A 62,484-nucleotide genomic window follows, 5' to 3' on the forward strand; every position below is an offset into this window, starting at 1 on the left:
TGCCCAGGACAACCCTGACCCCTGGACGCAGACCCTGACCTTGGCGTTCCATTTGGACAGCAGATGTGTCTAGATCTCTGCGGCTGAAGAAGGTCAGAAGAGGTTCCTGGTGTGAGAGTTCTGGTGCTCTGTGGTCCGGGGCTCTTGGAGAGTGGGTCCCACGCGTGGCCCTTTACCAGGCTCCACTTACCTCCCAGCACCGACTTACACCCCAAGAAGCCCAGCTTCCCTTCTCCCTCCTGTACAAATTAAAGACCCTCCAGGCCTTTCGGGGGTGTTGGCAGGGCCACTGGGGTTCACTGTCCAAAGGGGGATCCTGGGAGCCTGGCATTCAGTGCAGCCCGTACACCCCATCCTCACCCTCCAGCCACCCCCAGAAGTCCCAGCTTCGGGCCGCCGTAGAAATGCCACACACTCCATGTCCAACAAGCGTCCTCCCTCATGGTTGGCCAGAGGAATTAGAGCAGTCAGCCCATGGCTGCCAACCTTCCCCCAAAGACACACGGGAAGCTGTGAGGCCGAGCTGGTGCCCTGTCTCTTGAGGGCTCCTGGACACATGGCTTCCCGCCCGGGGTCTGTAATCAGAGCAGATGGTGAGGGGCAGCCATCTCGCTGGCTTCCTCCCGACTCTCCCCACCATAGCAGAGCCCTGGGGATGGGGGCGGGGCACAGCAAGGGGGGGTCTGGGGCTCTCTGGGGCCCTGCCCTCCCTGGGTGGGGAAGACAGCCGGGAGGTGGTAGGTCTGGGGTTGGGGCGGAGGAGACCGTGAGGGAGATGGAGAGGTGAGAAGTGAGCCCAGGGAGGAAGGAGAAATGGAGTCCTTATTTTTCTAGGGCTAGTCCAGCCGCAGACACCTGGCCGACGGGAAGGGAAGAGTGGACCCCCTCCAGGCTCTGTATCTTTGCTCAGCTGGGTGGTTTCCACTCGACTCAGCCGCCTCTCAGTTCCTCCTTGGTTAAAAGGGAACCTGCAAGCCTGCTCCCTGGGCATTGTGAGACAGAAACTGGGCGGGCCCCCAGGGGACCATCCCCTTTAGTTCCAGACCCAGGAAGGCCCATCAAGTATTCATGCCTCTGTTTGCATTTCTAGAGGGAGAAGATTGCTGGGAGGAAGCGATTCCGAACTCGCATCTCCCTAAGCCAGCGATGTCCCTCCGCTCCCCAACATTTCGGGGCTCACCCTTCCCCCCAAACTCTCTGAAATCTACCTTCTCAGCAGAGCTGATCTGAGAGGGCTAACTGCCTTCACAAGACACAGAGGGGGCCCCCTGATCTGCCGGCATCTTCCTTGGCCCTCCCCTTGGCTTCTTTTTGAGAGTGGGAGGGGCACCCTAAAACCCAGTGTGTCCTCTGACCCTCCAGTGATGCCGTGGACTCTGTGGAGAAGACGTTCTTCCATCCACTTCCACCCTCCCGGCCCCATCACACCTGGGATACCAGAAACCCACCTGGACCGGGGTCCCCCCAGCTCTGGCTGGCTGGGGAGGGCGTTTAGGAAGGGGGCTGGGAAATCGCGCTTTTCAGGGTCACACACCACTGCCAGCTTTGTTTTTTGTTTGTGTTGTTTGTTCTTATCTTTTTTTTTAAAATAAGAAACAAGAATTATTCCTGTAATTGTCTTAAAGGTTAAAATATTATGACAGTTCCCTGATTGGGCTGTGGGGAGAATTAAATGAGATGAGGCTCCAGGGAACTTCAGAGCGGCTTTCTGGAGTGTTCTGACTGTGCAGGAAAGAGAACAGCCCTTCTGCCACCAGGATCCTTTGCCTCAGTTGTCTGTGGGGAGCTGTTTGGTACCCTAAGCTTGTCACTCATCAGATCCTGGCTACTGGCATCTTCCACATGACAGATTCTCCTACAGGTTCTCCAGGGAGGCCTCGCATCCTACTGGAGCACTCAAGTCTTTGAGTGGAGTTTTCAGTCATAAAGAACTTTAGGGGTGCGATTCTTATTAGAATATTCAACCTCTCCAGACCTGTCATACTCCCATCCAGGCTTGCTTCTCCAACCAGGGCTCGGATCCCAAAGCCTACCGCCTCGGCATTGCTCCTGGACACTGCCCACCCGTGTCTTTGCTCCAAGGTCCTGTGCTGGGGGTTCTGTGACGCCAACTTCACCTTCCAGGCAGCACACAGGCCTTGAGACAGTCACAAGATCGGAATCTAACCATTTCAGCACAGGCCGTACAAGAAGTCAAGTGCCTTCACTTCTGTGGTTTAGGCATCTGTAATGCAGAAGAACAGAAAACACACCTCCAGGGACAGTCGTGAGGATTCGATAAAATAAATGCCAAGTTAAGACTCCTGCGATCGCAGTAAATTGAAGAGTAGGCAGCAACCAGATGCCTGGGGTCCCAGCAGAGTAGCAGGTTCGGATGGAGTGAGGCCCCTCCCCTGGTCCCAGGAGGCAGCCGGGAACCTGCTCAGCTCTGAGCCTGGAGCCCTGCAGGTACCCTCCCCCAGCCTGGGGCAAGGGGAGAGAATGGGAGCAAACACCCCCGGGTGGGTGGTCTTTAGGGCTGCTCCGGCTGTTCCTTTAAGAAGGGGAAGAACTCCCCCTGGAGCTTCCAACAAGCAAAATCCACATTTTCTGGCCCCCAACCAGGTCTTGCTAGTTTGAAAATGCCAGAGGATGGGCATTGGGAAGGTGGGGCAGAGGGGGCAGGGGAAAGACTGGAGGCCAGTGAAGCCCCAAGGTTGGGGAATTGGGCTTTAGGTACCCGCAGGGGCCACTCCAAGCCCGCCCCAGGCCGCTTGGGTGCCTCTTGCCCATATGCTTACCCTCTGGAGCAAATAGAGGGGGTCCTGATGCCCAAAGGTGTGGTGGGGCTTCCTGCTGGCACCGGGGCTAAGATGCACTGAAGGCACCCGGTGTCTAAGCTGCGACTTCAGTCGTCGCGGAGATTGTGAGAGTTGACACTCCGCAGGGGTGCCGAGGCTTGCTATGGCCTCTGTGCCGTGGCACACCGGCCTCTTGGGCCGTGGTCCCCGGCCACGCTGCCCTGCCATCTTTCGTGGTGCCGTGGTCGCCTGGCTCCCCATCACTGGCTCTTCTTGTACCCACTCATGCTCATGATCTACTGAGAGCCCTGTGATAGTCAACTCCTAGCAGAAACACCCGTGGGACACGAAGTCTGGAGGGGTGGCGGGTCGGGGGGGGGGAAGGCATAGAAATTGCGGCAGCCCTTTGTCCTGAATCCATTCTCAATGGAGAGCCTGGCTGTGACCTCCGGATAGTTTTTCCCCGGGTCTGTATGGCCCAGCCCTCCCCAAGCCTGAGACAGACCAGCCTGGGGTTCTACAAAACTGGAGACTAGAAGACCGATTTCCTAGGTCTGTTGTGTTAAATAAATGCTAAGGTCCAATAGTGCAGTATACCTTGTAAGAGTGTGCAGGAGCCAGACATCCCGTTAGGTCTCCCAAAATCTGATGCAGGGAGTGGGCTGTAGGGAGGAAAACTACACTAGCCTCTCCCCAGATATGAGGAAAGGACGGTTTAGCCAGAATTGTTGTTGAATGCAAGTCTGTGTGCCCAACGCACAGTGAGGCCAAACAAATTGAAACGTTGGAATTTGGAGAGACAGAGGTTTACTGCAGGGCCAAGCCAAGAGAACAGGCAGCTCACGATCAAAAGGCTCGAACTCTTCAATGGTTTTCAGGGGAGTATTTTTTTTTGTTGTTTTTTTAAAACTTTGTTTTTATTATTATTTTTTTAATTTGGGGTGATAGCCGCAGGTTGCATGACCGTCTTCTGATTGGCTGGTGGTGAGGTAGTGTGGTGTTCCAGGAATCTTTATCAACCTTCTGGTTCAGACCAGTCTGGGGTCTCAGCAAATAGTTACCATCCTCCACCTGGGTGGAGGCCTTAGTTCCGGCCGAACAACTCAAAGGTTGTTATGTATATATATCCCTCGAGGAGGAACTAGAACTCTGTTTTATTGCTACACTTGTTTCTTGACTGCTCTCCCTTTGTTCCTGCATTCCCTTACTTCCCTAATTACGAAATACTTGAATCTGTACTTTGAAACTCAGGGAAAGCCTAGGAGACTATAGCCTTTTCCTACAAACAAGAAACAGGGGACATAGAAAGGCTTAGGTACCTGGGAGGGCCCCACGGGGTCCTGCTCAGTTTCAGAATGACTTAACGTCTCTCCGAAAGTCTTTGGATCGAACTCTGTGCGTCCCCATCAGGGAGATAGTAGAACGAATACATGCATACATCACACACCCCACTGCCCTCCACTGCTCCAAGGCTGAACTCGGTACATTTCAAACTTCAACTGCCCCCCTAAGCCTGCCTGGAGATCCTCTGCCCCTTTAAGAGAAGACCCATTGGGTAGGGAAAGACCAAATGGCCAAAAGAATGACCATATTCCCTCTTTCTGTCGTGCCCTCCTGCTACTTCGTAATGGCTCTGTCTACCGGAGGCCTGAGCACCGGGATGCACAAAGCCCCCCAAAGAATGAGAATGGACCCACCCCTTGGTCGAAGAGAGCACCACTTTCCTTTTTCCAGCCCTGGGGCCTACAGAATTGAGCTTTGGGGTTCCCGATGTGGTTTGGCACCTGCTGGGTTCCCCGAAGATCTCCGAGAGCACTGAGCCCAGGTACAGGATTGGGCTGCCAGTGGCTAGGAAGTGAAGAGGATTTTTGTGCTGCAGACCCTAAATATGGATTGCAAAATTTGCCAGACTGTGAGAGGCAACTTGTTTGGGCTGTGGTTCACCAGTGGCCCGTGGTCAGGCGGCACGCAGCACCGTCATCCTGCACAGATGCTGTGAGGTTCACCACGGTCCTCTGGCCGCGCTGCACCGCCCCTGCCAGACCATGATTTGTGCCCATGCTTCATCACGATTTGCCAGGTTTTGTAGCATTTGCTCACATCTCCGATCCTTGAAGTGGCCTGTGACTACTCCCCAGGTCTGGGGGACCAAAGGATCTGGGTACACTCTGCACTTCCCGCCTGGGGAAAAGGGGTCAGACAGTGGTGACTGCAAGGCTCTCTGGGATAACTTGGTAAATTTCATCCCTAGGGCAGTTCCTTAAAGCCTGTTGGGGATGCTCTGTTTCTTTAAGAGGAAACTCAAAAGCCCACAGAATTCCGAAATAGGCTCCCACACCCCTTACTGTTTTGCAAATGGCTCACTTAGCCTGAGGTGGGTCTGCCTGGGAGACTGGCTGCATCCTTCTTCTCTTTGAGTCCTGGGGTCTAAGGAATTGAGTCTGGGGTCTCTGGGGAGGTTTGGCATCTGCAGCGTCACTCTAAAATCATTAGCTACCCCTTTGGGCAAAAAGAGCACAGACTGCTGTCGAATCAGGGTCTGCCAGTCACCCATGGCCCACCAGTTGCCTGCAGTCCATCAGTGGCCCGTGGCCCACCAGTTCCCCAAGGTCCGCCAACGCCCCAAGGATTGCCAGATGCCTGAGGCCCGTCAGATGCCCGTGGCTTGCCAGTTCCCTGAGGCCTGCCAGTTGCCCGCGGTCCGCCAGTTGCCCGCGGTCCGCCAGCCAGTTGCCCGCGGTCCGCCAGTTGCCCGCGGTTCGCCAGTTGCCCACGGTCTGCCAATTCCCCATGGCCCACCAAATGACCACAGATGGTCAATTCCCTGGGACCCGCCAGTTGCCCCTGGTTCGCCTGTTGCCTGCGGTCCACCAGTTGCCCGAGGCTGGCCAGATGCCTGAGACCCGCCAGTTGCCTGAGGCCAGCCAGATGCCCGAGACCTGCCAGGTGCCCACGGTTTGCCAGTTGCTCATGGTCCACCAGAGGCCCACGGTCTGCCAGTTCCCCATGGCCCACCAAATGACCACAGACGGTCAATTCCCTGTGGCCCACCTGTTGCCCCTGGTTCGCCTGTTGCCTGCGGTCTGCCAGTTGCCTGAGGCCGGCCAGATGCCCGCGGTTCGCCAAGTTGCCTGCCGCCCGCCAGATGCCCGAGACCTGCCAGTTGCCCGCGGTTCGCCAGTTGCCCGTGGTCCGCAGCGGTCCGCCAGAGGCCCGTGGTCTGCTGGATGCCCACGGTTCACCAGATGCTCGCGGACTGCCAGTTGCCCAAGGCCCACCAATTCCTGGTGGCCCGTCAGTTGCCTCAGCCCACCAGTTACCTGTGGCCCACCTGCCATCCTGCAGCTTTGTAAGTGCCACACGGGATCTGCCCTGATCCCCTAGGTCCCAGGCTTCTTTGCTTCTCTGTGATTCACCTGTTGCGACTTCTTGGATCCCCGCGATTCTCAGACCCGCAGCTTCTCATTTCAACGTACCTGCGTGTAATCACGCCTACTCCAGTGGTTCTCGGGCAAACCTGTGTACCCTCTTGAGGATCTGCTGAAATTCTGCAGTGGAAACTGCCCCTTCCTCCTACTTAGGGAAACTATTTAGGGGGCTCCAAAGATCCAGTTCTCCTTCTGACAGCCCGTGTGTAACCCTAAATCTTTCCCCTGACGGTTGGTATGGTTCTGGGCCCCCCTGCCCAGTGAGTGAGAGAAGCCAGTTTGGGATTCTCCAAAACTGGAGGACAGACAACCCATTTCCTCGCACAGTTGTGGTAAGCAAGTGAAATAAGTGTTGTAGTGTGGTTCCTGAAAATGTTACGAATTGTGTGAGCGTGCCAGAACCAACGCCCTCAAGAACCACAGCGTGGTTCTCTCCACGTCTGGGGAAAACGGTGTCACCAGAATGGCCTTGCCTGGGCTGTTCAGGCAGCGGACCTCCCGCTGAGATGAGCTTAAATTTCAGCCATAGATGCTGTTCCCTGCAGCCCACCCCGGGACACCTTTCTCCTTTAAGAAGAGAAAGATGGGCTAGAGAGAAAAGACTAACTCACCTCCCGAGCTCCAGAGGTGGGGTGGCCCCCCACCTGGCCTGCTGTTTTGCAAATGGCTCTCCCCTGCGGAGGCTGAGCTACGAGGTGGGGGGCAGGGGGACGGCCCGGTCTGCTCCAAGAACGAGGTCGGCGGCATCTTCCTCTTTCAGGCCCGGGATCTAAGCTATCGAGTTTTGGAGGAGGTTTGACTCCTGCAAACCTCCACTCTTCGAGAAAAGAGAGGACAGCTCTGCCGTGCCGAGGGTAGGCTGCTGGGTGGCTTGGGGGCCAGGGCAATATTCAAGCCCCAGACTCAAATTGGGGATTGCTAAGGGTTCGTGGGTCGGAGAGGAGGCGGCACTTGCTGGGCTGAAGTCCGCCAGCTGCCAGCGGTCTGCACCGTAATCCTGCAGCGCTGTAACTGGCACACAGGTCTGCCCTGACCCCCTGGCTTCCTGGCTCTTCTTCGCCCAGATGCATTTCTCTGCAGCATAGCTCCCTGTGATTTACCACAATTCGCCACGGTTGGTGATGTCATGGGTCTCCGCCGTTCTCGGTGCTGCGGGTTATCTACGGTCTTCGGGCAACTTTGTGCGCAGGCTCAAGTCTTCGCGGGTAAGGCTGCGGCCAAATTGCTCCAGGCCCTGGTCCTGCACCTCCCCCACCTGAAACTCCGCTTTTCCAGACGAATTGATACTTGACTCTTAGTCGACCCTCCCACCCGCCCCAAGGCTCTTGGTTCCCGGGGAATCACGCGCCTGTGGTGGGGGGGATGGTGGAGTCAGATGGAGGTGCAGCCTTGTCTCCGGCTCCCGGGCAGACTTCAGCCCTCTAGGCGGTTTGAGCAGAGGTGATCGGGTCCTGGGGGCCCCCGTCAGCACTGGGCTATGGGTATCATACTCCTGCAGGCGTAAGTCTGAGCAGTGTCCGGCACTGCAGCCCGACTCACTATCACTGCCTTCACACGCACGTCTGGGCCAGCTCCATCCCCGGGGGTGGACCTAGGCCGCTTCCTAGCGCCGAAGGTGCAGGGACTCAAGCCCCATTACTCTGAGGAGGATCAGTTCTTGTTCCCCAACACCGAGCGGAGTGCTGGGTCCTGCTCTTCCAGAAGACTCTCCTGCAGCAGTGAGGAGAAAGCCCTGGCTATCTGCAGACTGGTCCTCGTCTTAGCCCTGCCAAATCATAGCTGGGGAACTTGGGTGAACCTCAGCCGAGGTTCACCCAAGTTCTGGGAACCTCAGCCGAGGTTTTCATAAAAGTGAAGAGTGGGCAGGATTTGGAGGTAAATACAAGAACACAGCACCATAGCACGATCCCTTAGATCTCGATAAATTGTAAGGAGAGGCCTGAACTGGTTCCCTGGGGACCCAGAAACAGCCCTTCTACAGTGGTGTTGGATGGGGTGCCAGCCCCTCCCCAGGCTGTAACATGAAAACTGCACAGCCTGCGGGATCTGTGGGTTCCCTCCCCGAGCCTGGAGTGAGGGTAGTGCTGCTTTTAGCCCAGGAAGTGATTGAAAACGAATTCCCCCAGGGGAGGGGGTCTTTGACCCAGGGGCTGCTCCCAGCTGGGGTTGCTCTGTTCCTTTACGAAGGGGAAGAACTCTCCAGCGTGGGAGGTTTCAGGCCCCCAGCCCGGTCAGGCTAGTTTGCAGAAGACTGTGTCCTCCGTGGGGGAGGAGTGAGGCTGAAGGCTGCCCATTCCCCACCTCCTGCTCAGCCCCAAGGACTGAGGAAAGGGCTTTAGGGTCGGGGAGTCTCAGAGGAGGCATGGCACCTGCAGGGTTCACCCCAGACCTCCGAAGCCCCTTGGACACTTGCTAGCAACATTTGCCCATTTTGCTAACGCAAAGGGGGCTTTGGGAAGCACCGGTGTGTGCCTGGGCTGCTTGATGGCCTTGAAAATACGGTAGTTTGAATGCTGTAGCCTCCAAGGCAGTGATTTTGAACCAGTTAAGGTCCTGTAAGAGGCCAGGATCCCGGTGCGTGCGCCTTGCTAGTTACCCCTGTGCTGCTGCGCTTCAGCTCACCAAGCTTCCCCAGCACTCTGTGGCCTCCGGGGCCCTTGGCGGTGGGTGATGCGTGGGCACCTGCTGCCCTTGCCAGGGGGCCTCTGGGTACAACACCACGGCTCACTCGGACGGCAGCATTGGGAGCCCCAGGATTGTGGAGCTGGGGCCCTCCTTCACCGCACTCCCTGTGGCGCAGTTCACGGCAGCTCGGTCAGTGACCCCTGGGGCCATGTCTTGCCCCTTGTGGTATTTGCTGAAGAGTCGGGGTGGGAGCCGCTACAGGCCTTTCTCCCAAGTTAGGGAAACTGAGAGGCCCAAAGACCCAGTTCCTCTGCGGAGGGTCAACTCAAACTGATTTCTGCGTGGAGCTCCGTCGTACACCAGAGTGCCCTCCAGGCGCAGCGATGCCACCTCCCCTGGCCAAATATGGGGGTGCACGTGGCCCTTATCACGGCTGGAGGAGAGAGGGATAACTCCCAGCCTGCAAAGTCCTGAGCCCCTGGGGGTTCCCTGTCAAGACCTGAGTTCAGTGCCCTCCCCGTGGGCAAGGGGTGGGGGGTTGTGGAGAAAATGTGACTACAGTGTGACAGGGAGGAGTGCCTTGTGGCCCGAATCCCAGTTCGGCTCTTCACTAGCCGTTTCTCGGTGCCTCAGTTTCCTTATCCACAAACGGGCTTGATCAAGTACATGGGTGAAGGTTAAACAAGCTATTAAATAGGTACTAAAAGCCTTGAGAACCCACCGCGCACAGTTTTTGGTTTGCCGACTGACAGCCCCAGGCCAGATACCCCCGTGGCTCTGCATATCCGCCTTGCGCAATCCTTTCGGTGGGAATCGTTTCTAGAGGAAATGGCTGGGCTCAGAATCCTGTGCATTTAAATGTTTGGTCTCTTCTGCCAGAAGGCTTTTCAGAGAAGTCGTGCCTGTTTAGATGGCAGACGCGGTATCGAGTTGATGAGGGAACCTGCGTGTGTTTGTGTGTAGGGGGTGGGCGGAATTTTATGGTGAATCTTCTAACAGTTTAGTCAAAGAATGTACATCTCAAACAAACAAAGTCCTGCAGAGACATCTCGACGTGGTCCAAATCAAGCGTTTCCCTTTTCGCTTTGTAGCCCCTCTGCGGGATGATGCTGGCCCGGGACCCAGAATCCCACAGGCCATCACTCCTGGCTGCCCTCTGGGGTGAGGGGTGTTAGAGAGTCAAAAAGCTGCATGTGGCCTCAGCACACGGTTTTGCCGGGAGCAAGTCAATCTTGGCACGGAGTGGAAGGACGATACGGGGTTTTTCACTTTATTTAGGAGGAACGTGGGCTCAAGTGTGAATCCTGACCTCGGGGAACGCAGCTCTGCGTCTGTGCTCTGCTCAGCATGAACGGACACCCGGGCGGCCGCCTGTTGGCCTGAGCCCACGTCCACGGTTCAGAGAGCCCCGCTCCACCCTTCGGGGTGAGGCCACCCTGAGCCCCGGAGCCAATGTTAAAGTCCCTCACATCTTCCTTCTGCCTCCCTCTGCCTTTCTTCCGTTGGGTTTGAAATGTAGGCACGGTGCTGCCTTTAACATATGGGAAATGGCACCAACTTCCCAGCCCCCATCCCGAGACCTGCCTCGAGGTTGGGCCCCCCCCCCCCGACCCCGGGAGCGCCTCCGAAAGGCTGCAGTGTGAGTTGCTTCCTGTCTTCTGCTCCAAAGCATTTTTGAGCGGGAGGGGCACAACAGGCCCCGCCTTTTGGGCTGCCCTCCTGGACCCCCAATCCTCCTCTTAATTCACAGAACGTGCAAGGACCCTGGGGAGGCCCAGAGTGAACAGCGGCTGCCTCTGGTCTCCAAGGTCCCCCCAGCTGTGGGTTGGGGTCTCCCTTCCCCCGTGCCGGGACAGCCTCTGATGGGGTATACGACCCCAGACCTGGGACCCCCTTTCTCCCGTCCCACATTGCTCACCGGGTGGGACATGCAACGCACATGGCGGCAGCATCTCCGCCAGGCTCCCAGGCACCTGTTCCATCTTCTGCCTCATTCACTGGGGATGTTCGTTTTGAGCCTCTGCTCTCTCCGGCGAGCTGGACTACGGGAACTCAGCCAGGATGTTTTAATATGAGACTGCAGTGACTAGGACGCTGGGAACAGAGGGGCTTCTCTTAGGACTTAGAGCCTTCCTCCTGGCCCCCTCGTTGGTCCGCATTTCTTCTGCCATGGTCGCTCCTGGGTGGGATTGGCCAGCACATCCTTTAGACAAGGTCCTGGGATGGGGCAGGGTGGAGCCTTCCGGTTCCAAGTGGAAATGCTCTTCCCCTGCGGAAACCTCGCCCAGGGAGGGGACTTTGAGGGGGCTTGCCGGTGAGCACCCAGTCACCTGGACCACCTGCCCACCCTCCCCATCTTCCTATCCCCACCTTCGGGCCCCCATCTCATCCCAGCTTCCTCTCCAGCCTGGTGGGAGATGGCAGCTTACACACGCCCGCAGCCGCTCCCTGCTCCCCGCCCTCTGCCCCAAGTCGAGATGCACTCAGGCTTCTCCAAATTAGGGCCTTGATTTGGTCTGTGGAAATCAGTCCTAAATCCGGGCCTGGGTCTGCACTGGCTGTTCAGGGAGTGTGTGAGGGTCCCGTGCGAACCCCCAAAGCAGGGGGCCGGGGGTATACACTGAAACCTTTCAGGGACAGTTCAGGCCGGGCAGCCAGACAGTTTTGCTTGGATCTCTGGGGTGGCCACGTGGCCATACGTTCAACGTTCTGAGATGTCTGTGCCCCGAGCCAGCCAGAAAGTGACTTACGGCCGAAAGCAGAATTTGAACGACTTCTGCTGTGTGGGGAGGCCCCTCAGAGTAAACAGTGAGAATTTCTGGGAAATGTACATAAGGCCAGGCTGTCGGGAAAGGACATGGGCCCAGGATTCCTGATACTCAGAGCTGGGAGAGAGGTGCCAGCTTTTCAGGGGCAGCCCAGCCCCAGTGGCTCTCTCTTTTAGGTAAATGACAGTCTGCCACTAGTTGGCTCTTCCTTCTAGGGAGGGTGGGGCTCACTCACTTGCTCTCAGGGCCTGGGCTGAGCACGCTGTCCACCTGAGATGGGAGCAGAGACAGCCAGAGCTGAGCCCGGCGCACAGTAGGGGTGCAGCCCAGCTCCCGGAACTCCCAGAGGCAGGGAGCTTGCCCATCACTTGCCGTTTTATCCCCGGCACTTGAAACAGTGCTGGTCCTAGGCACCCAGTAGGTGTTTCTTGAACTGAATGAATGAACGCATTAACAAAGTTATCTGGAATTCATCTTTCAAAGTTGACAAAGCTCAGGCTAAAGACGCAGACCCTCAACGGTGTATTTGGGGGGCAGCCAGTTCTGAGTGTGCCCGGCCTGGCTCCCCTGCACGTGTGCCCCTACCCGGTGACTGGTTCAGAGAGAGACGCCACCACCCCAGCCCTGGACGTTGACCCTCAGGGTCCCTCCGAATAAAGCAGGAGGCTTTTTATTTTTAATAGTCTGTCAGTCTGTCTCAATCTGTGTTCAGGGCAGACCCGTGGTGTGAGTCCTGATTTCCGTATTTTTGCAGTGGAAACCGGAGCTCCATGGGGTGAGTGGGCAGGACCCTCCTCAAAGGGCCTGGGCCTCCCAGAGTCTTCCTGAAGCCCTCCACCCCCACCAGTTCACAAAGGCAACGCTGTCTTTAGGTTGGAGCAGGCTTTGAAAGGTGGCCGTTGTTTGCTTTTCTTTATCATCAAATGTGCAAGGGCAGCTCTGTTTACCTAAAGGCAGGCGCCTTTAAGCTCATCCTTTCCGCAAACACCTAAAGGGTATGTTGAACATTTGAGCCCCTGTCTCGGAGGGCGAAGCGTTTGCAGAGCGTAAGCCCAAGCAAGTGGGTAGATGGGGGCGAAGTGCGGAGACCTGCGGTGACCTGCGGTGTTCAGAGATGACCCTCGGTGACCCGCAGTCACCCCCAGCAACACTGGTGGTGAAGTTGCCCTTCAAGGAGTGGTGGGGGGAGCTTTTCAGGGGCTGAGGCTGCAAGATGCGCCTGCATTCTGGCTCTAGGAAGGGCACGCAGCAGGGGCTGGCATGCAGGGCACCTGGCCACCCTCGGGATCTTTGCCACTGTCCCTATCCCGGGAGTCCCAGAATGGAGAGACTCACAGCTCTCATCTGCCAGGCCCAGGGCTGCTCCCCCTGAACCAGGAGACTGTGGCAAGGGTTTCATGCCCTGTGTCCCTGCGGAAAAGGTGACCTTGTTAAATCAGCTCTCTCTGTGGGCAGCAGGGCTGTCTGGGTGGGCAGGGGGAGGATGCCACCTTGCTTGGTTTACTGAGCCTCTACTGGGTACTTGGGCACGGTTCTGAGGGCTTCACATGTATGGCCTCATTTCGACTTCTCAAGAACCCTCGGGGGGCAGGTACGGTTATTATCCCCATTTTATAGATGCAAAACCCGAGACACACAGAGGCATAAGAGACTCGCTCAAAGTCAAGCTGCTAGTAAGTTGGTGGTATCGGAATTTGAACGAGCCTGTCTGATGTCAGAGTCTGTGTTTTCACCCACCTCTCCTCGCCGCCTCCTCGCAAAATGCTTGGTGCTGGCCGCAGAGGGCTTGTGTCCTACCACGGACAGGAGAACAGCAGGGAAGTGGGGGTAGGCAGACCAAGTGTTCTGGGAATATTTTTATCTGGAAGATCTATTTCCCTACTGAGCTTGCAGGCTGCATCTCACATCCCGGTCTTTGGGACGGGGGTCCTGCTGAGGAAGAGAGCTGGCTCTTGTTGGTGGTGGGGGTGGAGGGTACTGGTCCAGGTGGCTGCACTAGGGTGGCCAGCCTGGTCCGCAGAGAACCCATGGGGCTCAGCAAAGAGGCTGAGAGCGGGGACGCGTGTTTTCTTTACTCCCTGGCTGACTGTGCGGAGCCCATCCCCCAAACTTCAGCTTACAGCAGCCAAGCTCTCAGGACTCATGGAGACAACAGCACTCAGGGGTGTCCCACCCACATAGGAAGGGCATCTCCATGTCCGTGTCAGGGCAACAGGGCACACGTGGCACAGACCTTGGCTCACTTCTAGCACGTATGTTGGATTTAACTTTGTAAATTACAAAATAAATGTATGCTTCACAGAAAGCAGCATAGAAAACAAGAAGGTCTCTCCCCATCCCCAGCCCTGGTGTCAAACAGACTGGGGACACGTGGTGACTACAGCACACATTTTTTTCTGCCCACTTAATCTTCCCTCCCGAAGGAGGCATTTACCCTCATTCTACAGATTGTGCACTGAGGTTCAGGGAGGGTAAACAACTAACTCAATGCACGTGGGTAGCGAGTGGACTTGCACCTGAGGTCTGAGCTCAGGGCCCCAAACCCTCACCCACCGGCGAGACTGCTGGTCTACCCGAGAGCTGGGAAACAACGCTAGCAATCGGCATCGTGATTATGGGGTCTTAGCCCCTCACTTCGGGTGGCACTGCATAAAGTGGCCCCTACCTGCATGCCACACTCTGCCCTCGGTTTGTTTCTTGTCTCCCTTCAACCCTAGGAGAGCCCCAGGTTGCAGGATATTATCGCCCCCTTTCATGGTGAAGAACCTCGCCTGTCCCTCCCCGCTCCTGCCCCACGTTCCTCCCAAGCCTCTCATTGGCAGATGAGCTTCGGAGCTGTGCTCTCAGGCAGGAGTCTTGTGAGTGTGGTTACTTCTGGCTTTTTGGTGAAGGGGCGGGGGGGGTTCCTCTGTTTCTCGGTGACCTCTCTTGGGCACCGACTGTGACATGGACATCGGCAAACCTAGGGTCAGCCAAGGAGGACGGTGTGCGCCCTGGAAGTCAACCTCTGAGGGCACACGGGCTCCAACTGCAGAGTCCCCCAGGCACCCTTGATTTCTCCAGTGGGCTAGTGGCTTCTGGGTGAGTGCCGAGACTCAGGTACCACCAGGCTTGGCCCAGGGAAGCCAACCGTGGGCTTTGGAAGGATCCAGACCTTGAGTGTTTAAACTGAAAGCGAGCCTGCAAATGGTCCCCTTGCCCTGGCCATTAAGGAGACAGGTCTCTGTGACCGTCTTTGCTGAAATCCAGCAGATGTCTTCTCTTGGAGCCTCTTGGGTGGGGTGGCAGTTTTTCAACTGTTAGCAATCTTTTAGTTAAAAAAAAAAAAAAGCAAACTTTCCAGTCCTGTTCTACCTGGAATACATTTTCTCCTGGGGGGGGGGCCTCCCCCGGCCTCTGCAGTTCTGTCAACACAGTGAAGCCAGCCCCCTCCCTAGCCTCAGGCAGTTGAATGAAGCAGTTCTTTGCTCCACCAAAGGAAATATTTCCATGGAGTTGGGCCAGGAAAACCCCTTGCTTGAATCCGGGCTGGCCCACGCCCAAAGCCACGGGGGCTGCATGTGGGCGGGGTGGGGCAAGGTGGCCACCTTCTCCTGGGGTCAGGGTGTGACTCCTAAAATCCACCTCACGGTGGTGGGCTGCTTCGCCAAGACCCTGCTCTCGGCCTGCCTCGTTCCCCCAGTAAGTGGGTTTCCTGAGGCCCCTCCTGTATGAAGGCAACCATTGAAGTTCATTTTCTTTTGCTGCTAACAGCTTGGAATTTCTTCACCTCTGCGGCAGGTTCAAGGGAGCCCTTCCAGAAGCCGGGTGTGGCTGTAGGGCTGCCCCTGGACACCCCCATGCCCACCCCATGCTCCAATGCCTCCATCTGAGGACGGTGCCTCCAACTACTCAGGACGGGGGGGGGGTCCCGAGTCTCTTGATTTTTATTTACTTATTAGAAAAATACTTCCTATTTGCAGTCCATCAGAAAGAGGCTGAAATGGTCAGTCTTCTTGGGTTGTTGCATAAAAAAAAATACACATAATAAAAACAATACATGTCAGTAGAGAAATCCACAAAAGTAGAAACAAGAGCAGATCATTCAGAATTTATTCACCCAGAACAACTAATGGTTTGGGGTGGTTGGTATTTGGGGGTGTTACCTTTCAGCTCCTTTTCATTGGCTCTAGTCATGAAAAAGATCCCTAAAGAGCAATGCCCACCCTCCCTCCCACATACCACACACCCCAGAGTCCAACACGTAATGCTCTGCCTAGAAGGCCAGCAGTCTACTGGGAAGTCAGCTTTATCCGTGGCCTTTTATGAAAGGCGCTGAATTTTATTTGTCTTTTAGTATCTACAGTTTGGCAAACTCTTCTATGCAAAGGTTGGGACTGAACCCGGAACTTAGTTTTCCTGGGTAGAAAATCCACAAGTGCCCAGGCGGCCGTGGTGCTCCCACTTACCAACCCCAGGATCACGACGCACGGCAGGGACCACCAAGCATCCAACCGGCAGGAAATGTGGGTAGGAACTGTGTTTGGATAAGTGACCAGAAAGAAAAAAGGGAGCCCCTCCTACAAGTCCTTAAATGCCAAACTCGAAAGTTTAGACTTGGTTTTGAAGGCAAAATCAAGTTCCTGAAAATTGGCTAGCATGGGAGCCACAGACTAGCGTGCATTCTAGAAGAGGTATTGTCAATTCCAGGATCCCAGAAGACAGGACTGTATTTGATCATTTCCTCCAAATCCTTGGGGGCTTGATGCCCTATAGAAGGCACAGAGGTGGTGCCCGACAACTCCAGGCTCCCTCACTCCAAAGCAGCTTCATAGGAAGACCCTCTGTGTGCCCTTCTGCTTCTCTGACTTGGGATGAGGTCTAAGGGTGCTGGGGGTGGTTCAGGGACGTGTGATCTTGGGTGGTTTGAATTGACAGAGGCTGGTACTGGAACTAGGGATCAGAAAGGCAGGAGCGTTAGCCATCACTGTAGCCACCCTCGGGATGTGTGGAAGAGGGCCTGGAGGAGAGACCTCTGGGCTACACGAGCATTTTACCTGGAAGGCTGGGAAGGCCTGCTTAGAGGGGCAGGCACTCAGGGGTCGCTGTTCAGTAAGAGCCTGACTATTGTTTTTGAGAAGAGACTACATTTACCCACGCCTGGAAGATGGCTATAGGAGGAGCTTGTCTTCATTTCCTGGCTGAAGCTTAGGACGTTTGTATACTTGCCCACAAGTATGTACATGTGGATAGGAGACTGCTCACACGGCTTTTGAGGGTTCCCAAGTATGAATTAAAAAAAAGAAGAAAAATGTATGCTTTGAATTAGATCTACGTGAAAAAAAAAAAAAAAAAAAAAAAAGAGGCAGCAGGCTAAGCCCTGCGCCTGGGACACTGGCTCTCCTCCAGGGTTCTTCAGGAGAGTTGGGTTTCAGCATGTACAGAAAGAAAGTGAGCCGTTTCTCAAACCTGGATTTCCTTGTCTGTTTTGCCCTATAGATATGAATCTGAGCCCCTCAAATGTCCTTTTCGAGCAAGTAAAGCATGCACGACGTTGTTCACATTGAGAAACAGTTCGGGTTCAAATATTACCATAGATTTAGCTCTTTCAAGTTATTTCTTTTTTTGCTTTGGACCAACAAATATTTAAAAAGTTAGGTTCTGAGCTCCAGAAAAGCCAACGAAAACATTTAAACATATGGATTTTGTGTGTGTGTTTGTGTGTGGTTGAACCATGCTCAGTAGAGATCAGTTTACAGCAGTCTGTCTTTCTCTCTTTGCCTTTTTTCCCCCCCTATCTTTTTCTTTCTTTCTTTCTTTTAGGAAGCCAGAAGGATAAACATGTTGCCATGGAGTTCTGTTTAAAATAAAATACAATGGAAAGAAAAGCAGCATGATGAAGTAACCACATGGACGGCAGGATACACCTGATACTAATTACTGTCATGCAGAATGTTCTGGAAGACATTTGACTCGCCTGATGTATACATTCAACTCAAGCAAAGCAGGACTGGAGGGCTCCTTGGGGACCATCTTGTCCAACTCTTTCCTTTTTCCAGATGAGGAAATAGGGGCCCGTAGTGAAGGGCCTGGACAGCAGCCTCCCAGTTAGGAGGGAGGAGAGCTGGGAATAAAACCCGCGGTGCTTTTGTCAGAAATATAGAATTTCCAGGGTCTTTTACCTTGGCCTGTCAGTGAGACCTTGAAAAAGAGGAGTGGGATTTACTGTTAAATTCTGAGCAGCAGCCTGAGGAGTCAGGGAGTCCGGAAAAAAAAAAGCAGAGAGGCGGCCTTTGCGCTGGGAGGCCCACCTCTCCTCCCGGGGGCCAGGCCTTGAGGGCAGAGATGCGCATTGGCCATCTGGAGTTTCTCCTTCCAGGGCCTCTCAGAGGCACCCCAAACAGCCGGGGGCTCCTCCCAGAGCATCACTCATGTCCTTTTGGGGCGGCAGAGATGACGCCAGGAGGCCCTGTCGCTAGGACAGCCTCCAGGGACCCCAAGTGCGTGACTACTGAGCCTCTCCGGTGGCCGCCTTGGCTCTCACGCAGGCCTCCCACGCGCGGAGGGTGAGCTGGCGCCCCCATGACAATGCGCACCCCTCGCCTCTGCCCCCGAGAGGCTAGCAACCGGGCCTGCGGGTGTCTGATTGGCCGCGCCGGCTTGACGACAGGGGCTCCTGGCCGCTGATTGGTCCCCGCTGGCTCCGGCTGTTTCCTAGCTATTAATACCGTGGCTAATAAACGCTCTCCTGTTGACTAGGATGCTCGGAGCCATGATTTTTTGAAGCTTTCTTGACGTCCGCGGTTGGTGCGGGCCTTTCTGTTTCGCAAGTCCCGCTGCTGCGGCTCTCGTCTTTGGGGCGCCGTGCGTGCTCCGCAGGCTGTAAATGGGGTTCTCTCCCCCCTTTACGTTATCTGACACTTTAAGGTAGCTCCCCGCCATGGCCTCCAAAGGCCACTTTATCTTCATCTCCCCAATAGCCCGCCTGCGCATCTATAAATGAGCCCTCCCACCAAGGCTCGGTGTCTCGTGCAACCTGGTGGCCCATTTTCACCTCCCTGTCGCTAGCCGTGGGCTTACAAATAGACCTGTCCCTTCTTTTTCAGCCCTGGAATCTCCCGACTGGGCTATAGTTACCTACAGGATCGCCGGGCATGGGGGGCTCGCTCTGAAGCCGCTGCTTTGAAGCCCCTCAGAAGTGCGGGGGAGCTGTTCTAACTTGATACCCCCGCGGGGCCCCTCCGCCTTTCCCCTTTGGGACTCATCACTCATCCTCACCCCTCTTCTGTCACCAGGCGCTTCATCCTTGCCCTCCCGGCTGCCACCCACCTGTCGCCCTAAGATAGATCCTTAGTCCCTTTCAACAGCATTTTGACCTTTGCGAGAGGACATTTGATTGACGGTTCTGCCCGCTTTGCCACTCAGTGCCCGGCAGAGCTGCCGAAGGCGCCACCTGTTAAGGATTAAATCTCATGTGCCAAGTCCCGGAGCACGAGGCCGTGCAGCTATGTTCTGTCGCAACATGTGTCGCTGCCTGTTTCCCCCGGGGGTGTGTGTGGGGGGCTTTTCAAAGTGTATGTGTGCGGACGTCATCTCACATTTGGGGGGTACTCTGTGCATCTCCTTGTGGGACACAGTCCTCCTCCAAAAGTACTCTCCCTATAGGGACACGGCTCGTGTCTAGATTATTACAACCCTGGTTAGGGGGTACCCCCTTGTTAACGTGGAGGAAGCGGACCCCCTGGCAGAGGAGGGGGCATTGCAAGGTTCAGGGCACGCAGGTTGTAAGCGGCAGAGCTGGGGACTCAAAAGCCAGTTTTTCTGACTCGGAGATGCAATATCGACTCTCCCAGTCGGAAATGGACGAGTGGGCTAAGAGGGGGGTGACAGACGCTGACTTACATTTGGGTACCGCTCATCTTGCCCGGGGCATTTTATTTCCCAGGACAAGAAGCAGAAAGCATCGTTTTCTTTTCCTAAGCCGCATCCTCTGATGGAGGTTCCGAAATAGCCAGGTGTGTGATCTGCTGCCTGCGGTGCCCCAGCTTTACCCTCGGCCCGCCTGAGGATAACCACCCCTTGTCCAGTTCTCCCAGCAAATTGTGCACAGAAATCTGCCCGCCTGGCGCGCGGGGCTCATGTAGGAAAAAGCACCAGCGAGCTCAGGGTGTTGGTCATGGCGGCGAGGGGCACTGCGGCAGAATTTTTTCCTCCCTTCTTTGCTGCAATCTGGGTGCGGCTAGAGCAATTTGTCATAGAATCTGGGGGGCTCATTTTTCCGGCCAATCGCTTTTGGAGAAATGAGCGCATTGCAGCAGAATGCGCTGACGTCAGAGACCACCCCTTCTGCGCCTCGATATAAACCCCACCCAGCCAGCCCCTAGCGCAGACGGCGGAGAGCTGGGATGGAGCGCGCCGTGGCCCGCTGGCCTTGGCCGCAGCTCCTCGGGAGAGCCGGGGCGCCCGCGCGAGAACATCCCTACTTGGTGAGTGGTTGGCCATCCTTTGCCCGAAAGGATGTGCAAAAGGAAGACGACACCCCCTTCTGGGCTGGGCTCCGTCCTCCTGGACATGCCGCAAGATAGATGCCGGGACCTTCTCCTGAAGGCGGCCACTTCGCCTTGTCCCCGAGCATCGGCAATGAAATTCTGTCAGGAAGGAAAATCTCGAGGCACATTTTCCTGGGGGGGAAAATCACAGGGCCACTTTCCAGTGCAGCCCTTGAGGGAAGGCCGGGTGGTAGGAGCTTCAATGAGGACGCGTGGGAGGAATCTAATCAAAGCCCTGTCAGAGGCCAGTGTGCCTCAGTCCCTGGGGTCCAAAACCCAGATTTTCTGTGTTTGAAGCCACCTTTAGAATCACGAGTGGTGGGAGATATGGCGGCGGATGTATTCTGCATGCCGTAGATTTAGGGGGGAGAGCACCCGAAAACAAGAGTCTCCTGGGCAATATTTTCCCGCTAGTTTTTGGCCCGGTTCTTGGTGGCCGTAGGCGTGAGGAGTAGAGGTACTTACCCGCTAGGGATTCTGAATCCAAGTGCACAGGTTAGTGCAAAGCCTACTCCAGTCAAAATTTAGACAGTAAAATTGCTACCTGGTATCATCTGTTTATTTAAATAGTGGAGATGTGGCGCTCAAGTGCAAACCTACCAGAAACCCCCCTAGGATGAGTTCGGTAGAGAAGGGCGGCTGGGGGGAGGGTCAAGTAATAGGGGGCGAAGGCAGAATAGAAGCAGGGGGGGGGCTGGGGTGGAGATAAGGCTGTGTCCTTGGGTCTGGGACAGGCTAATTAAGAGGGAAGAGAGAAATACAGAAAAGGGGGCGTGTTGGGGGGGTCTGGGTACTGGGAGCTGAGAACTGGGGGTCGGGGGTCTTTTCAGTGTTGCGTGGTGGTCGCTGGAAGATTCTGACATGTTGTGGGCTTTTGACTTTTGATAAAGTCGCCTTTTGCCATTTCCTTTGTCCCTGTCAAGCTCCCCCCCCCACGTCGCCCCCTCCCCACTGTGGGCCGGCGGGCTTGGGGAGGGGAGCGTGAGAGGGTTGCTACGTGGCAGGTTTCTGGAAGGTTTTCTTGCTGGCCGCCAGAGGGCGCTGGTGGCACTGCGGAATTTTGGGGGGCGGGGTGGGGAGGGGAGGTGGCCTTTGTTCTCCTGCTGGAGGGGGTCGGGCGCGGGATTTACTGGAGAATTCTGAATTCATTTACCTAAGGGGGAAATGTTTTAAGACCCCCGGGTTCACTGGGGAGCAGTTGCAGGTTTCGCGCTGGGCAGAGATGCCGGGATCGGCACTGGTTGCATGACCTAGGGTGTCGTGGAAGAGCGTGGACGCAGATTAGTTTGTTTTCGGTCGGTTTTGGTTTTGAGGGTCTTAGGAAGATGTGGCTCATTTGAGTAGGATGTAGAGGCTCTAAGATGGTTCATTAGGCGCCATCGTGCGGGGGTCTTGAAATTCTTACTGTGACGTGAAAGGGAGGTGAGATTTGGGGTGGGGGGCTCGATGGTGGTCTGGATAATTTTAGGCGGTTTTGGTCGCCTTTATATTATTTTCTAGTGGTACCATGTTTTGTAGCATGCGTCCAGAGACCATAAGTGAGTGAAAATAGTGTATTGAGAACTGGGGCTTTATAATTTTAATTAATTTATGTTTAATTGCATTTTCTGGAGGTTGGAGCCAAGATTTCTGTGTTTTTACCTATTAAAAGTGGAATCTTGTCCTGGAAAGACCCTTATGGCGACTGTCTCCTTGAAATCCTCATATCTCTCTGGTGCAAGATGACAGTTGGGGGGCGCAGAAGGACCCCAGGACGTGTATGGGGGCGTGCTGCCTGATGTCCACAGGTGGATTCTGGCTGGTGATGGCAGGCGTGGCGTTTAGGGGACACAGCGGCCCTGCGCGATGAGCTGGGGTGGCCCCTGTCCCCCCTTCCTAGCCTGAGACCTGTTGGGCCCCCCATCTTATGCCATATATGCCCCTGGCAGCTGCGGGCCAGGCGCGGGTGGCGGCGCAGAAGTTGTCTCCCGCGCGCACGCCGCAGGTGTCTGTGCTCTTGGGCTCTGGGTGCTGGCCGCGCGCCCCCTAGCGGTCTGTGTCTGAAAATGGTTCTCGGCCCGCTAAACCGGGCTTCAGGTTGCGCATGCGCACACAGCGAACACTTGTGCCCTGTCAATCAAATTTTCCTTACCCCCTCCCATTTCTCTCCCTCCTCCCCTTTGCTCTTCTCTTCCTCCTCCCCCTCCCTTTTCTCCTCTTCCCCCACCTCCCCTCCCATTTTCGTCCTCCCTCCTTTCCCGTCCCCTCCCTCTCTCCCATTCCCTCCTCCCTCCTCACCCCTTCCACCTCTCCCTCTTCCCCCCCTCCTTCCTCCTCTTTCTCACTACCCCCTGCCTCTCCCTCTGACTGCCCCCTCCTTCCCTCTGCTGTTCCTGTGCTGGCCATTAGAGGTCATCAAGATGGTTTCTAATCCCACCCCCTCCCTGCCATAGGGTCTCTGTTCAAGGATGACATCACCCGCTTGCCTCCCTGTCTTCAAGGACCACCTCTGGATGCCAAGCTGATGCCAAGGTGCTTGCTGCTCACCTCCACCTCATGGTACTTCAACCCCTCCTTGTGGCAATTTACACACAACATGGTGGGCAGAATCCCTCACCCCTGCCACCCTCCTTGCACCACCCCCAGACCCATTAGCAGTTAAAAGGCAATCTAAAATTTTAACGAATTAGTTTTAGTTGTAATTAATTCATTTAAAGTTTAATTAATACTGAGACTTGGGCTTGTAAGTGGGTCCTCTAACCTTTGATCTATTGCAGAGGATGCTGGGAGCATGGACTCCTGGATGCCACCAGCATACAAAGCAGTCACTGGCAGTGACCCCCAGGACCAGGACGACGAAGGATGAAGAGGACCAGAACTGACCAGCTGTCCCTCTTGGCTAACGGCTTAAACCAATGCCCTAGTGAGGGGGCATTGGTCATTAACGCCGGACCTTTGCTATGCTTCTGCCTTGATGCTATGACTGCTTTTCTATGTGTCTCTGCTTGTGTTAACATGTCAGCGACCTGGAGGGTTTCCAACCCCAGGGAGGTGTCAGTCTTTCTCAGTCCACCCCGTTGTTACCCCCGTGATATTCGAATGGAAGAGTCCCTGCGGGAACTTCTCAGGAGGGGGACCTGGGCCAAGGGCTTGACCAGCATCTCACTGGCAATTCCAAGGCCCAGGGTGGGCTTCTGGAATGAGCATGTGTCCCAACGCCATGCTACTGAACTGCTAAGGGCATCCCCACCACCTTTGAGATCACCCTGTCCTTTCTGGGGAACGGGGTTGAGAAGAGCAACCTCCCAGGGTGTTGTGAGTATTGAATGAGTCCAAGCAGCCTCGCGTAGGGCCAGGCATAGAGGAGGCAGTCAACAAATGTTTGTTGAAACAGTTTGGTTGGCCAGTCCATCCCTACCCCTCTCACCTGTCTTACACCTCTTATTTATTCTCCCACAGCGCTCCGGACAGCCCTAGTCCACGGGGCTCTCCCTGCACCAGGTAGGGGCTGCACCCAGATGGGTGCTGGGCTGACTTGAGTAAGGACATGCATGGTGCACGTGGTCATTTCCAGAGCACTTTCGATGTTCTGTGCCTATGTTATTTCTATGTCCGATGTCCATGTGAGTGAGGTCGCCTCATTTACAGGTGAGGATGAATTTGGCATCGATTTGAGTAATTCTAAAAGATGGAGAGCGAGAAGACATATTTGAACAGAGTGCCCCTCCCTAGGGGACGGGACTGATTCACATTTACAGTGAGGTCGCTGAGTCTGGAGGAGCGTCGTTGCTGGCAAGAGAAGGGGTCAGAGCTGGACCCTGGGTGCCATTTGTGGCTGCCCCTTACCCCCTGCCCCAGAGTTACACTAAGAGCCCTTTGATTTCCAATCAAATGTTTGACAATGGGGCAGCCTGTTTGAAATCCCAGCTGCCCAGGGTGGTCTCGGGGGTCTTGGGTGGCCCCAATGCTGGTACCATGTGCTGGCCTCACCTCTCAATAATGGTGTGACCTTAAATACGTTGCTTAACTTCTCCAAGTCTCAGTTCTTTTCATGGCCTAAATGGGGATTAGGGAAAAAAAAAAAAAAAAAAAAAAAGCAACACAAAAAAACACCCGCGTTTATCTACCCCACAGGGTGCTTTTGAAGGCCAAATGATGTAACCACTATGAAAGTGCTTTGTAAATTGCTGTGGAAATTGCGAGATACCTAACACCAGGAAGCTGTCCCTGATTATCGCATGCCCAGCCCTGTCCCCCCTCAGTTAATAACAGCTAGCACCCACTAGGTGCTGTGCTTGCGCTCAATAAATAAATTCCAGAAGAAATAAAAACAGAATTAATTCAACAAACATTTTCTGGACCGCCTACAGTATGCCCCGCACACCAGGCCTGGTATGTGATACAAAGATGATGAAAACAGTCTCTTGGAAGCTAATTGGGGTCCTCGTTTGACCGGCACTTTCTTTCGTCCCCTTTTAAGCCAACCAGTTTTGTCCGGACGAGACAAAAACAACTTGGGCTGCTTTAGAGAAACCCGGCTTGGTGTAGACAATAGCTCCCGGGCTTCTGAAAGGGGCTGATTGGATTATGTGGCAAATGAAGGTGGAAGGATGACTTGGAAGGTGACAAATGAAGTGGGCGGAGATCTCCTGTGAGTTAATCCAGGCTATTAGGAGGGACCTTTTGTCTTCCAGAGGCTGGCAGGAGCTTTTACCACTGGGTTTTACATCCTTAATGTAAAGGACGCATAATTTATGGTCAGTGAAAACCCAGGCCCCAGTGAGATTTGAGTGGGCTGTAAAATTGAGCCTAGTGAGTAATTACAGGGAGCATTTATGTCTCCCTTTGCAGTTGGCAAAGACCGTTTTGCAACCATCAATTCATTTGAACCTCACAACTCCCTGTCCGGACCCGGGGCTGGCCTGAGCCTCCTAGGGGAAGAGGCCGTCAAGTGGCCTTCAGATTGGGGCGTCTGAGGCATCTGACACAGTCAAGGGAGAGGCGTCCCCTGCCCTGGCCTCTCCTGTCTCAGACCTGGCCTTCCGGCCAGCAGCGATTCCCTCCGAATTCCTAACTTTGCTCGGTCGGCAGCTCTGAGCCTCCGGGCCCCTCCTGCCCTGCTTTCTAGCCACTCTCTCTTTCCTTTCACAGCCAAGCTTCTCGAAAGGCCTGTCTACACTTGCTGTCTTCCTTCCTCACCTCCAGTTTCCTCTCCAACCCACTGCTTCCTGACCTCTTCTACTCCGCTGATCGGCTGTCACTAAGGTAATGACTTTTCTGGAGGTTAACCCTGGACACGCTCATGGGCACATGACACGCAGACACGTATCCAGTGTTTCACATTTTCCAGCTCCAGTCACTTCTATGGACAGACACGCCCCTGTAGACCTCACAGAGTCACCTGCTCCTGGCTTTCCTCCTCCTTAGTTTCTGCTAGGAACTGGAGTATCCAGACCTCTCACCTTCCGGAATCTGCCTCTTAGCATCTCACCCTGGGTTGGAGTCTAAACCACCTAGAGCTGAGGCCTTGGGGTAGGTCAGTTTTTCCAAGCCACCTTTTTCTCAGTTGCAGTATAGGGTGTCTTTACCTGGCAGGTCAGGTGGGCAGTCTTGCAGGTAAGATTTTAAGTCCCACTCTTTGAGGGACTTGAAATAAATTCAATAAAGTGTTCATGAGAAAATACAGTTGGGGTCATCACCAGATTTTCTTGGAGGTTAAGTTCCCACAGGGAGGACCAAAGGGAGAAGAAAGAAGCGGGGGGAGGGGGCAGTGGGAGAGAAAGAAGCAAAGGATAGGAAAGGGCACCAAAGACAAAAAGAGTAGGAAAGGGAGACTTAGAAAATATGAAAACCCACCAAAACAAACAAACAAACAAAAAACCACATCCAGAGGAAGGAGTCTCTTCTTGGGTTAGGCAAAAAGAAAGTAAACAGGAAAAAGGTTTAAAATTCATTATCCCAGTGACAAATCCCAGGAAGCTTTCAAATCAAATTGCCCCATTTCGGGTTTTTAACTCCTTCTATCAGGTTTAACCTCTTTACCTCCTCCATCCTGGTTAAACGCCCCCTCGGCTGGTGATTAAATCCCGAAGCTACACGGAGTCTTTCAATGAATGAATGGCCAACAGAAAGAGCCCCCCCCCCTCCCCCCAGCTGTGTTTTTCAGTTTTATTCCACTTTCCGCCCTTTTCCGTTAATGAACACAGGGCTAATCTTGGGCCTTGTCAAGGAAGAGGCTGCAGACGTTAATGAGGTAGCTGCTGGACTCCAGTATTCGCCTCATAAGGAGGCTTCTTTGTCTGGGAAGGAAAAACACACTGATTATCATAATAAGTGCCGCAGGGCCGCGGCCGCAGGGCACGGGCTACGTGGGTCTGAAGCCACACTTCTAATTTTGGTGCTGGAGCCCAGGATTCATTTTGCTTCCCATTTAAGTCTCTGCCTCTGTCCCAGCTCGCGATCCATTGAGCGGGGTGGAAAGTTGTAGGCAGCTCTGGGCCACAGATAGGGCTGCTTTGCAGAAAGTTCCTTTGTTCGACCCTACATGCAGACCAGCAATGGGCCAGGGCGTTTCAGGCCTCTGGGATCCGTTTTTCCAAAAGCAGAGAGATGGGGGTGCACGTTTCCAACTCTGCCTCACACCAGACTTGTTTTTAGGACTCACTGGTGTTGAGCCTTTAAGGTCCTCAAATGCTAGAAAAGCCAAGGCTTAGGCATAGTCCCCGTAGAATGATCGCAGGGTCAGTGCCCGTGGAACGCTCCTTCCAGGTCAGGAAATGGATGGGTATTGGTACCCCAGTCCCCCCACCAAGGGAAGGGCATGGTTGGGGCTCACATTTGGCCCCCACATAGGATGAGAGGGATGAGAGGACCAGCGATTTGTCAGGACCACTCAGATCCAGCACCAGAACCTGTAGTCACTCCTTTTACCCCCTAAATGTGCCCCTCCCATATGTCCTGCACGCCCCCCCGCCCCCCCAAATTCTCCCTTTCTGTCCTGATTCTTAGACTCCCAGGAGCCCATGAATGTCTTTATTTTTAATTGTTATTACCTTTTTTTTTGGCCGCACCCTGCGGCATGTGACATCCTAGCTCCCCGACCGGGGATCGAACCCGCGCCCCCTGCATTGGAAGCGCGGAGTCTTAACCACTGGACCGCCAGGGAAGTCTCCCAGTAATGTTTTTAGAGCAAGTGTGCCTGAGTTGGAAACTTGCCCTTACGAATCCTGAGTTTTGGATGTTTCTCACCCCAAGACAGATCAATCAAGATGAGATCACTCCAATTAAACTTCAGGCTCTACCCAGACCTTCAGCCAAATGGGGGGCGGGGGGAACAACTAAGGGAAAAGTGAGGTGTTTGGTGCAAGAAAACTTTTAGTTGAAAACTTCCTTAACTTACTTGTTGGCTAAAGGTTCCCTGGCATTCATGGATCAGAATTTGATGCTCTTTCCAAGTTAACAAAACCAACCCTCGTCCAGCCCCCTAAATGGAAATGTTGAAGGAGGCCCAGGTGGCCAGTTGGGGCAACTCCACTCCTTTTGGTGGCAGTGACCCAGATGTTGCCTGGACTTGGGGACTGGATGAGGGTGAGCACCTCTGAGAATAGGGATCCCACCTACACTCCTCCGTGCACTTTTGGGAGAGTAAAATAATAGAGCAGTTCCTGGTGTTTCTAAAAGAGGATTTATTTTAAATAGGAAAAAAAAATAACCCATAGGACCCTTTTCACCCTCACATACATACTAATTAAAATACGTGTCCCAAAGTCATCAATATTCCAGCACTTGAGAACCTGGGGAGGGGGTGGAAGGCAGTTGAATTCAACTTCTGGGGCCACCAGCAGAGGGGTCTGTGCTACTTGCTCTTGAGTGTATGGCAGCCTGTTTTAACCTGCATCCTTGTTTCCGTGGTCCCCCTTCTGCGCCTGGATGGATGCTGCTCCCAGCTGCCTATGCACACGGGACCCCTGTGCCCCACGCTTCCAGCCCAGAGGTCCTGTCAGGCTCCCAGCGCCCACTGGTCTCGGCATCCCCCATTAAGTCAATCCCAGAGGCTCAGGAGAGCCCCGCGACCCCAATTCTTCTGATTTCCTGTTTTTTCTGCTTTTATTGCCCCTTTCTATTCTCCATCTACCTTTTCTTCTCTACTTCATCACCATTTCCTTATCTGGTCCTCTGGGGGGGGTGTCCTAGGCCAGCCACTCCTCCTTTGGGTGTCCCAGCACCAGCCTGGCACAAAGTGGGGTTCAGTAAGAGTATGTGGGATGTATGTTTGGACAGGTGAGTCAATGAAGGAACTTGACTGCCATACTTGAGCTGCTAGGCGGGAGTTGTTGAGGATGCAAGAAGTTTTAGGTCAAAAGGGTGGAGGGTGGATGTCCTTTTACTGAGAGGAGTGGGCATTGCCCCACCCCCAGCCCCATTTGAGTGGGGGCCTCACCAGTCTCACCCCTTCGTTCACTCATGCGTCCATCCCGTCATCCAACAGTTGATCCTTACTGAGCAAGCCCACAGTCCGGCCCCGGGCTGGGCACCTGCCACCCTAGCGCATCCCTTGATGGCCTCTGCGTCCCCGGGGGGTGGCGGGCCAGGGGGTTGCTTCTGCCCAGGGTGGCCTCGTGGCTCCCGGGCGCGGGAGGAGCGGACTTCCGCTCTGCAGGCAAGGCAGGTGGGGTGGGGTGTGAGGGGCGGGCCTGGTTTGGCCGGCTGGCCCCCTTTTAATTCACACCCCGGGGGGCGGGGGCGGGCCTGGAACCTGCCCTTCTCCAGGGCTCACCGCAGGTCCCAGCCAGCCCCTCCGGCCCTCTCGGCCTCCCACCCCATCCCCTAGCTGAGTGCTCGTGGCTGAGCTGGACCCCTGTACCTGAAGTTCAGGACTGAGGTGGCGGCGTACGGGCAGCTGTGGTGTATGTCCCCTTGGGCTCTGGCCACACAGGTCTCCCTCTTGAGTTGGGGTCCGTGAGCTGGACCCCTCCCTCCATGATGCCTTCCTCCCCCTGGGGCTAAGTCCAGCTCCTTTGCCCCCCACTTGTGGGCTGGGGCGTGTCCAACGTCAAGGGCCCCTGGCCGGGAACCTCCAGGGAGCACTGCAGGCCCCGCCTCTGCCTAGCTGCCCACCTGCTCTGCTCTCCCTGGCGGCTCCTCCCCTGGCTCCCCCCTCCCCCTTGCTAGGTTGACTGCCCACCTGGGGCTCCGCTTTCCCCACCTGACCCATTTCCCCTTCTCTGTGCCCCAGTCACTGGGCTTGGGACCCTCTGGGTCTCACCCATCCAGCCCTCTACCTAACAGGTTGGTTTTCCTCGCTGAGCCCACACCTGTGGTTACCTGGCCCTGCCTGCTGCCCCGCCCACCTCCCACCTGCTTGCCTTTCGCCTGCCTCTCCCCCAGGGCAAGGAGGCCCTCCCCCTCAGGGTCACCCAAGTTTCCGGTTGGTCTCCAGTGCTCGTGGCCCCCCTCCCCTACCATCCACAGAGGCCTCCTCCCATGGGCCTGGCCTCCCAGGCTCTGAGTGCCTGTGGGCTGCGGCCAGACCTCTGTCCTGCTCCCTTCCCCCCACCCCAATCCCCCCAGACTGCTTGTCATCATGTCCTACCGGGCCTGCCTGTACGGCCGTCCTGCATCCACGAGTCCCAGGCTCTGCCTTGCCCCCAGCCTCATGGCCGTTCTGGGGGCTGCCACCTGGCCTGTCGCTTCTGTTCTTGCGCTTCTCTTCTTGCACCTTCTCCTGTCATTGCCATCCCTACGAGCCACCTCCCTCCACCGAAAACCAGGCTGCAGGTGAGACTGGGCTCCGTGTGTTTTCTAGGAGTGTGTCTGGCTTTTCTGGGGTCTCGCCTTGCCGGCGTTCTAACTTTCTGCCCCTCCCCAAGGTCAGCCCGTCCTCGACACCCTGGCGGCGACAGTCGGCTGAAGAACTGGATGGAAGAGGCAGGAGAGTTGCCCTGGACCAGCGCTCCTTCAGGACGGTCACCTGGCATCTCATGCCCACCTGGTGCCCCGTGACTCCCTCCTGGTTTGGGGTGAGTTTCTTGCTGTTTTGGGACACTACGATTTCATTAGGTTCAGCTCACATCTCTCAGTTCAAGGATGTACACATTTAACCTGGGAGGGGTCACTTCCAAGGGCAAGTCCTCTTCTACACCAAACATGGGGCTGGGGTTCTGGAAGCTGCCTAGAGCCGAGACCCCTGTGGGCCAGCATGGTAAGTGGGGAGCGTCCCCCTCAGGTCTGGGCCCCTGAGAACCAGCTCGGGCAGGGCACATAGTAGGTCCTCACAAAGCTTTACTGAGCATGTTAATGAAATGAATAATGGTGCATTTGCCCTCCTAATCCCGGCTAGTGGGCTGCTTTGGAGATGTGGAAACAGGAATGCTTGTTTGCTGTGGAGCTGGAAAAACATTTCTCCCCACAAGCCATGGTAACGTCAGTCGCTGTGAGAAAGCTGGTTTCTCACACATGAGGCCTTGATAATGTCTTTTAATCAAGTAGTGGTTTTTTGAGTGAGTTCTTCTCTTGGCCTCTTCTCCTCACCCCTGAAATTGCAATGAGATGGGAACGTTTTGTTTGTTTAAATAAAATCAGTAATGGTAGAGCAGAAGAAAGCAGGGGATTACAGCCCCACGATTCACTCAGGGACTCCTCATTTGTTTATCTGGGGTTCACTTATTCAAGATGCGTTAATGGAGCCCCGGGAGGCCCAGGGTTGGGACTCTTCTCTGGGTGCCCAGGACGAGCTTTGCCTTAGGACTAGAGGGTCTAGTCGGGTGCCCCGGGAGGTCCCATGCGGTGACGTGGCTGTGTGGCAGCGAAGCAAGGCGGACAGGGAGAGAGGGGGCTCTGCCGAGGGCATCTTGCTTTCTACGGTCCGGGCGACTGAGCCCATGGCAGGGCTCACGGAGGGGCCTGGGAGTGTTTTCAGAGCCAGCAGCCCCAGTGGACTGTGGCGGCCTCTGTGCCCCACAACTGAGACATTCGGGGTAGCTACTGGGGCACTTAGACGGCCGGGGTGGTCCAGGGGGGAGATGGGAAAGGCCTGGATGATGGGGGGCGAAGTTGACTCAACTCCCCAGATGTTTATGGAGGCTCCAGTGGGCCCAGCACTGTCCTGGCCCCGATGCCAACACCCCCCCAAAACCACCTTGATGCTCATACACGGCGTCTGTCTCTGTGACAGGGAAGTTGATGGACGGGGCTCACGTCAGAGCCGGGGGCCCTGCCTCGGGGTACGCCCGCCTGTGTGTGACCTGCTGCCCAGTGGGCAGAGCGGCTGGACCCCCTGCACTCCCTGAGGGTCTCCGGTTTCCAGCAAAGCTTCCATAAGGCTCTTTCGTCAACCAGATTTTGGAGACAGCTCTTATGTAGCCCTGCCCTTCTCCCCTGAACTGGAAATGGGGTAGGGATGGTATTTTTTAATAACACCTGGCAGTGCAGGTAAAGAGAGGTAGAGGTATCCAGACCCGGGGGCCGATGCCTTTGTCTGCTTGTTTTCACTCCCCGGAGAGCCCATCAGGCTGCAGAGAGGTGGAGAGGGTGTGCCCAGGTCTAACTCCAGGGAAGGGGCACCGGGCAGACTCTGCCCCGTGACATTTACTCCGCAGCTGGCCTTTGCCATCTGCAAACACAGTGACGTGGAAGAGAGGCCCGGGAAGGGAGCTTTTCAAAGGGCAGGATGCGGGCTCTGGGGTGTCATATCCAGAGCTTACCAGAAAGATCCGTGTAGCTCATTGGATGCAGCCAAATGCCCACGGCTCCTGGACTCTCCCTCGGGGATGTCTCGGGACCCCCTCAAGGTGGGCTGGGCCGAGGGGCAGAGTCAAGGTGGAGGCAGGCCCCCAGCCAGCCCCAGACTTTGCCAGCCCCCCGCCCCTCATCCTCAGCATTTGGGGTGGCCTGTGTTTGGGGTGTGTTGTACTTTAGAGACACTTGTGAATGCTCAGTCTCAGGCATACACATATTCCGGGTTTTGCGTGTTATTACGCAGAAAACAGAGAAAAATAGGTCAAGGTCTCCATTAAAGAAGTCGAAACATAACATCATCTATCAGCTTCGCAGCCGATCAGCCCAAGAATTGCAGAAAGGCCGTTATCAAGTGTTGAAAGAAATGATCATTTTCAGGAAAATTCCGTTTTGATGGATTGGCCCATCCCTGAGCAGTAAGGGGTGGAACGATACCCTCGCTGGCCAGGCAGGCAGAGGACCTTGTCCTCTTGGCACGAGGGGTTCTCTGGCCACTTGTCTTTGTGCTGAGCTGGTCCCCGGGGCCACCTCTAGCTGAATGCTTCCACGTGGGCACAGGTATCAGGGAAGAGATTGGTGGTCTTGCCCGAAAGCTGGCCCTCGGGTCCCACCTGCTTCCCCCCAGGTGGATGAGGAAGGGGCCTGAGAGCGTAGCCCAGCCTCTGCGCTCCCAGAAAGAAAGAAAATGCCCCCTCTGTCACCCTCCAATTTCCCACCTGCAGGGCCCCTGACCTAGAGCCTCCTGACTTGTGATTCAAACCCCAAATGTATTTCCAAGTACATTTCTCCAAATAATGTCAAAACTGGCAAGACTTAAGGGCAACAGGATGCATGTGTTTCTTATTCATTCATTTACATGAAGGAACTTAAATGTGGTTTTTTTTAATGAGCAATCTGACTTCCAGAAAGAAAAAAAAAAATCACCCGTCTTTAATGAGCTTGCTAATGAATTTTTCCTTGAAAAGAGGAAGGCGGCTTTACACAGAAGGGGGTGTGGAGGGAGACAAATTAAGGCCCCAAAGGGTTAAAGGGCAGTGGACAATGTCGAATCCGGCATTGTCAGCTGAACCAGGAAGGCTTCGGGGCACTGGGAGCATTTTCTTTTCAGAAGACTGACATTTAACAAGTTGCAAATGAGTCCCAAGAACTGGTTGCCTTTTCCTTCTGCGTCTTTGAGCCCTGTCCCCTGTCCTCAAGGAGCTAAGGGAGTTGAGTCCAGCCTGATCTCCCATCCCTGGTTTGAGCAGATGGAAAATTCTGGAAAAGAGTTGTATCTTTCCGAATGAGGCCATCTCAAGCGTGGGGTCCCCATTTTGAGAGGGAGAGGCCAGTCTGGGTAGGGAAGGAGGGGAGGCTTTTTACTCTGGTGCCCAGTTCCAGTGGGCAGCCCCGAGTCCCAGCTGCCTGAGTGTGTCTTCAAGAAGCCAGGCCCTTTCGGGGGGAGGGGTCTGCAGGAGGGGGTGTTGCAGAGGTAGCCTCCCCTCCTGGGTATGGAGTGAGTCAGTGTTTTGGAGCCAGGAGAGGAGGGGACCAGGGTGCCCTTGGGAATCCAATGGGAGGACACCGGCCTCCGACGGTATCGCCTACCAGTCATCCCCACACCCTGCAATGCCCGTGGGAGAGGCCCCTAGTTCATTTGGATCCTGTGCCCAGGTGAGCACAGAGAAGGGCCCGAGAGGCCCGTCTTTGGGATTCCCGCACGGCCTGGAATTCCTAGTGCTTTCCAGATTTTAGACACTTGGTCCCTTATCCCAGTCTTTATTGTGAGGGCTTTGGCTGTCCAGAGCAGAGCAGGTGCCGGGCAGCCGAGGCCGGGGTTGGCCCTGACTTGGGGGAAGGGTGTGTGAGAGAGGAATTAATTATGGGGGAGGAGGGTGGTGGAGGGTGTAGTCATGACTCTCTTAATTGCTCTCCAATTTCTTTGGGCTTCAGAAAAAAATCCAGATGGAGAGTTCTTAAGTCCTCCTTGCTGGGAGTCGGGGGGCCGGGGTAGCGGGGGAGGAAGGCTGCCCACCACCTTTTGCCTGGCGTCTCTTTGCGGAGTGAATAGGGGTCTTTGGCAGGGGCTTAAGGAGGAGACTTAGCCTGGGAGCTCCCAGGGCGGTGCAGATGGAAACAAAGGCCCAGCAGAAAGGAATGTGGGGAGCCCCCCATGGAGAACAGCCACCTGGGGATAATTGGGAGGCTGAGAGCAGATGAGTTTTCCCAGGTTCTGTGAATACATTCTCTCAATAGAAGGTACCTTTTCTTCCCATGAAAAGAAGGAAACCTCAATTACCTTCCCCTGAAACAGAGTGTGTGTGTGTTCCCTCTTGGTGGGGGGAGCTGGGGCTCTGCCGAGGGCCCCTCGCCCTTGTGTGTGTGTCGGGAGCTCCGAGGCGCGCAGGCGAGAGGTGACACGATGCACGTCTAACCAGCCACCCCGTCGGCGCGACCCTGGACTCGCCCGTGCTCCCCCGTTCTAGGGCTTTCTTTTTGTGAGTTTCTCAGGAGGAGGCATCGGGGTAGCTGTGCCTGTAAACAAGAAGCTGATCAAATCAGACCTGATGCCCAAGAGACAGCCAAGGAGACGGAACTCAGGGGTGGAAAGTTGGGGCAGGAGGCCAGTCAGGGGGCCAGAGACTGACTGCACGTCCGTGCCGGCCATCCGGGACCACGGCTGTGCTGGTCCTTCTGCCTTCCCAGCCCTTTCTCAGTGCTGTCCTGTGGGTGGGGATAGAGGCATTCCTACCGGGTTGAGAAATTGGGGGTTTTGGGGCTCGGAGATCACAGGGCTGGTGTTTGCAATTAGAAGGGGTAAGGGAGGGGGAGTCGGCAGGGCCTGTGGGGTTGGGGGCAGCCCTCAGCAAGGGGATCCTCTGAGTTGGAGGGAAAACAGTTTGCACCACCACTGCCCCAGACAGCCCCGAGGGCTCAGACCCCTCCAGAGGAACCAGGGGCAAAGTCCCTGCCATGAGGGGAAGGAGTCCTGGGTCTCAGTCTTGGCCAGTATCTTTGTTACTGCTGGCTGCTGGGCCTCAGTTTCCCCGTCTGTAAAATGAGGCAGTAGCCTATCAGTTCTCTGTATTCTGTGAGGCAGGAGAAGCATGGGGTGTCAGCGCTAGAAAGGCAAGGGCCCTTTCCCCAGAAGAGGGGAGGGAGAGCCCCAGGTGTCCAGATTGGGCCCCCACTGGCCTCCTGGCTGAGAGCAGGGCACACCCCTGCTACTCAGGCCTTGTCAGTCAGAGGAGAGAGTTCAAATCGGGTGCTTCGGGCACCTGAGAGTCAGGCAGCGGCCCTGAATTGGCCCTCTGGGACCTGGTTCCAGCCTATGTTCAGCTCACACTGTGGGTGTGACCTTGGCCCTTGTCTCCAGCCCTCTGGGCCTGTTTTCCCATCTGTGAAATGGGACAGTACAGGCTCGAGGTCATCTGAGGGTCTTTGGAGCTCTGGATTCCTTCCAGTTGCTCAGTGGTCATCTGTGGGTGGTTTGTTTGCTAGGTCTTTAGAATCAGAGGGCTGGAGATCTCTGCTCCTTTGCCTTCCAACCCCCCTCTACTTTATTATTTTTTTTGCGGTACGCGGGCCTCTCACTGCTGTGGCCTCTCCCGTTGCGGAGCACAGGCTCCGGACGCGCAGGCTCGGCGGCCATGGCTCACGGGCCCAGCCGCTCCGCGGCATGCGGGATCTTCCCGGACCGGGGCACGAACCCGTGTCCCCTGCATCGGCAGGCAGACTCTCAACCACTGCACCACCAGGGAAGCCCTACTTTATTATTATTATTTTTAAATTTTTTATTTTTTTTTGGCCGTGCTGAGCATCATGTGGGATTGTAGTTCCCCAACCAGGGATTGAACCCTGGCCCCCTGCAGTGGAAGGCGGAGTCTTAACCATTGGACCGCCCAGGAAGTCCCACAACCCCCCTCTACTTTAGAGACAAGGAAACCAGAGACCCGAGAGGGCCGGGGTGGCAGGCTGTGGATGTGAAGCCCACCGCCCATGGCCAGGCAGTGCGGGAGCAGTCATCAGCCTGTCTCCGTGGTCAGCTTTTTGTGAACACAGATCTAATAGGACTCGCACTCCAAAGCAGCTCCAAGGGGCTGCCTGCGTGCTGCGGTGCAGGGATTGCATTTATGGAACATTCTTCCACACAGGTGGGCTGCCGGCCAGGCCTGGAACACCTTTCTGGGCCGTGTAATGAGCCTGGCCCCGTGGCTGCAGTCCCAGGAGGGCGGGCCTGGCCGCACCATCCCCTGTGGCTCACCCTGGGCCTTTTGGTGCTCCGGCTTTGCTCAGCTGAGAACTTCCTGAAAAAGCCGTCAGGGAGGCAAGTTCTGGAAAAGCCATCAGTCACCGGGCCTGCCCCGGCTGCCCATCTCAGACTCAGTTTTGCAAACATCTCTCGCTGTCTCTTTGTGCTTCAGAGTGTGGTCATAAAGCGCTCACAAAACCCTCGGTCAGGCCTGCGCCCGGTGATTACCACGGTGGGCTGCAGCCTTTGTTTTGTGACCTTGGTTGCTACAATACCTGCAAGCTGAAATGAGGGATGGAAAAGTTGCCCGCTTCAATTAGACCGGCAGACTGCCTTTCCCAAGGCTTCCTCTGCCACTCTATCCATTAACGGTAAACATAAGCCAAATAGGCCTTAATTCTCTCTAATTGCCCACTCCTGAAGCAAAGAGTGAAATTCCAGGAAGAGGCGTATGTAAACATCCTCCATAGCCCGGCCAGCTGAAATTAGAGGGCTGATGGGGGCCAGCAAGAGCGAGGAGGACATGATTTCCAAAGCTGTCCCAATTACCTGTCCCATTTTCATAAATGAGCCCATAATGTCTAGGGCCCTGGCCTTCACAAAGGTACAGGAAATTAACTCCGCAAAGAGCTTGCATTTGTCGGGGAAAGTTGTAAGAGGGTGCTCGTTACTCAACAGGTAGGGAGCGTGAGATCCGAGGCGAGGCTCATGGCTGTTTGTATAAACTACAGGCTCTATTTCTGAGAATCACCGTTTTATTAAAAATCATCCTTTTCCACCTTTCCCTGCTCTCAACATCCACAAATGATTTGTACCAAAGACATGCCCGATCAATGAGGCCCCATTTGCCCCCAGAAAAGGGGAACTTTAAAAATGTTGAGAGGCAGAGCTAGAATTGTCTAATCCTCTTAAGCTCCAGAGGACGTTTTCCGTGTAAACAGCAGTGCTTCCTGCGTGGATTACGGACACAGCACACGTCTTTATGAGGTCTTCGACCAGTCGCTTGCGACAATTGTTCCTCTGGACCCTCTAAGGAGGCCTTGTGTTCTCCTTTGGTTCCAGACACTGACTCATCTCTGCAGTGTCTCCATCTGTTACGATTTCAGCCTGGCACCGCGGTGCTCATACATCACGGCAGACCCAGGGCTGGGACACGCAGCTCGGAAACCAAGGCACGACTTTGCCGGGGCTGCGTCTTCAAGGAGCAGCCTGGGGTCTGCATGAAAGTTAATTACGGACAATCAGGAACTCTGAGGGTTCCTGGGGCCCCTGGGCAGAAGCAGGAAAAAACCCAGATGCTCTGAGCTGCTTTTGATTTCCTGGGTCCTATTAAAAGACACCAAAGAGAACCAAACCGGAACGACTCACCAAAGCCCTTTCCCGTGTTTCTTTGTCCCACGGGAAGAGGCAGTGGCTGTGGTCCTGCTGCATTGGCCTCCCCAGGCGCTCACAGGCTCCTGGGGAGGGCTGGAAACTCTCCCGGGGGCGTCCAGCGCAACACGGGCACCCAGAGAGCCCTTAGAAAACCAGTCTACCCTTAGTCACCCATGGGCTGATGACTGCTTGATTAACACTGATTTTTTAAAAAGACTTTCTGTTTCTTGCTTATAAAAGCAGCCAATTAGGTGAGAACGGTGTTTGGGAAGCTCAGGGCCAGGGAAGGAATTCTTACAGGGATTGGAAGCAAGAGGTGAGCCCTCTGTGCCCAGCCAGGTCTTGGGCACCCCAGTGAGTGAACCACTGGCAATAGGGGGGCAGTGGCAGCCGGGGCGGGTACCCAAGTGGCTTAAGTCAGGGCGGGGGGGTTGGAGAGGGTCTCTTCCTTCCTCGGGGTTCCTTGGAGGACCATGGGGCGCTCCTTTTTCATTCTCCTTTTTCTCTAGGTTTTGTTATCATTCTAGCCCCTCCCCTTACAGGGCTGTTCAAACCTCGGCCATCACAGACCATCTGTCAGCCACACCTGCCCACCTTCACTAGAGCCTACTGAATGTATGTTCAAAATCAAGTCCCTCAAAATATTTTTAATAAATGAACAGCCTCTTTTTTTTTTCTTCTGAGCAGTTTTAGATTTACAGAAAAAGTGAGTGGCAAGTACAGAGAAGTCCCATACCCCGCCCCCCATCCCCTGATGTTAACATCTGGCATTAATGTGGCACATTTGTTATCACTGAGGAGCCGACCTTGATAACAGTTATTCACTGAAGTTCATGGTTTATATCATTCGGGGTCACTCTTTGTGTCCTACAGTCTGTGGGTTTTGACAGGTATATAATGACATGTGTCTATCATTATTCAACACTTTTTAAAAAAACTTTAAGGCAAATACTTGAAGTCAAAGACTTGATGTAACCGGTCAGGCTTTTATATGGTGCTGATGAAAATTTGTATGTAATTGTTAAAGTGAAGGTGTCTGTCCAGGCAGCATCATCCTTCATCTTCCATCCCATGGTTTTAGGACACACTGCCCATTCAAGATTCCACAACCCTGGTGTGGTCCACAGCCCACTTCCCTTGTCTCATCCAGGGCCAGGCGCCCAGCTGACCGCACTCCCATCATGCCTGAGCACATGCTAATGCTGGCCTGGCTGTGCCCCGCGGTGCCCTTCCCTCATGGTGGAATGTCCTGCCAGGAAGCCTTCTACCCAGCCTTCGGGTGTGTACAGCTCAGCTCTCACTCATGAAATGGCCCTGAGCCTTTGGGTTCCATAAATGGGCACTTAGCATTATGGGTGGCACCAACCAACCCAAGGGCTCTTGGGTTGAGAGCCGTGTCCACACCGCCACACCTGCCCCATCGGCTTCAAATACCCCCGGAAGCTGTGGTGGGGAGCTTGGCGGGTGAGAGAGTGAGCCAGTGCAATGAAAAGCGAAATGCTTGGTTTCACCAATTCCACGCTTGCTAGAAGCTGGGGCGTCCCTGCTTCCGTTGGGTGAGATTCTATTTCAGTGACCCAGTGCTTTCTCATTCCAGCTGAAGCCGTCTCGAATCCTCCGTGGGACAGGACCGTGGACACGCCACCCCAGTACCCTCCAGCTCCAAAATCGTAAGTTGCTGGGCCGTGGGGAGCACCTCTGTGGTTGGTCACCAGTGGGGGCCGGCTGCCACCCAGAGCAGCCTCGTGGGAGGGGCTGGTGAGCGCTGGTCCGTGGTCCGCTCACGGGGAGAGGGGTGCCCGGTGAGCCCAGTTGAGCGTGCACCTGGGGGGCTTGTGTTCGGAGGCAGGACCCCCCCAGCCTCCTCGTGTCGTCTCTGTGGCAAAAGAATTCTATAGGCGGCTTCAAGTGCCGCACCCCCAAAGAATGTTTCCTCTTTCACTCCTCTAAATGAATGGCCCTTTCATTGCTGAGTCTCCCTTTGGCTCTTATGCCGCAGGGCAGACTAGGATGGAAGTGGCCTAGCTGGGGGGCCCTTCAAAGGGCCAAGGAGAAAACGCGGGCCAAGAGACCAGCCTCTCAAACGGGCTTCGAGCTGCAATGACCTTCACTTACCTTCCCCCCCTTGAAATGTCTGGAAAACGGAATGGACAGATTTTCTGTCTTCAAAGTTTCCGGCTAAACCTCTTCAAGTTCTTTATTGTTTGGGACTGAGACACTCAGCAATGGTAATGGGTAGTTCCTTTTGTATTTGCCTTGAAAGGCCAAAATATTTTTATATGGCTACAGACAAAGCCGTCTGTTTTAAGATGAACTCTATGTCCGTCGTTTCCCACCGGGGAGATCGTGTATACCGTGTGTGTCTCTGTGCACTCTTGGGTCTTGAAACAGGTTTCTCATGGGGATGGCCATTCACAGGGGTCCACGGGGAAGCACCTGCCCCACCAAAGGGGCCTGGGGACTCTGACCCTCATCTGTGTAGGATGTGACCCCCGGGGGCGCGGCGGGTGTTCTGGCTGCACTAACATGTACTCTGCCTGTGCCTGCATCCGCCATGCATATGTGTCAAGGACTGTGGGTTGTGTGCACCTTGGTGGTTAACTTGGTGGGAAGAAGCTGGAAGGTCAAATATACAGTGAATGTTCTATTGTTCTGGTTGGGAGGTCATTTTGCTGGGCTCTGTTACCTGGTCCAAATAAGTGAATGGATGAATAAATGAATGAAGGCATGAAAGAGTGAAGAAACTAATAAATAGGTAAAGAAGCGTACCCTGAAGGAGATCCAATTTGATGCACAGGAGCTCGATAGATAAGTCAATAAAGCATTGAATCAATATATAAATAGGGCCACGCAGGAACCGATGTCAGGTCATCGTGGACTAAGGGAACACGTGCAATTCAAGTATATAGCGCCTAAAGTTTGTCCATAAAAGAATAAAGCCTAGATGAAAGAATGAATAAGAAGTCGAGATACATAAACCAGTGGTGAGGGTGAGATTATGCGGCCCGTCAAAGTGAAAAGATGCAAGAGAAAGGGCACAAATGATTGAAAGGAAGAAGAAAAACGGAAAGACGCAAAATAATAACTAAGCAGGAAGATAACTTTTAAAATTAGGGGGTGAGAAAATATATAAGGAGGACTGTGTCAGGTTATTAGGAGCCAAGCATTAGGATCAGTCCAGATACATGCTCCAGCCATAGAAAAAAAAGAGAAACAACAGAGGAAGAGTTCAAAAGATAGTCAAAACCGAAAAAGGACCCAGGGGACCAGAGATGAGAGTTAACTTTAACCAAATTTTTCTAACTCTGGGCACACATAAATAAATAAACACTGAAATGAAAGAAAGCCAAAAAAAAAAAGAAAAGAAAAGAAAAAAAAGGAGAAAGGAAAGGATGGGATGAATAAGTAGTGGACGTACGTGGACCCAGATGGGAGCGTGGCAGGAGGGGTTTTGAGTCATCCAGTCCTGGGACCTGAGGTCTGTTCCATGAAAGGACTAAAAAAGAGAGAGAACAAAATAAAACATCTAAATAAAAATCAAGAAATATGGAAGAAAAAGTAACAAGTGTTCAGTCCAGGAATACATTAGTGGGTGAATAAATAAACATATAAAAGAAGGCAATGCTAGGAGTCGAGTAATAGACTGTCATGAATCAAGGGTTATGGTTGGTCCAATTCTAAAAGCCACAGTACTATCAAAACATAATAAGTATCTCCAGAAACAAGTGAATGAGTATCTAAAGAAACAAAGACATGATGGAGTGAGGCAGGGAGGGGCCATGGCCACAGGCACTCCTGAGGGGCCTGTTGGAAGGTTGTAATTAATCTTCGCCACTGTCTGGGCACCAAAGATCCAGGAGGATGCAAGAAGACAGATGAGAAAGGAGGAGATTTGGAAAGCTGCAACAAAAGAGAGAAAGAAAGAGTTGAGAGGTGGTAGATGGGTATATTCTTGGGAGAGGGTTAGGTTAAGAGTGATAATAAAGGACCAGCCCAAACTGTAGATCACAATGGGTCAAAATCTGGGCACTCATTCCGTTAGTAGAGGAGTATATACCTAATAAGAAGAGAAACACAGCAGGAAGGAAGAATGGTATGAATGAAGGAAGGAAGGAAGGGACGAACGAGACGTGGAGAGGCAGGGCCCCAGGATGCCGTTTGCAGGTAACGTTATAGGATTCATCACTTCATGGCACCTGAGCGCTGACGAATGAAAGAATGCAAGAAAGAAAGAGTGAGAGAGCAAAAGAGAGAAACGGTGAAAATGGGAGAGAAATGATAAATCAGAGATTAAATTAGAAATGAAGAAGGAAAAAAGGAGAAAGGTAATATATTAACAGACAGATAGATAAATACATATATAGGAGAGAGCAGCTCTAGGAGTAAGAATGAGAGGGGGGCCTGAACCAAGCACAGTGATGAATTCACATCTGGGCTTCTGAGATGGGCCTCCACCTACCCAACCAGGAGGCAGTTCAAAGCTGAAATGCATAAGGGAGGACGTCAGTGAGGCCAGGGAGGGGAAGGCCCACTGCTTGTAGATTATCATGTATCCAATTAGGTGCCCCTGCCAGCCAGAAGTGTAAAAACAATCACCAGAAAGAAAGAAAACCTGAATGGATGCATGAATGCATGAATGCAAGAGTGAATGAGAAAAAAGATTTGCAGTGACCAAGGAGGCCGGTCTTGCAGGGGTGTTAGGAATCATCAAGTCCCTGGTGCCTGATCTCCAAGAGAAGGAAAGGTGGTAAAAAAAAAAAAGGCTGAGAGACTGGTAGAAAAAAACAATTGAGATTGGAGAAGAAAATAAAACAATTTAAAAAAGGAGTAAAGAAGGTAATAAATTAGTAAGCCATACAGTGAAGTCTGTGAGAAGGGACTGGTTTAGCACAGACCATCCACATTAATTCAAATCTCCGGCCCCGAAGTTGATAAATAATAAAAACAATCACATAAATAAATGCCTGAAGGAATAAATTCACACATTCCATGAGAATGTGAGAAAAAGTTTGAAAAATTATAGGAGGGACTGGGAGAAAGAAAGATGAAAGAAAAGAAAAGAAAATAGACCTATGGAAGAAGAGGCACTTCCTGGATAAGTACTTACATATAATAAACAAATATTATTCATTAAATACAATAATTAGTAAGAGCTGAGGTTCATCATAAAGAAAGAATAAGTAGAGGGATGGCTGTGTGAACAAATGAATGAGAAGGATGATTTTGATTAATTCACGTCTGCACCCGAGGCTCACGGGAATAAAAGAATGCAAAAAAGAGAGCGGTGAAGGAGGGGCGTAGACAATTATGACAGGATGGATATTAGCAATAAAAACATATTGAAGGAATAAATCAATACGTACATAATTCTACGAGAGAGAGGGCCATGTTAGAACAAAAAAACGAGATGGCACCGCGAGCCAGGAATTATGACTGATTCAAAACTGGGCTCTTGAGATAGTTAAATAAATCCTCAACCAAATCACCAGTATGAGGAATTAACAAACAAAAGCGAGCCCCACATGGACCGGTGCTGAGAAGGCTCCAGGAACCACAGATTATGGTTAATCCAATTCTGTGCACCTGAGGTCCATAAATAAAAGAATAAATATTGAAATAAAAGAGTGACAGAAAGAATGAATGGACCCATGAACAACTGAATTAGAAATGGAAATGCCTGGAACGGCCAGGAGTGCGTTGCCCATGGGATTGTCACTCATCTCACTCCGGACACCTGAGGTTCCTAAGAGTGAAAAGATGCAAGAAAAAAAAAAACAAAAAAAACCATCAGGGAGTCAAATAAAGAGGTGAGGGAAGGCAAAGTGAAACAAAGTGAAAGAGAAAGGCGGGGTGGGGGAGGGACTAATAAAAAGCTAACGAAGATATGGGTGTGTCTGAGAGGAGGATGTGTTAGGATTAGGGATGAGGTCGTCATCAATCCTAATGATGGATGAGATCATCCAATCCCCTTTTTTAGGGCAAGGGAGGATGGAGAGATGAAAAAAAAAAGAAGTGAAAAAAGGAGAAAGGAAGGATGATAAACATACAACCAAGGTGATAAATGGTTAGTTAAAAGAGAGGTTGTCTGAGCAGGGATTATAATTAGTTTACATACGTACTCCTTAAATAGATAAATACATCACACCTTTCCAAGAATAAATGAAAAATAGAGGAAATACCCGACCCAAAGACAAGGCTGCATCTTCCAACCTTTTATCATCTTTATGTAATAAAATATATGCAATTGAGGTCCATAAATAAAAGAATAAATAGCAAAGTGTAAAAGGTGACTAAAGGCGAGGAAGAAAGATAGCAAAGGCAAATAAACACATGGGCCGACGATGGTTATTTTGCACATGCAGTTTTGACTAATACAATTATTTCCCAGGAGACTGGTAAGTAAAAGAATACCCAAAATAAGAAAGAAAGGAAGGGCAAATGCATGAGTGCGTAAGTGAATGAATGAATGAATGAGAGGTGGTGCTGCCTGGACCAGGGACAGGAGGATGTCGCTCGCGGGAGCCTGATTCATCCTTCTGTGCACCTGAGTTTGTAAGAATGAAGGAACGGAAGGAAGAGTGAGAGAAAGGGAGAAATACAAAAGAAAGGAATAAGGAATCAAAATAATGTATAAACGAATAAATAGGAGAAGGGAGAGCTTCATGAACGAGGGGCTGTGATTAATCGAAAGTCGTGCTGTTGAAGTCGGTAAATAAAGGCGTCAAATCTAAATGAATGAACGAATGAGTGACTGGAAGAAATGGATGAATGACTGGAAGGAAGTGAGGGAGGAAGGAAGGAAGGAAGGAGGGAAGGAGGGAAAGAAGGAAAAAGGAAGGAAGAAATAGTAGGCAGAGAGGGAGGGAGGACTCTTCCAGTTTGGGGTCCCTGGGTTCCCGCCAGCCGAAGGGAGTGGGTACCAGGGAGGCGTGGCTCTTGGCATGTTGCGTGCTTGTTACCCGCACTTTCTTGGCGGGAGGGGCTGGCTCAGGAGGACCCTTGCCTTGGAGCGCCACTGTCACACCCTGGCTGCGGGGGCCATTTCACTTCATTGCCCTCATTCTCAGTTTCCCCATCTGTAAACTCGGAATGGCGTCAGCTCCCCGCTTGGACGGATCGTGGGGCAGATGCTGTCCTGCGTGTTGGCAGTGCCCCGTCGGAAGGGCTCAGGCCCCGGGCCCTGCCGAAGGTTGTGGGAACTGGACGTGGGTCACCTGCGAGGGAGGCTTTTCCCGCCAGGGGGCAGCAGAGGGTCAGGGAGCAGGAGACCCTGGGGGCTGTGTGGGCCCCGCCCGCTGCGCTGTCCTGGGAGGGGCGCCACTCACATCCAGGGCCTGTGCAGGTGGCTTGGGAAGGGGGCCAGTAGGGGCCAGATCACCAGAAATCGTGTTCCCGCAACTTTCCGAAATGTGCCCGGGAGCCCACCAGCCCGGTCTTCTACGGGGTAGGCTGCCTTCCCTTCTCGAGTCAGGGGGTCCCGGGGCAGGTGCCTCTCAGCCCGGGGTTTGCAGAAGTGGTCCCAGGATCCCGGCCCCCTCGCCTTGGCATCCCCAGAGCCGGTTTCAAGGCCTTGCTGTCTTCTCGACTGTTTTCCGATGTACTCTCTGTATTTCGGCGGAAAGCGCATTTGCACTGTGTGTTGTTGAACTTGTCCTCTCCCCTCCTGACCTGCCTTCCCCCGCCCCCCCCGCCCCCCCCCCGCCGGGGTTGGGGGCTGTTTGTACTGGCGCTTCCGACCCCAGGGACGCCCTGGTTCTGTGCAGTCTCCTTTCTCTGTACCGGACAGGATTTGTGCACTTGTGTGTTGTGTGCCTGTGTTTGTCTCTAAAAATGAGGACCAGAGGCCCTCTGGACTTCTCGATTCCTATCTGGGACATTAAAAAAAAAAACTGGATTCCTAACAAGCGCCCTGAACAGGAGGAGCCAGCTTGGCTGGACCCAGGATCCGTGGCTGGGAGAGCGGGGAGCGCAGGGGGGTCGGGTGCGGCTGGGGCTAGCGTTTTGCCTGGTGGGTGGGAGGTGCCATGTGTCTGGGCCACGTGAGCAGGGCCTCGTGGGCCTGAGGTGGCGCTGGGGCTTCAGGGCTCCGCACGCTTATTAACCCTGAAGACACCTGCTCAGAGAGGGTCTCCAGAGAGCCCCCCAAACAGCCCAGGTGTCATTGTGTGGACCAGAGTGGGGGTGGCAGGGGCTTGGGGCAGGAAGAGCCTGGGAGGGTCTTTTTGGAGAACCCTTGTGTGGTTTTAAAAGTCAGCTGAGGGTCGAGAAGACTTAGAAAGTATTGGGGAGCAGTTGGGGGCCACGGCCATGTGCACAGAGGAAATAGGGAGGGACAGGAGAGCAAACCTCTCGGGGAGCCTTCTCCCCAGGTCCGAAGGGCTGTCGAGGGGGTCACGTGGATGGAAATGGGCTGATGGGAGAATGCCCCAGGGGGGAGGGTGGGTTGGGATTGGATGAGTTCTGTCTGTTTAGGAATGTTGAGGGCCTGAGGGTCATCGGGTCAGAGCTCTTAAGAGCTTGGGATCCAGCATTCTAAGGGTCTCCAGTTCTGAGATGCTGAGTTTCAGGACAGGGCTTGAGGGCTGTAGAAGCCGGGGGTGGAATTTCCACATGGGCCCCCATCTGGTTCTGTCCACGCTCGATCCATGAGGTCCAAGATGGGATCTCAGCACTCCTCTCTGATCAGGGCTTATCTCAAGTGTGTGTTTCTTCTTCTCACTCTTTGAAAAAAAGACAAATTTTGTCTGTTGACTTTGACCTTTGCATGCACCCCTTGCACAAATCCTTCCCCTGGTGACACCAGGAGCTACAAGTCTCCTTGGATTTCTGTACAACTCCCAACTCCCTCCTCAGGAAGCTTGGCCTCGGGGCTGGCCTTCCAGAGGGTGGAGGACGGAGGCTGGGCCTCTGGGGCAGATGGGCCAAGGGCTCCCCTGTGATCCTAATGTAAACGGTGTGGATAGCACATGACCTAGAGCAGGAGATCACCCATCGTTCGACATGTCACCCATCTTTATTTCTTCTCTTCCGATTCCTGTTTATGAGCACACTTTTTTTTAATGGACATCTAATTTTTTAAATGAGCGTTCATTTTTTAAACCTAATTGCCATTCTTCACCACATACACTTCTTTTTTTTTTACATCTTGCCTTTTCCACTTAATATTCCATCGTCAACATTTGTCTTTCTTCCATAGACTTCATCACGTCACTGGCTGCCTTGTGTCTCATTGAGAGGCTATGTCAATCATTCACCACATCAACCTGCTATTGTTACTATTGCTATGCATAATTCATCTTTTTTTTTTAATGTTACAAATTATGCCACAGCTAATGGCTTAGCACACCCACTTTTTTTTTTTCATTCTTACCAATTATTTTCCCACACCTAGAAATGATCATGGTATGTCAGTTTCATGGTATGTCAGTTTCTCCTGCTAGGCTGTGAGCCCCTTAAGGGCAAGAAGCTTGTTGAATTGATCTTTGTATCTCTAATGCCTGAAATGTTGTAGATGCTAAATGTTAGATGCGAGGATGGAAGGATGGATGAAGATGTGAGTGAGTGAGTGGTTGGTTGGCTGTTAGAGGAGAGGAGGGAAGGATGGGTGAATAAAAGGATTGGTGAATGAACAAATGAACTTCTTAGGGTTGAGTTTGTTGAATGAAAGGCCAGGAATTTTTGTATGGATATTGACTAATAGCAGAAGGCTTACAGCATTTTGTAACGTCCAGCGATGTATTAGCATTTTGTTACGATATTGCTAGCTTATCTCTGTTAAAAAGTGTTTTTCTGTCATTTTAACTTGCATCGCTTTGATTACTAATGACGGTTGAACATTTTCACATGTGTTTGTTAAAAAATTGCATTTTATCTTCTGTGAGCTGTTTGTCCAAGTCCACCGGGTCATGGCTTTGTGATGAGACTGTCAAGGATGGAACGAGTGTCCTCAGGACGTAGTGAGCCCTTCCTCACTGGAGGCATTCAAGGGGCAGGCCAGGCAGATACTCGATGAGGGTGGCTTTAAGGAGGTTCAATTAGTGGGAGTGGGGTTGGCCTAGATGACCCTCCATTTGACTTTAGGATTTTGCTTCTCCCTGGGAAATGGGCATATTCCCTCTGTCAGCCCAGCAGTATCTAAGGCCACATCCCCCTGGTGGGCTTGTGCATTAGTGGTTTGTAACCTCTAACCTCACCCTCTGTAACTCTTGTGGGGCAGGAATATCTCTTTGACCCTCCAGGCTCCAGAGAGCTGTGCTACCGTCTTGTAGAGTTCAGTGGTGGACTTCCCACCCGCCCCCTCCCCCATTTCACCTCGAGGAGGACAGGCCCCTGCACCTCCACTTGCCACCTCTCAGCGCAATCAGCTGAGGCGATCAGCTGCCGTTTACGTTCCCGGGGTCCTGTGAGCAGATGTCCCCTAGGCCTGCGTGTTGGTCTTTGGGGTTTAATTGATTAAGGGGACATGTCGGATCAGGTCTGATAATGAATCCTTCAGAAATGGGACAGTTCAATTCCGTGAGCCGAGGAGCAGAAGGGACCCCATGTTCTCCTCGGGCTTCCCCTCACGGCCCACCCCAAGGCTAGCCGGGGCTCAAAGGTCACCGTGGCCATTCGGGGAGGGCGCGTGACCCAAGGAGGGCTTGCCCCTGCGTTCCAGAACACGCTCTGCTCTCAGCCAAGGGCCGCACCTTCCCACCGACCCTCTACTATAGCACCGAGTGCTGTTTGCCTGTATTGGAATTTCTCACCCACGTGTTTGCCCCAGCATCGAAGCTCGGGAGGCCAGGGATGATTCCCAACATGATTTCGATCCATCCATCCATCCATGCATTTGGCCTACGTCTCCTGACCTGACGCTTTGGTCTTTCCCTTTCCTGAAAGCAAACCTTTTCCTCTTGGGCAGGCTGTGTAGTGCCATGGGCTGTGGTTATGAAGTGAACGCCCTTATTTGTGGCTTCTCCCTCCGGGGTCACTGCTCTGAGCACGTCCCAGCTGGATGTCATCCGCCACCGTCACCCACACGGCTTCCTTCCCCGTGGCGCTTTCCCATGCATCACACACCGTGAGGGAACCAGGGCCGGGGTCCGAGAGCGGCCCCCCTCCCCCGCCCGTGAGCGGAGATGTCCCCCCCCCCAGGCCACCCTGCCTGGTGCATGGTCCCTGTCATAAGCTTTGCCCTCAGCCTTTCAGCTTCCTCCCACCAGATGGCAGTGGTTGTAACTCATCCCTTCATTCTTTCATCCCTTCATTCGTTCACTCAGTCCACAAACGTGTGAAAAGATCCGCCGGTGCTATACTAGAGCTGGCTCACAGGACACATTCCAACCATCCCCTTTCCAAGGAAGAGATGAGCATGTTTGCCAGGGGCCATGTTTGTGTGTCAGTAACAAGGCGGGACCCTTGATTTAGCTCCCACCCCTAGACCCGAGTTCTGTTGAAAGTTTGGTAGCCCTCTCCAGCTTTGTTCCTCCCCAAACTAAGTTGATTGGTAATCAGCAAACTGTGTTTCTTGGTGCTCAGAAATCATAGCCCGTAGCCTCAAGAGGCCAGAATGAGAGCTGGGGGGTCTGAAACGAAAGGCTGATTCTGCCCGTGAGCAGGCTTTCAAGTCATTAGAACACCCTGATCTTGCACAAAGAGGAACTTAGAGTCATTCCTGTCCCTTTGAGATTTGCTAATTCTGGGCTCTATTTAGAGAAAATTGGGGAAGGTGATTGCTCGCTTGGATGGCAAGGATCGTGCCCCATGCGGGGTCTGCACAGAACAATCTTTTGGCACAACAGGGCATCCGAGGCACACAGCGCTTGGCGAACCCTGGTTGCAGCCCCCAGCATCCATGCAGGTCCCAGGCCAGGTGGCATCCACCCCACCCCCGCCCCCTGCCAACTCCAACTTAGCTCACTGCTACCTGCTTGGGACAAGGCGTAGATCTAGGGGCTCTACTGAGAATTCTGTAGTTGCTTTATCGCCTTGGACAGTGGGGGTGGTGGACAAAGCCAGGACCCTGGAGCTGGACAAACGTGCGGTTTAAACAGATGGCGACAGCTTGAGTCTGTCTCCTGGGGATACCATGGCACACCCACCTCGCAGGGCTGTTGTGAGGCTTGATGTAACTAGGATCTTGAACTGCGATTCTGAAAGGGTGTGCGCGTGCCCCCAGGGGTGGGTTGGGGGTGGGTTGACAGGCCAGGAGGGGCAGCCTGATTTGGGCAGGTTAGTGGGAAATCTTTTTGTCAAACATGCAGTGGGTATTGTGGGAACGAACGCTAAATTTGTATGGCGTTCGAAGGTTAGATGGTTGTAATTTGGGCAGGAACCTTCATGCTGGGTACTGACGACCCCTTTGGGCAATGCCCTGGACCCCCTGGGGTACGCGTTCACACCTGTCTCCGGAATCGGAATCGGTTGGAAGGCCCCATCTGTGTCTTGCCTACCGCTGTGTCTGGCCTGTGGGCGGCACTTATACTCCACGAGAGACCCCTCCCAGCAGTGTCCTCCCCCCAAAATATTAGGCACCAACTGTCAAAGACACTATACCTCTCCCCACTAATGTCCCCTCACCCCATTCACAACATTTGGGCTCACATGTCAGCAGCCTGGGTGCCTAACACAGTACCAGGCCAGTGGTAGGGGTCACCTTCCATTTCTGTTGAAAGGATGGATAGGTAGATGGTCAAATAACAAAATTGTAACCCAATGCAAGCGACGGTTGTTTATAACCTTTACTAAGAGATTGTATTTTGTTCCTAATTAACCTGTTAACAGTTGTTGTATCTCACGGACTTTTGTATGATGTGTGTTGTTCGAAAGCCAGGACTCTTGCCTCTGGCGTCACTTGATGGAACTTTCGCTGTGTGATTAACGAGTCAGTGTTTTGTGTTAGAAATGAGAATCTGGGGGGCGCTTAACTAACTGTGTGGTGTTGGGCAAGTCACTCCTCCTTCCTCTCTGACCCTCGGTCTCCTTTTCTCTAAGCCGTGGGTCACCAGAAAGCTTATTACCTCACAGGGTTGTTGTGAGGGCCCAGGGCTGCTAATGAAATGCTGGCTGTCACTGAGAATGGTCGCGTGTTGGGGGCTGTCTGGAAGGGAACAGGGAAGCCTTTCCTAGTTCCAAGTGAATAAAAAGTCAGCCTTGATCTTATGCTAAGATTGGATTTCCAACAGTCAGTGGGATGTGTAAGGCAGAGGCCCAGCAGTTTGCAAGCGTGTAGCGATGTGGGCCCAGGGTAAATATTGGTTTGGTTCATGAGTGATGGCTCTTTCCCTTCCTCGGAGCCTGCCTTCCTCTCCCCTCGCCTCCTGAGCTGCTGCTTGTCGCGTGCAGGGTGGCTGCTCTGGGTTTGCCCTACCTGTCGCTGCCTGGTCCGTGGAGGGGCTTCTGCAGACGTCTGTGGGTGCCCCGGGGTGTTTCTTAGGGAGGAAGGCTGGGGGACAGTTTCGAGAGAGCCCGAGCAGGTTCCTGGGTAACATCTTTAGGGACTAAAACACTTTCTTCTGCCTTTTAAGGGAGAGGCCCGTGCTCCTAATTTCCTCCACCCCCTTCCTTCTTTCCCTGACTGTAAGGTAAATAAATTGAGTCTTCAGCCCCCTCCATGGGCCTGGAACCAAACTTGGGGCTGTTCCACGCCCACGAGCTCCCTGCTTGATTGGCGTGTGGGCCCATTTTACAGATGAGCAAGTTGAGAATCGGGGACCGCGGAGCGTCAGGGCCAGGACTGAACAGTCTTCCATGAAAAGCCGTGGGGCACTCTTTCCACTTGGCCAGACAAGCCCTCCCGGTTACCGTGGCCAGCCTCTGTCAGCCCAAATGTGCCCCAGTGTGTCTCTGTCCCCATCACGTGCCTGGCAGTGCTCCCGTGGAGGCCACGCTCTCCAGAGCTCTGCCCTGCTCTGGAGGAAGTCCCAGGAGGCACCCCTGCAGGGGTCATTTTGGATCGGGGGTCTCCACGTGACCATGGAATTCCTTTCCTGGCCCTTGTCTCACGTGTGTGGGACATCAGTGTTCTGCTAGAACATCCCAGATTCCAGCCCAGGTGGGCTTGAGCTGGGGATCTTGTTGAGTCCCTCCCTCCCGGCCCCTCCCTCTGTGGAAGCCTCACCACCCTCCTGGTTTGGCCTCTGCCTTTCACAGCTTCAGTGGGCTCTGTCTGCACCACGGCCACCCCATGTCCTTGAGAACTTGTCCGAAGCTCCCGAGGGGCGGGCCCCACTGTAGGGACAGGTTGGTAGGGTCCTCCTCTCCGTAGACTGTGGGTCTGTGTGTAGGTGTCTGCTCCCTGATGGACCTCGGTCCTGTGTGACCCAGGGGGAGGGACTTTCTCAGGTGCCTGGTGTTTTCAGGGCCTTGTCCTCTTGAGGGGGGCAGGCCTGGGTCCCTGCCTCTGGAGGGCAGGTAAGAAGTCGAAGCTCAGTGAGGTCGTGTCTAAGCAGCTCTTAGACTCCCTCCCTGACCCTGAGACCTACGCCTCTCTGACCCTACACCCCCTCCCTGACCCTGAGACCTACGCTTCTCTGACCCTACACCCCCTCCCTGACCCTGAGACCTACGCTTCTCTGACCCTGCCTAACAGCCCTGCTGTCTACACTAGTAGGTACGTAATAGGCGCTCGCTGACTGGTAAGGCAGGGTTTTAGTGGATGTGAAAAGCTGAATTGACTGTTGGCTGATGTACACGTTGAATCTGCATGCGTTTCTGTAAGAGAAGAAGGTGTGTTTTCTTGGCAAAGACTCTTCAGGGCAAAGCCTGAGGGTCTTTGTCTGCGCTGGGGGCTCACCCCAGGGGGCGGCCGCCGGACGGACCCTCCTGATGGAAATAGCTGTCTTCTGAACATTGTTGGAAATATTTATGTCTAGAATAAAACTTTATTTGGGCTAAAATGTACTCCTATGTGTAGTGGTCCAAGTGATTTTTTTTTTTTTTATTAAGTATAGTCGATTTACAATATTGTGTTAATTTCTTCTGTACAGCAAAGTGACTCACGTGTACATATATATGTTCTTTTTCATATTCTTTTCCATTATGGTTTATCACAGGATATTGACCATAGTTCCCTGTGCTGTACGGTGGGTGGTCCAAGCGATTTTGATGACGTGGCATTCGGCAATTCCCAAGTGGGAGGTGTCCTGGCCCCGCCCATGCCCTCTCTGGGCCTCGGGAGCCCTCTCCTTGGGGAGGGGAGGTCTTTTACCTGAAAAGTCTTTGTCTGTCCTCACCATTGGTGACAATCAGCATTAACCTGTAAGGCACATGCCCAGTCTGGGATGCAGCCCTGGTCAGCCAGCAAATGAGGTGGGGATCGGACCCCAGACCTTGATTCCTTTCTCCTCCTCTCGCCCTCCTCTCCACCCCCTCAAGCTGAGGGGCGGGACACTTACCCATTTGAGTTCTGGTTCTGGCATCACCATTTGCCAGCTTAGTGGCCTTGGGAGGGTTACTTGGACCACCCCGAGCCTTGGTTTTCACCCCTGTAGAATGGGTACATAATGACAGTGTCCGCTCTGGGGTTGCTGGCTCAGTGCCTTGCTGCACTCCATATATACTGGCTCTGAGATCAAGGTCTGGGGCTCGAAGCCACCTAAGCACCTTTACGTGTGTGTGGCCTGGATGAGTTTGCTCACCTGTAATCCGGAAATAGTCACATCTACCTGGCGTGGTTACTGTTGGATTCAATGAGATTGTTCATGTGAAAATAAATGCTTCGTTACCCGGCCTCCCAGTTGGGGCAGGCCACAGCACCCTGCAGCCTGTGGGCCCTGGTCGCGGAAGCCCTGGGCTTTCTGGAACTGCCAAAAGGGGGCTGCAGGGTGGAGTGGAGGGCGTCAGGGGAGCACCCGGCCAGCTTTGGAGGGCAGCGAGGGAAGGAAGGGTTTGCTTTTCAGTACAGAGATGTAGCAGCTTCAGAGGGGACGGGATTGAGGTCCAAGTGCGCAGGATCAGGGAGAAGTTTTAGAAAGAGGAGGAAGCTGGTAGTTTAGAGGACACCCAAGTTTAATTGGCAACGGGTTGCACAGGAGAGCTGGCGTGGGTTTTAGCAAGGCCAAGCATCCTAGATTTGGGTTAGTGAGTGGAGGACCATCAGAGGTTCCTGGTGCAGGGGGGTGTGATGCTTCTGGAACTCTCTCCGGGAGGAGGAGACCAGGTGTGGGGTGCCAGAGTTGAGGGGCAGCAGGTAGAGGGCATGGGCTAGTGGCTGGGTGCTCACCTCGCCCCCATGGCTGCTGGGGGCCAGGGCCCTCTCCCCGTGTGGTCCAGGCCCCTGAGCGACCCGTCTCCTAACCCTCTCTCTGCTCCTTGCCTCCAACGTGCCTGTGTGCATGAGAACTCGTGTCCGCCAGTGAGCCCAGGAGCGGGTGGCCTTCATCAGCACCTGTGTCTCTCTCAGCCTCCACAGCCACGGGGATACCTGCACGCGTTCCCGTGGGACAGGCCGGACCCAAAGACTCTGGACCCGGGCCACTCCCCTGCATGGAGGGGCGCGTCCACCCCGCCTCCCCACCCTCTGACTGATGGACTTCACTGATTTGAGTGTCAGACACGCGGGCTGGACCCCTCCCCACCCCTCATGAACCCTGAGACTTGGGGGAGCGCCGAGCCTCGCTGTCTGCATCTGTGAAATGGGATCGGACGCCTACCTCACAGGGCTGTTGTGAGGGGCATGTGACGCGGTCGCAAAGTGCCCTCCCGGGGGCTTGGCACACCCTGTTGTGTCTCAATAAATGTGTTTCTTGCCTTAACAAAAACAGTGATGGATGTGCTACTAATCTGAGGAGGGGTGAACGTCGGGATGCTATCTGGCTGGGGGCTTCTCCTCCTCTCGGGCCCGTCTGATGGGAGGGGCAGGGGAGCCAGCTCCAGTCCCAGGAAGCCACCTGTCCCCTGCCCACTGGATACTCAAGGGTGATGGGATGACCAGAAGCAGAGCTGGCCTGGGGGGATCCTGAGGTGGATGCACGTTTGGATGAACTAACCTGGGCAGGTCCCCCTTCTTCTAATGGTTTTAGGAAGCCAGGCTTCTTTCCAGAAAGGAATATAGACAGGAGGTGGAGGAAGTCTGCGCTGGTCCCTGGAGCCCCGGAGGGGCCGCCCCCAGAGCCGCGACTCTTCCCGCCCCCGCCCCGCTCCTCACATATTCCCAGGGCCCTGGTGGGGGCCTGGTAGAGCAGTCATCTTGCTTAAACTAAAGGGGAGCGGACGGCCGAGCTGTTCCGCTCCAGCCTGGCTGCGACCTGGGGCCAACACTCACTCCACACGTTGGCTACTGAGCAGGCCCTGAGGGACCGCAGAGGTAGAGCCCGAGATGCAGCCCCTGCCCCACTGGCCGGGTGCCGCCCAGCTCAAGGAAGCTCAGGCCGTTGGCCAGCAGTGTGTGGCTGGGGCCGAATGGGGACATAGGGGAGCAAGGGCAAGGGAGCTTCGGACTTGAGTCCATGAGGAGTCCTGGGGTCAGCGCACCTGGCTTTGCCGGAGCAGATGAGCTGGACACGCAACCAGTGGGAGAGAGAGGCTGACCGCTGCCACTGCCACCGTCAATGCCATTGTCAACGCCAAAGCCGTGACAACCACCACCACTATGGCCACCTCCTCCTCTTTCTTTTTCCACCTTCCTCCTTCTCCCTCCCCCCTTCCTCCCTCCTCCCCTCCCCTCCCCACAGGGAGGTGCCTCAAGGGAACTACAGGCAAGTCCAGCCATGACTGCACGGGGCTGAGCATGGCTCCTTTGCAGAAAGAAAGAACCACCTCGGGGGACCGTGGGCACATCTCAGCCAAGGAGACCTGAGCCCAGTCCCTGATCAAGATGGAGACACGGATGGTGCTGAGTGAGGGTCCAGGCAGCACTGAGATGAGAAGAAGACAGCCTCCAAGTGTGCTCAGCTGGATGAGTCCATGGCCAGCCAGGGGGCAGCCGAGAGTCCGGGAGAGTCCTGCATGCGGTGGGCCCCCAGCCTCTGATGAAGCTTGTGTGTCCAAATGAAAGTTCCCTTGATGTTCCAGAGCGGAGACCCCAGCTCCAGCCTCTGATGAAGCTCAGATGCCCACGATGAGGGGCCCCACTGATGTTCCAGAACTGAGACTCCAGCTCTGGCCTCCAGTGAACCTTGAGCCTCCAGAATGAGGGCCCCCTTGATATTTCAGAACTGAGACCCCAGCTCCAGCCTCTGATGAAGCTCAGACGGGCAGAACTGCTGAGAAAGCCTCAATGCCATGGGCTTGCCTGGGCACGACTGGGTGTGGCCAAGGTTTGACTTGACGGGAGGTGGCAGAGGAGACTCTGCTCTCCACGCATGGCCTGCAGCTCTCTTCACTAGCGACACTGGAGGTACTGAAGCCCGCAGGAAGCTGGGTTCCAGATACATAAGGAGAGACGTGGAGCAGGGGCTGCTGGCCGGAGGAAGCGTGTTAGGAAGAGCCTGACAGCGGAAGTCATGGATTGCGGGCGGGGCCCTGCTGACGGAGCCTGCCCGTGAGTGCGTATCTCGGCAGCAAAATGCCGTTTTATGCCTTTTAGTTGTGCCGGACTCACGGCTGGCTGCACACCAGACTTGACCCACGGGGCTGCCAAGTTGGCTGGACCCTGGAATGTAACCCAAGCTCGTTTCTGCGGCTTAGCTCCTCTCCCAGGGGAAGGTGCTAAACACCCACTCGCCAGCCCGGCATGAAGCCACACCTCGGGGCTGGTCAGATCTGGTTGCCTCTTTCCAGCAACGGAAGTTCACTGAGGTTGGGACTGAGACGGGGCCAGGCCATCGCGATGGGTGGTGCAGATGGCATGGACGGCAAAGGAGGCCCCCCAGTACACAGGGACACGATGGCAGCTTCCCAGATGCAGCTGCATTCTGGGCTGGGACCCTGCCCCGAGCACCTTGAAGGTCACTGTGGCCCTTCAGACATTGGGTTGACACCAGACTGTCCACTAAACTGGAGAGAGATGGCAACGAATGAAATAAGGCTGAAAACATCGCCTTGTTCAGAAACCGTAAGAACGTCGTGGGTTGACACAGTTGAAGTGATGAAAAGTGTCAACATTGGGAGGAGAGAACGCTGAGTGTGAGCCTGGATGTGCTGACTCTGAAATCTTTAGACTGGGAGGTTCTGAGGATCTGATATCATCATTTATGCCATTCAGACATAGCTACAATAATATATCCCAGAAACGGACTTATTTTCTGCAGTTGGAGTCTGCAGGAAAAGGGAGCAGCTAGCAAGCGTTCCTGAAAAACACATCCTAACGATGCCAACATCATTTTGGTGATATTTCCTGGAAATTCATTCGAATTTGAAACTATGCACACAAAAACTTCTTTTATGAGTAACTGGAACTCGAGACCTGGGATGGAATGGAGGAGAAATGTCCTCTTAGAGGACTGCCCTGCCCCCCTCCCCCCTCCCACCCCCCACACTCTCATTTGGCCAAGTTATTTTAGGAGATTTCCAAGAACAAGCAATTATTAGAATCACCCGTTGCTGATTTCCTAGAAGTTTCCACAACAAATTCTGAAGCCAAATGAAAAATGGGTGAGCCAGCGGGCTTGTAATGTTTGTGAAGAAAATGTGAAACCACTCCATGACACCATCAGCTTCAGGGGGCGAGGCTCAAAGTAGAACCACAGTAGTGGAAATAAGGACAGATGGAACTTCTGGATCTCCTGACTTAACAGAGGTCAGAGATTATGATACAGCCCCTCCCGGGAAGGTTGCCGAACTCTTAAGATTTTCTGGAGTGTGCTAGGTATTGTGCTGAGACTCTGGAGGAAGAGATGAATTTGATTCAGCCCCTGCCCTCCAAGTGCAAAAGACCAAATTCCAGGTGCTACTGCTGCTGTGGTCTCAGTGTAGAGGGCTGCCCTTTGGGCAGGGCTGGATGGCCGGCCGTCGTGGTCTCCCAGTCAGCTCCCACTTTACAGATGAGGACACTGAGGCTGAGAGAAAGATTGGTTACTCGATGTCCATTAAGACCAGACCTCTCTGGAGGTCAACGTTCCCTACCCCAGGCAGCCTCTGATGGTACTGAGATTCAGGAAGAGCCCAGAAGGCTGAGTGGATTGCCCACAGACACCCATCGAGAGAAGTAGGAAGGCTTGGCGCCGGAGTGACTGTGTACCCGTTCTCCAAGAGCCCAGCCCCAGCGCCATCCTGGAAGACCAGGCCAGAGGGAGTGAGGATGCTTGGGGTTGGGGGGTGGGGGGATGGCACAGGAGGACCCCCGTCCGGGAGTCTAGGGAGCCAGGCCCGGCCACTGTTGGCCTCTGACTCTCCCTCGGGGCTTTAGTTTCCCCATCACTCACGCTGTCCTCCTCCCGCTTTTTGGAGGGACATTCTCTGGTGGGATTTCCCACTCCCGCTTTGTCAGAAGTGGCCACTGGGTGAAACGGCTTCGTGGCAAAGAGGCAGACGAGTACTGAGGGAGAGGAAAATCATGGCCTTCTTCCTTCCCAGGAGGGGTCGGGCCATGCCTCAGATTTCACAGACACTCCCAGCTCAGCTCCTAGAGGAAGCAGGGAATGAAGATGCCTTGGGCTGCAGTTTTCTCCCAGCAGATTGTAATCTTCCCCTCTTATCCACACTGGTGGCCATCGTTTTGGAGCTGGCAGCCGGAGCGAGGCAGGGGCAGGCGGCCCGTGGAAAGCTTTCTCTCCAGCTCCCTTCACGTGGAGGGGTATTCTCCCATGGGGCCCTCCCTGTACATCTCAGGAGACAGTTTGTGCTCTGCCCCTACTCCTGCACTCAGCCGTCATGTCGGGTCTCTGGGGAAGCCAGCCCCAGTAGTGGCCAAAACTCTCTGCAGAGGCTGGGCCCGCCCAGGGGTTGGGTGGAGGTGGGTTGGGAGGACAGATGGCAGGCAGTAAGGGGTAACACAACAGCCAAGTGGTCTAGAGTCGGGCCAAATTCCAGCCAAATGCGACAGCAACGAGGGGGAGTCCCTACTCCAGGGAGACATTTTTTAGGCTAATTTGATAGCTTTGTGCTTCCCAGACAGCCCACAGTCCCGGAGCTGTCTTCTGCGGCTGAGGAGGCTCCGAGGCCAGAGCTCCCCTGGACTCCGAGTTGCCCTCGGGGGGGCTGGGTGAGGGTCCGGAGGGGCTGGCAGGGCGTTGTGGAATGTTACCTATATACCTGCACTTCACAAAGCACTTTATCTGTTTGCTTGGTGGTGGCTGATGGTGGAAGGAGTGGATGGATGTGTGCCTGTCAGGGGCTGGGTGCTCCTCGGGCCCCCCCATGTCACGGTGGAGACCTTGGGCTCAGAGACAGGATACTCACATGTCCGTAGGGGCGATGGGGCCAGGAGCGGCCTTTTCTGCGATGTCCTGGCCGGGGCCTCAGTGCACAGCAATCAGAGGCCACTCTGCTAGGAAGAAAGCGCCCAGGGCACCCCTGCTTGGCCGTCTGGGATTAATTACCCAGGCTGGAACTTGCCTCTTTAGAATTGACTGTGACTCCAAAGGGTCTTATCAAACCTCCCATGCAGCCTGGGCTCCTGCCACCTTGCACGGGTGCTGCTTCTGGAGGTTTCTGCAACCTGGGACCCCTGATCCAGGGATTAGTCTGCATCCCTTCACCGCAGCTCCTGCACTGCCCCCAGTGCCAGATAGGTGCCCGGTTGGTGTCGCGTGGCTGCCCCAGGTTAGGCTCAAGTGCTGCCCCAGCCCTGGGGGACGGTGCTCAGGGTGCAGGGGTCCTGGCCCGGGGTGGGGACAGATGTGAGCCTGAGCCTGCCTGTGTGCGCCTGGGTGTGCACGGGTGTGTGCGCCTGGGTGTGTGCGCGCATGTGCGAGTGTGTGCGCACGCACACGTGCATGCGTATGAAAGAGAGACACAGGGCGGAGAGTGACTGGAGATGAGAGACAGTGGGTCTCTCCCCAATGCCAGACGCCCTGACTGGATTCCACGTCCACTCTCCTCTAGACCCACTCCCCGCAGCCACCCCTGCCACGTGCCCCCCGTAGCTTTCCACCAGCCCGTCTGTGCGTCCACTGCAGCCACGGCAAGTAGAAAAGTGGCAGCCTTGGCCCTCACCCCTTACCCTTCTGTGACCCCCCCCCCCCACATTGCCTCTCCTTGGCGATGCGCCCACAGGTGGGGGGGACCTTGCGCCGGTGAGTTGCTGACACACCCACTCACCAGCTCTGCCCAGTGTCCCGGAGTGGTGCCTTCCCTGCCGCAGCCCCCCACCTCCTCCCCACCCACCTGGGGCTCTGCTCAGCTCCCCCACGCCAGGTCCCAGACCCCAGCTTCCCCGGCAGCTCGCAGGACACGTTCAGCCACTTCCTGGATGGAGGGACAAGGATGGCTTGACCAAGGTGCACTGGGTCTTGTGCCGGTCTCTGCAGCCTGCCCAGCCTCCCTGGCCACCGCCTGGGAGCGGCTGCCACCCACGGGCGCTGGCCGGGACCTCTGGAGCCAGACCTTGGCAGCTGCACTGTGCCCTCCACAGAGCCTCGGACCTGGAGTATGCCTGCGCCCCCATGGCACTCAGCCCAGATGCTGCACCATCCAGGTCAGTTCCCGCCTGCCCCACGGTGCCCCACCCGCTTCTCACCCAGGTGACGCGTCTACCTGAGACTCAGAACCCAGAGGGGCAACGTTTGTCGTCGCGATGCATAGAACGCATTGGCCTGGAGTGAAAAGTGCTAAAAGTGACAGACTCGCCGATGAAAGTCTGTTTTGTCCGATTGGTTTGCCAGCGAGGTTGAGAGTGGATGAGTCCAATGAGCTCTGTGCTTTTGACAGATATATATCTACATGTTACACATCTAGTATGCGATACCCAGGAGGTTATATCATTGCAACTCTGTAAGCTCGGCATGAAAGCTTTGGTGCCAATTTAAAAAGGGGCTGGGGGAAGGCGGGATGGCTTTGCAAAATTCCTTAATGGGGTCTGCAAGCAAAAATGTTTGCTGACCCCCAGTCTAGGGCATCCACTGTTCCTCACTGGCAAGGCTGTCAGCTTGGTAGTTGCTCTCTGAGCTTTGCACACGATGGGTATTCTGTTAATGCAAGTGGGCGGGGGTGTAGAGCAGGACGCCCAGGTCTTGAGCCTCAGAGATTTCCACACCCAGTTCGTGGGGTCCTGGGTTCCTCCTCCACCCACCTCTAGTCTTTGGGGTCCATCTCACGCATGTCTGTCACTGTGGGCTCCATCATCCTGGCACCCATCATCACCACTTCACCATACCCTGCAACTACCGGGTCCCGGGGCCTGGCCCATCCTTCCCCGTGGGCTGGCCATCTCGGGCTCCCATCACCTCCACCTGGCCTCTGTCACCCTGAGCGCAGCATCTCACCTCTGTCACTGTGGACCTGGCCATCACCCATCCATCCTCTGCCTCACCTCCATCATCCTCGCTTCGGGGCTCACTCTGGCCCCCAGGGCCTTGTACATGGTAGGCTTTCATTCATTCGTTTGCACATTCGGTGAAGGTCTACTGTGTGCCAGGCCCTGTGCCAGGCAGCAAGTAAATGGACGTGGCCCGTGGGAGTGCACACCTCGGGGAGATGCACGAGAGCCGGCGGATGGCACAGAGCCTGGGCCAGGGCGGCTTGGGGACGTGGTGCAGAGAAGGGCGGGTCTGACTGCATGGCGGTGGGGACGTTCAGCCCAGGTCCTGCTGAGTGAGTTCTGCAAGGAGAGCCTACCTGTGCCCACTTTCTTCCCTGCTGGTGGCCGGCATCTCAAAACTGGCACCAGGAGCCCAGGCCCTCCCAGCCTGCCTGCAGGGTCCTTGCTCCCAGGCCCCTGGCACAAGTCCAGCCCCTCTGGCAGCCTGGGCTCCTTGCACTGTGCACCCTGTTCTCTGACTCAGCCTCCTTGCTGTCCCCTTTGTTGGGGATCACCCAGTCCTGCCCAGATCCTTCGATGTTGGTCACATATTTCCACGTTTTAGATGGTAAACTGATGCTCAGACTGGGTCCCTGAGTGTCACATGTCAGGACTTGGAGGGAGGGTTAAGGACTAAATTTTGTGCTCTTTCCACCAAAGTTGAAATGAATGAAAGAACGAATGAATGAACGAATGAATTGATGACGTAAGAGAAAGGAGGTGGGTGGTGGGGAAGATTGGACTTCTCAGCCTTGGAGTGGCTTCAAGGCAGAGTTAGACCACATTGGAGGACGGGGGGTCACAAGGGGTCAGGGAGGGGCAGCCAAGTCTGTGATGGAGGGTTAGGGTTAGGGTAAAACCAGACAATGGTGGACAAGGCAGTGAATTTCTTGTAAAGCAAAATTTATTTCATTGTAAAATTCTGAGCTGTGTCCTTGTAGTTTGGTCTGTTACAATGCACTTCTGTTCTCTCACATCATGGTGGTCAAGGATGGTTTGGTCTATTGACTTGAATGTCTTTGCTTGGCCAGGTGGTGGTTGTCAGATATCCATCTGGGCATTTTCCAGGTCTTGAGGGTCAGAAACTGGGACCCTCTAGTGTCCACCAGGACCCTGTGGATGTGCTGGGGGAGGGGCACCGGCTTGTGGGGAGTGATGGCGGATGTCTTCAAGGTCCTCTGCAAGTCCTGGAGTGGACTCAGTTTTAGGGGACCTTGGGTGTCAGTCATCAGATGTTTTAGGTTTGGTTATTTGGAGTTCTCCCCTTGGAGAAGGAACTTCTGTAACGTTGACGATCCTTAAATTGCCTGTTAGACTCTGAATCTGAACCAGAATTGGTGTGGCATGTGCATACTGCCTGGGAGTCTGTAGGTATGACGTGGTCCCATGGGTTTCCGCTTTGACCTGAGAATGTCCATCATCTCGCAGGGTGGGGCTGCACTTCATGGCAGTTGGAGGCTGAAAAGCACTGCTAGGTTCATGCAACAGCTATGCCTATCCCCACTCAGGTGTCACACAGACCGCTTCCTCCACTCATGAGTCACACAACCCCCTCCTGCACTCAGGTGTCACACACATCCCCTCCTCCACTCAGGTGTCACACAACCCCCTCCTCCACTCAGGTGTCACACACACCCCCTCCTCCACTCATGTGTCACACAGACCCCTACTTGCACTCATGTGACACACAGACCCACTCCTGCACTCAGGTGTCA

General features: G+C 54.3%; 1 protein-coding gene and 1 long non-coding RNA gene across 3 annotated transcripts; both read left to right on the forward strand.

Annotated features, from left to right (window-relative positions):
* Nucleotides 1-19,973: 19,973 nt before the first annotated feature.
* On the forward strand, nucleotides 19,974-24,204 carry LOC114903467. The gene is made up of 3 exons (XR_003795739.1): nucleotides 19,974-20,066; nucleotides 22,562-22,667; nucleotides 22,886-24,204. It is a non-coding gene; the product is annotated as an uncharacterized LOC114903467 (long non-coding RNA).
* Nucleotides 24,205-28,844: 4,640 nt separating this feature from the next.
* On the forward strand, nucleotides 28,845-54,176 carry LOC114904408. Of its 2 annotated transcripts, none has more exons than XM_029238306.1 (4): nucleotides 28,845-29,885; nucleotides 29,978-30,127; nucleotides 39,047-39,119; nucleotides 53,834-54,176. In XM_029238306.1, the coding sequence occupies exons 1-4, from the start codon at nucleotides 29,592-29,594 to the stop codon at nucleotides 53,956-53,958; spliced, it is 642 nt and encodes a 213-aa protein (XP_029094139.1). In that variant the 5' UTR covers nucleotides 28,845-29,591; the 3' UTR covers nucleotides 53,959-54,176. The 2 variants fall into 2 exon arrangements, with proteins under 2 accessions (XP_029094139.1, XP_029094140.1); XM_029238307.1 differs by lacking the exon at nucleotides 53,834-54,176 and adding an exon at nucleotides 39,449-43,491.
* The last annotated feature ends 8,308 nt before the right edge of the window (nucleotides 54,177-62,484 follow it).

This window comes from Monodon monoceros, unplaced genomic scaffold (assembly GCF_005190385.1).
Source record: "Monodon monoceros isolate NGI ecotype Baffin Bay Population unplaced genomic scaffold, NGI_Narwhal_1 Super_Scaffold_21, whole genome shotgun sequence".
Lineage (NCBI taxonomy): Eukaryota > Metazoa > Chordata > Mammalia > Artiodactyla > Monodontidae > Monodon > Monodon monoceros.

Coding starts and splice junctions, on each gene's coding strand:
- LOC114904408 (XM_029238306.1), top strand. CDS start 29,592: ATGGGCCTGGCCTCCCAGGCTCTGAGTGCCTGTGGGCTGCGGCCAGAC. Junction 29,886..29,977: donor CACCGAAAACCAGGCTGCAG/GTGAGACTGGGC, acceptor CCCCTCCCCAAG/GTCAGCCCGTCCTCGACACC. Junction 30,128..39,046: donor TGACTCCCTCCTGGTTTGGG/GTGAGTTTCTTG, acceptor TTCTCATTCCAG/CTGAAGCCGTCTCGAATCCT.